Source organism: Triturus cristatus, chromosome 5_1 (genome assembly GCF_964204655.1).
Source record: "Triturus cristatus chromosome 5_1, aTriCri1.1, whole genome shotgun sequence".
In the NCBI taxonomy this organism is placed as follows: Eukaryota; Metazoa; Chordata; class Amphibia; order Caudata; family Salamandridae; genus Triturus; species Triturus cristatus.
Window position 1 is genome coordinate 119593488 of NC_140587.1, and position 72089 is coordinate 119665576.

Sequence of the window (72089 nt, forward strand, 5' to 3'; positions counted from 1 at the left end):
TAGCCCCTGTCCGGGCCCGCCGGATTCTAGGTGTTTTCAACAATTCCATGGCATTGGAGTGTAGATTTAAGATCGGGGTTTTGTTTATTAATTTATTGGCCAAGTATTTAGGGCCCATGCCGGTTAGGGCTTTGAACGTGAGACAACAGGTTTTGAACTGGTCCCGCTTCCTAATAGGAAGCCAATGTAGTTCATCTAAAATAGGGGCTGAAGGTGAGCCGGCCGGGCGATGCAGGATCATTCGGGCGGCCGTGTTCTGAATTACTTGTAATTTTCTTAACAGGGAAGAGCCGAGTTCGGCCAGCATTGCGTTTCCATAATCGAGGCGGCAGATCACCATAGCCTGTACTAATGTTTTCCGGTGTTTAGTGGGAAGATACGGAAGCATCTTTCTCAACAACCGCAGGCTGTAGTAACAAGAACTGGAGATTGTGGCAATATGGTCTTTCATAGAAAGAGTTTTGTCCATTGTGAACCCCAAATTCTTCACGCTTTCCTTCGGAATTGGGGCCGTGCCCAGGTCTTTAGGCCACCATTCTGGAGACCAGGAGAGAGAGGCTTTTCCTACTAGCAGAATCTCCATCTTGCTCGGATTCAGCTGAAGGAGGTTCTCTGTCATCCATTTGGCGATGGCCGACATTTCTGCTGCAAAACATAAGTTTTCAGCCGGGGAGTTAGGTATGATTTTAAAAATGAGTTGCGTGTCGTCCGCGTATGATATAATCTCAAATCCACTAGTTTCAGCAACTTTAGCTAGTGGAGACATATAGAGATTAAACAACGTAGGACTTAAGCAAGATCCCTGAGGAACTCCTTTATCAAGCCCATGTTTACTCGATCTGAATGGCCCTAGCATGGTTGTTTGGTTTCTTTCTGCCAGGAAGTTTTGAAGCCATTTTAAAGCTTGTTCTTGAATGCCACAGTGTCTCAATCTTTCTATCAGCTTGGAATGTGACACCGTGTCGAATGCCGCGGAGAGGTCTAGGAGCACCAGAATGGCTGATCCTCCCGCGTCCATTTCTAGCCTCAGAGAATCTGTAACTGCCAGAATTGCGGTTTCAGTACTGAAGCCTGGTCTAAAACCGGATTGCGACGGGTCCAGATGTTCATTCACTTCAAGATAACGGCTCAGCTGTTTGTTTACGGCTGCTTCTAAGGATTTTGCCAACAGCTGGAGTAAAGAAACAGGTCAGTAGTTTGCGAATGTAAGAGGGTCTGCTGTAGTTTTTTCAGTAGAGGGCGGACAAAGGCTTCCTTCCAACTTGGAGGTATGATGCCTGATTCTATGGAGCTATTGAAAATCGCTCTAACTTCTGAGGTGCAACAAGGAGCAATAAGGGCCATGACCCTGGGAGGGCAGAGATCATCGGGTGAGCCGGACTTCGCCGATGCGAGGAGGGAGTGGACTTCTGGATCTGTTAATGGTATAAATTGTCTGAGTTTGCTCGTAGACTGCGCTTCAGATTCATTATAGCTTGGACATTGGACAGGTACCTGACCACCAGAGTGTTTTTAAGGTAAGTTCCAGATGTTACAAGATAAACTCCATTTACATCAATGTAGTGGTCCTGATGCTGAGGGGTGCAGGCTTAAAGATGCTCAAGAATGCTCCTGATGCCATACAGGCCATAGGGGTGAAGTCCGGTTGAGTCTTTGTTCCACAGGTAAGTCCACAGGTGAGTGGGGATGAATCTGTCCATGGATCCCAGGGTCCCACAAAGTCCTCTGTGCAAGGCTCCAAAGTACAGCTTGGGGTGATGAATCTGGTCGCAAACAACACTCACGAGTCCAGCAGACATTGGTGCACCTTTTGGCTATTTCTGATTGGCCTTTAGGGTGTCTGGCATCTGATAGCACCAAAACCTCTGTGGTGGCTACCAGAGAATTGGCTTGGGCTCTTTATGCTCTTGTGTTCAAGGAGCTGGTCCCAGTGGATCAGCTGACTGATCCTTGGAGTCACTGCTGTCATGAAGGTGGCCTACTGACTTTTTCTCAGGTTAGGAGTAGCAGGTACCATTTCAATCTCACTAGCCCAAAAGTGCAGCAGGTGCAGTCCTCTCGACTGTTCAACCTTTCTTTTTGTGGGTTGAGGGCAGCAGGGCAGTCCTTCTTCGTTCCTTTCTTCAAGTCAGGTGTGTACCACCGAGCAGGTTAACAGGGTGCCTTATTTATCCCTGGAAAGTGCATCAAACGGACCACGTGGTCACTACCCAATGGGCTACTGGGTCCACTTCTACCTAGTATTGTAGTTCCTGTGATGTGTGACATCTAGCTATCCTAGAGTGGCACGCACTTGCTCCTTTCAAGATGGCATGATTCTTCCTTCGTCATAAGGAGCTTGGTAGCCTACCATAGGGGTGTGGCTACCAGAGGGCTACACATCAATGGTAAAACTGGTTTGGGGGTGAGTTTCCCCTTCTCATGTTGTCTCTATTCTGACTGCAGGAAACAAAAGACATCCTGCCCACGAGTGTTGTCACTGCAGCACTTAAAAGTTGGCTTCAGTTTTGAAGCTCAGCCATTTAGGCTATCACCGGGGGCAGCCATCCTGTCGGAGATGAGGTCACACCTTCCAGCATGGCAACAGCCTTTTTACCTGGCCTGAGAGTCATTTACACATCTCCCCAGGTGGGCAGATTTCTGTCTGTTTGCTGAAGCCTGTGTGAAGTCACTGGGTTAGCTGAACATTGAAAGGACGACTGCCTGAAGTTGCCAGACTTTAAAAGTGAAATAAATGTCAACTAGACCATTAAGTAGCATTTTATGTCATGATACATTTTATACCTTTAATTGACCTAGTTAGGTAGTCCCATTCAGGACTTAACCGGGATGGGGTGCAACTGGGAAAACCCTGTACCAGAAAATAGGGCTACTAACTTTATCTACAACAAAATGACGATTTAGAAGTGTTGCTGTTAAGATATATGATAAATATATTTATAACTTAACAAAATACAGCTTCATGCCGTAGGACTCTATAGGCCTTCCTTAGGGGAGACTTACATTTAATGTTAAGGAATGTGGTGACTTTGCCATTGTCGTTAATGCAACGTTGCACTAGCGGTGTACACACTGTCCTTCTAATCTACAGTTGCATGCTGTTGGCAATGTTGTCCTTTGTCATGCGTAAGGTGGCACACATAGTTCCGCAGTCCTATGTGGACACTCTGCCTTTTTCTTGCCCTGGCTACCATATACAAGGGACTTGTGAGTCCTTGCCAATTGGGTCCAGACAATTCAACATATATTTTGATAGGGATTGGAACACTAGCACTGAAGTCTGGTTAGCAGGCCTCAGTGCACTCTCAGTCGAAAAACCAGCAGCATCAGTCCAAAAAGTGGGGGTGAACATGCGAATAAACACATTTCCTTACAATTAGTAAATTCTGTTGAGTGCGCAGCCAAACTGTGGATAGAGAGGAGAATTCAGTAATAAAATGTTCAAAAAACAGCATTAAAATTGTTTTCCAAGTTCTTTTGAGTTTAAGCAAAAGGACTCAAAATAAACCACTGGAAACTGAACACAGATTAACTACAAATAACAACACATTTCAACTGAAATAAAATTAAGCGTCAAAGGAACAAAAAATAACTGGAACAATTTTATTTCAATATATACGCAATTAACATAAACTCTGCAGTTCAAATCATTAAGTCCAACACACAGCTATCAGGCTAGAATATTGGAAAGCTATATTCCATGACCTGGGGTGGACTATGGGGCAGAGAGAGCAGAGGATTACTATGAAGCAGGCTGCTGTGGTGTGAAGTGCTCTGGTTTACCCGAATAAATTCATTGCTTAACTTGGAAATTTCTCAATGCAGCAATGTAGCGACCACTGGACTTGCACCCTGGGAGGTGTTTGTTCATGCATGCAATATGAATTCTCTGGTGCTATCTTGTATAGCTGAACCGAGGTGATGGAAGAATTCTGGAAAGGAACCACTGTTTGTAATTTCAAGAACTCTGTTGGCTTTTGTAACACATATCTCTAGGAAAAGCATTAACAGTTTGTAAAAGAGAGAGTTGATGAATTGTGCAACCTCAGAGACTATTGTAAAACTGCCTCGAGCTGGAGTTCGGACAGCATTGGCTCTTCAACTACCGACCTCTGCGAGGTTATACAAAGTCAGAGGCAAGAACATAATTGACTTACACAGTTCCTAATTTGTAAAAAGGCACGTGCCAGGGCACTATCAGGAGTCCAATTCCGCTTGCAGCGCCCAATGCCTCTGTGAGCATTTCCAATTACAGTTTCTTCAACAAAACTCCTCAACCTCACACACCTACAAGTGTGACAATTCTGACTATTCCAGAGCCCCATTGGTATGGGAATGGCTTTGGCAGCAGGTATTAGTCATATTTATTGTAAATTGAATAAATAAATACCTGTTGTTGTGTTTGGCTCTAAATTAGATAAACAGTGCCACCATGTGGCAGCCTACCGTAAGTGCCAGTCTTAACATTTAAGTGCTAGGGCCAAGCAACAAAACCACAGACTCAAATTAAGCCATGACCATTTTTTATTTTCATGTGGTGTGCACAGTCTGAGGCATGTCAGGCGAGCCAAAAACAATACATCTATTCATTTTTTTTAAAAACCTCGAAGGGTAAATTTATTTTTTGCATTCTACACAGTCCGCATGTAATACTTGTGGATAGTGGGGACAATTTTGGTATCTACCACTTTTTCAACGAATATCATGCAGTCTGCTATTGGGAAGAGATAAGAGTTTCCTCTGCAAATTATTGGTAGGGCAACAGCCTAGATTGTATGCTTTTTAATTTATTGGGAACAAAGGAACTGTTTGATTTTTTGCATTACTTCTAACTATCGCGCATAAACGTGCTTACTGCAATTTGTAGAATATTGTGGGTGACATACAATACTGTGTAGCATTCATGGTGAACAGTGGACAGTGAACTAGTTCAATACACTAGTGAAGTATTGAAACTGGATAATTCCATTGTGTGTACAAACATGAGCATCCTAACATTTTACTGTCAGTCTACCTCATGCCTTCTGACTGGCAGCAGTGAAAGCACGTTAACGACAAAGATACCTATATTCATTTGGATAGCGATCCAACTAGAGAATTTAGAGATTTGTTAGGATCTTTACTAAAGAAAGCATTTGATAACGGTTTGATCACTGAGAACACCAGGAGATTTCTACTATTAGAAACCCCCAAAATACCTCACATAATCATGCTTCCCAAAGTGCATAAGAGTGTTACTAATCCACCATTTCGTCCAATAGTAGCAGGATGTGGATCTATACACGAACCCATCGGACAATTTTTAGACTTTCATCTACAACCATTGGTGTAATCATGGGAGACTTATGTCAAAGACACCACTGACTTCTTACTGAAACTAGAAACCATACGACACCACTTTGTGGAGGACATTTTACTTTGCACTATAGATGTGGTAGCTTTCTACACATCTATAGCTCACAATGAAGGTCTCGAAGCGGTGGAATGGCGACTTTTAGAGTCTCTTTTTGAACATGAAATGGGCGTATTCTTATTGGAGCTTTTACACTTCTCTCTTTATCACAGCTATTTTCTCTGGAAGGATTGTTTCTACTTGCAAAAAACGCCAGCATATGCCAATACTTTCATGGCATATTTTGAACATCAACATATCCTTCATAACCCAACATGGCATGAGCATACGATTCTTTTTCTATGCTACATAGATGACATTCTAGTGATCTGGAAAGGATCACGAACCACCCTGGAAGCCTGCATTCAAGACCTCAACTCGTGTAACCCGAGGATACAGTTCACTTCCAACATCCAATCCAATAAGATCCACTTCCTAGATATTGAAATTCAGAAAAACACCCACTGGTCTTCAAACAGCAGTGAATAAAAAGCCCACTGATGTCAACAACGCATTGCAATTCAATAGCGCACATCCGTATTCCCTCTGAAAACATCTACCTGTATCTCAATTCATTAGGATTAAAAGGATAACATCTGACAACACCTTATGTACCGAACTCATAGAAGAACAAAAAATGAGATATAAGGAACGTAGCTATCCTGAGGACGTGCTGCTAGCAGCTGAAGGGACAGTGACCCCCAAAAAACGTGAAGAACTCCTACTTCCATCACACAAACAGACAGGTCAACGTGAATTATTTGTTTTAAAATACTCAGTGCAATCCTCAAAAATTAGGAAAATTATTTAAAAATGCTGGGAGATAATCGCACAAGAAACAGACTTCATGGATCTATTTAGGTCAACCACTTTTCGCACATACCAGATCTAAGAATCTCAGAGAATTACTCAAATTAAAACACCTTTCCACCAGACAAACCTACAAAGGAATGTGTAAATGCCACAACTGTGGACAATGCGGCAACGTAATCCTTGGCAACACTTTTGTACGTCCCCAGACAGGACAGAAGATCACATTGAAACACTCCTCTGATTGCAATACTGAGGGGGTAATTTACGCTATTCAATGCCCTTGTGGGCTTGTTTACGTAGGCAGAACTTCCAGAAAAATAAAAACTAGAATTGTGGAACACAAAAGCACTATACGCAATCTCAAATCATGCCTTGCAGCACATTGGGTCAATACTTCACACACCATACCACAACTACGTTTTACCATGTTGGAAAAAAATCACCCAACCACAGGTACAGACCTACACACAGATCTAGCTCGAAAAGAGATTTTCTGGATCAAAAATCTTGGCACACTTATTCCAGGTGGGCTTAATGACCATGTGGAACTGTTATGCTTCTTATAATTAGCTTTTCATTGGGCGTGCTCATGTTCTCTAGTTGATCTAGTGTGCAGCTTTATGTACAGGATTTGCACTCTTTCTAGTATTATTTTTTGACTCACAGTTTTTCCTTTTTTCTTTCTTCTCCTTTAACCCCTATACCCACGTTTCATCTATTCAAGCCATTTAGGAAATAGTAGGGCTTGTTTTGGCACCAACACACATTTTCAATAAAGTTTCTTCTAACAACCATGCTTTTTTGTATCGCTGCCCCTTTAAATACGTGATGATCACATACGCGTCAACACGCACGCCTTAGGCGATGTTGGATTACAGGTAACGTTAAACCCTCGCAGTCGCGGAGGTAAGCCCATTAAAATTTCGGAGGCTTTTTTCATTTAAACTATTACACCACCCTTGTTCCTACACTATCTACGAACTCACGTTCTAAGACATAATTTCTTTAGCCTCCCTCAGATCGGTTGCATTTCCTGCGCTTTAACTTCATCAGGTAAGACTTCACATTACGCACAAGGGGCATCACATATGGGTGGATAAAGTTTGTTTCCTCCCCATATCTTGGGCAGGATACACATGATTTTCCTCATTTTATTTTGTTTTAGCAGACTAGGTAGTAGCAATACCCAGTCGGTTAGCTGTTACATTCTCCCGCCACTTTTTTGAATCGTGATAACCCCCGTAGTGAGTGTAACTTTGTTGAACACGCTCTTTTTTGCTTCAACCCTTCGTGCACTTCTTGTAGATATCTTTGCGAATCCAATCCCAATTCACTTTTTATTACCGCGCACATGTAAATACCCACAGTTTCTTGATTTTCTTTGCGCATTATCGTGTTCTTTTTTCACTTGCACGTCGTTCACCCGCTTTTTCACTCGCTTGATTCGGTTTACGTCAGCATGTTGCTGTACATCACCTCTTGAGTGCAAATCCTAATTTAACAAACCTGAACATGTGCAACCCCATGAATAAAATGCTATTCTTTGTTCTGTTGTAGTTCTAAAAACGGTGGACTTTTTGGAAACCTATGTCTTCTTGATGATGTTTATCCCCTGAAGAAAGGTTGAATTACCCGAAATGCATTGGGACTTTTTGTTAAAATGAAGACTTTGTTAATTTTCTCTATATATGGTTCTTCTGAATCAACAGGATCTTAACTATCAAGGAGAGAATTATTTTGTTATATGTTACTTAATATACACTTTCGTATAACACAACCTGTCTTGTTTTCATTGTAAGCATTTCACAATGTAATGTTTTATGCACATTAATGTTTAGATAAATAACGTTTACGTTGAATTTGTTAGAGACTTCATAGTCAAGGGCTGTGCGTCATGCAGGTTTGGGTCATCCCATTCCTCTTAATTTGGCGATAATTTACACAGGGGTCAGGGCTAAAACCCCAGCACATGACAGCAGTCACACTACCAACCAACTGAGCATTTATGTTAGATTACTTTCACTATTGTGGTATGCAGGCCCATCTCTTCTTTACTTTTCAAGCAGTGAAAGTGTCCCTGATATGGGGAGAATGGTAAGAATACTTTTTGATTTTTTTAAATTCCATCGATGAACAAGGCAGTCTATTTCTCAAACAGGAAAAAAGGATGTTGGTAAATTCTCTTGGTCCACAGGGATTGAAGACGTACAATCAAATGACTAAGGTAAGTACAGTGGGTGGTGTTATTGTTTTCCTTTCTGCCATATTAGATCCTTATCGTGCACTCCAGGAGGCAGATTTACAAGAACTGGCGCATTTCTGCATATTTGCAGAGATGCGTCAGTTAATTTGCGACACGTAAAAAAACCCTTGCGCCACCATGGATGCTTCGCATTTACAATGCAGAGCACCATGGCACAAGGATAGCCAGATGCGTGACGCATCTTTTGGCGTAAGGGCAGTGCAGTGCTGGAGCCATGTCGCAAGCACGACGCAACTCCAGCAATGGTCAGGAATGCCCAATTTCTATCATGCTGCGTCACTCCTTACACCTGCTTCGAGCAGGCGCAAGGTTTTGACGCAGTGGCGTTGTAAAAGTGACTCCGTGAAATCTTGCAGATTTCACTGCGTCACTTTTACAAGGTTTTCTCATGTCGTAACACCCACCATGCATATATTATAGCTGATGCAGATATAATGTAGCGCAGGGCTTTACAACGTGAGGCATCTCCCTAGATGCGCCACATTGTAAATATGTCATAACGTGGCGCATTGTTTGCGATGCCGCTGCTTCACAAAAGTGATGAAACAGCGGCATAAAGTTGTCGCAAGGGGCGTGTAAATATGCCCCAAAGTCAGTAGGAAGCTTGTTTCCGGTCCAGGGAAGACATGGCTTGGCAGTTCGGGCTGGACTGTTCCCATGAGGCACAGGGTCAGACTGATTTGCATATGGCCATGTCTGAACTGGGGTGGCAGAGTGGGCTAAAGAACGGTGATGGATTAAACCCAGATCAGTTGACTGGGGGCGAGTGCTTGCAATGTTCAACACTCCGTCCATCATTTCCTTTGGTTTTTGCTTTGTTCGCCATAAGTTGGCAGGGTATGCTCAGACGTGAGTCCCTTGCTCACTTTGCCACTGGATTCAAGCAAGCCTGGCTGAAGACGGCTGAAATGCCAGAAACCGGTCCTAGGAAGCTTGTTTCCAGTCCAGGGAAGACATGGCTTGGCAGTTCGGGCTGGACTGTTCCCATGAGGCACAGGGTCAGACTGATTTGCATATGGCCATGTCTGAACTGGGGTGGCAGAGTGGGCTAAAGAACGGTGATGGATTAAACCCAGATCAGTTGACTGGGGGCGAGTGCTTGCAATGTTCAACACTCCGTCCATCATTTCCTTTGGTTTTTGCCGAAGTCAGTATTGGCATTACCAGATAGATATTTTCCAAAGGAAATAGGATAACCACAAGTCTATTGATGTATGAATTACTGAAGTGAAATCTTTAGTAACTGAGTTTAAATTCAGCACTTTGCATGACTACTGAATTGGGGACCAAGATGTCATGTGCACACGCAATCCTGTTATACAGGAACACTTATGGGAAAATGGTGATTCTGCATTCTGATATATTGACCATCATGCATAAGGAGTAAATATCTGGAAGGTGTACTAAAGCCTTAAAACATGATGTCAATGTTGGTGAGGTCATCAGTAAAATTAAATACACAGTAGAGGGTAGACCCAACACAAAGCATGTGAGAGGCAATATGGAGTACAAGGAACAGAGCAGGTAGCACTGTTGTGATATCAAGAAACATACATCTCATAGCAAAACATGTCCAGCAGAAAAGCAAACATGCCATTCATGTGGTATTGTTGGCCACTTTGCAAAAGTTTGGTGACAAAAAAAATGTTTTCAAAGTTGAGAATGCAACGTTACAACATATTCTCAATATAGTAAGACAATAGAGAAATTGTGTGGGTTTGAACACAGAATTGTTTTAAAGGGAGATGTGTTTCTGAAAGTTCCCAAAGTCAGGAACATTCCAATACTGCTGTTGTAGGGTGAAATATGATGGTCTTGGGGCACTGGACCATGGCAGCTTAATTTGAGGGGGTGCTTCTACATAATATGAGAAAACACAAGTGTAAGAGACAGGAATTGAATCAGGATTTGGTGCAGTTTATTACAATGAAACCACTTCAACAAGAAGTGTAAATACACACTTTGACCAATGATTATGCAGTCTCAGCAAAGACTTGGCATCAAAAACACGTTTTTAAGTAAAGAACAAACTCATGCAATGCAAATATATTTCTAAATGAATGGTAATGCAAAGGAGAGAGAGAAGAAAACATTTTCAAAATACACTAAGCATTATAGCCTCAGCCAAGGATCCTAGATAGATGGCTGAGGGGAACCACACATGCGTCATGACACAAGGGGTCATTTGTGCAAGGTAGTTCAGTGAATGGACAGAGGAGCAGATCTTTTATACCCGTTTGAATGACAAACTATTGACCACAAAATAACAACATTAACAGGTGCTTTTGACCGCAGAACATGTTGCACATTGGTCACTTCTCGGAAATATTTAGGAACACAGAAGTGACACCTACATTACAAAAGTTTACCAAAAGGTCACTTGATGTTTGACTCATAATGAAATTGAACATCTATCGAACGGAATTTGCATCACTTCAGGGAATTTTGCATAAGTTTATAAGAGTTCCTCTTAGCTTGAGATGTTCTGAGTTATTGCGGTTTTGATATATTTCAACAGATTTGAGAAAAGAAGTGCACGTTGGATGCAATGAGAGAGTGGGGACTTGGGGGAGCTGGGGCTTCGCTGAGGAGATGTCTTATGAGTTTAGTCAGAGAGGCACAGGGCCTGCTTTACAGGGCCTACTATGTTCAGAAAAAGAGCTACAATACTTTGGTCAATTTAACAAATCCATTCATGCTGGCTGGTGGGGCCATATGGGGATCTCATGCTTCAGGTGTGGGCAGGTGCAGGTAAGAATAGGCTAAGGCATTTATATGGTAAAACTGGACCCTGCTTCACAGCTCAGAAATGAAGTGACAAATTAATTGAAAAAGTTAGTACCCTTGGATGTAATTGAGCCTCTTGTAGCTTCTGAAGTATTTCTCCCTTTTTAGTAGCACAATGCCATCCTAACAATAATATTATTATTGACAGTTTTCCCTGTCTAAAATTAATGAAATGATGACCTTGGTCAGGAGTGGCACGTGGTTTTCTGTGACGGATTTATCATCTGCTTATCCTCAGAGTTAATTTTAAATGGATGTCTTGGCATCGACTATTGCATTGTTTCAGCTGTTGATTTTCAAGTTCTTTGTGAAGGAAAGTGGCATCATGTTCTTTCAGGACAACATATTGGCATTTGGCAAAAGAAAACATAAGAATGATGTAACACTGGGAAATGTGTTAAACAAACTGGAGCAGAAATGTTTAACAGGTGAGTTTTCCAAATGCAAATTTGCAGAAAATAACGTTACATTCCTAAGCCATATGACTGATATAAAAAGAATGAAACCATAGTGTCCCCACACCAACATGGTAGGCGGAAGTATGGCGATTATTGGGTTTAGCTGAATTCTGTAGAAAATATATTTCCAATTTTGCAGTAGAAATTGTATATTATGCCCCTGCTCAAAGGCAGAACCACATTTGTATCATCTAGTGAGTGACTGGATTTTAAAACCATCAGGATTTCATTTCATATGTTTCTGCTCTAAAAGTATTTTCTCCGAATTATAATAGTATTATCAAGCCTTATGCCAGCAACAAGGGACTGAGAATGGTCTTGATGCAGAATAATAGGTGTGGTAAAAAATGCTGATTGTGTTTCTGTCAGGGTCTTTGTCTCTAATTGGGGAGAAGTACTCGAGCATTGAACGAGAGACCATGGCTTGTTAAGAGTTTTATATATCACAAACTAGACCTGCAACCGAATCGGGATCAGAGTGCTTTACAGAGCACCAGTTACGTTACATGAGGACACACATTCATTTTTGTTAGGCACAGGGAGATTAAGTGAATTGCCCAGAATCACAGGATGTTCAGCGTCATTAGCGAGACTCGAACCCACTTTCCCAGGTCCGAGGTCGAACCCCTAGCCATTAAGCCAACTCCTCTCCTCTCAGTTGGGGCCACAGATCATTTCAACGCATTTGTGTGGTGCAAAACATTCACAATACCGCTAGTAAAAGCCTTCACTGCTTAAGGGATTGTGAGGCCTTCCGTTGGACTTTCTAGATTGTCTATGCGTATCAGGATTACGGTTACAAGATTGTGTATATTCCAAGAAAAGAAAATATTATAGCTGATTTTCTTCCAGGGCGTTAAATTTGGAGGTGAAGTATGAAATGAATAGCAGATGCTGTTTGTCCATGATGTTGTGGTACCAGCTATCAGCGAAGTGGTGTAGCGAATACAAGAAGGATGATATCTTACAATGGGCCATTGTTTATGTGGGTATGGGTTGACCGTGGAGGGTATTAATTGACGAACTGGTTAAACCTTATTGTGAGGTTAGGTCAAATTAACATTGGAAAATCCCATGTTAGATAGAGCTATTCCTCTGGGAACATGAATGTGATTTTGACATCATCAGAACAGAACCTGCTGTATAAAATCTGTTTTGGTGGCCTGTGGATTGAACAACTGGTGAGAGAGTGTACTTGTTGCTTCATGGCAGACACATCAGCGAAAGAATCAATCCAATTTACCCTTGAAAGTCTATAGCAAAAGAGTGTATGGGTCCTATAAGGAGCACTGCAAAAATACATGATTGTGCTCATTGAAACGGACTGGTTGAAAGATGTATTGGAGTAATTAAGGCCCCCGATTCAATTAGCCATAGAAAACAACATTGATGGGGAAACACAGGTTAAAATGGTGTCTGTTGAGACCATACACAACAAAATAAAGGAATCTCATGATAAACACAAACTGCAACAAGATTCATGAAATAACAGCAAGGATATGCATATCCAGGTTGGGCAGAAAGTGCACGTTAAAGAACAAGGTACATTTCCAAAGGTGGAAAATACACTTTTTTGATCCCATGGAGGTAGTGGGTGTTATGAGGAATGCAGTGCTGTTAAGTGATGGTAAACTCTGGCACTGCCATCACATTGTTAGAGGATCTATTTAGAGTTGTAAAATAGTTTATTGTGAAGATATCATTAGGGGATAAAATGGGACACAACCAAGGCAATAAATTATGGGTCAGTAAAAGGAGCAGGAATCCATCTAAGTAGTTGAAAGACTAGGTGTGCAGAGACAAGGTGGACCAGGTTCAATGTGATGGGAAGAGGTGTGGCGCAACGGCCAGGGCGGCTGACTCCGGAACCCGGGGGGGGGGGGGGCTCCTGGTTCGATCCATGGTGCTGGCTGCAGATCAGCCCAGCACCATGTGACTCTGGGCAATAGCTTGCTTAATCTTCCCGACGGCCCCCTGTGCCTTGACACCCTTGGGTAATTATTTGTGCTTTATAAATGCTGTACATGGAGTGGACTTGTGAATATCTTATATATTCTTTTTTATTTTATATCTATATCCAGTGACTCTTTTCAAATGTATTTCCTAGGGTATATTGCGACTTTGCTGCAGTATTTTACTCTTTGTTGTTAATTGAAAGAAAAAAGACTTCTTTCAATTTCTAAATTACCCATATCATTTTGTTTCACTTGCTTGGATTCTTTTACAAAATTACTTGTATTTTTTCCCTGTTCTCTACTAATCTCACCCTCATCACTGGAAGTGTAAACTTGTATACCTTAACTATTCATGCAAAAGAAGTGTGATGTGTTATGGGGCTGCCATGATGAAGGGCTATAGTGGTGAAACGTGGTGATTGTAATCCATGACATGGTGTGGAATATGTGGCAAAGAGAGAATAGGTCTGACATGTTGCAGGCTGCTATGGAGTGAAGCTTTTAGGTTTCCAGAATTTTTACTAGTGCATAATTAGATGCTTGGATAGTGCAGAGACATCTTAGGCCAAACATATATCTTGAGGGTCCCTTTGGATCAGCTTAGAAATTACGATCCAGTTCCAGCACTTTCATGCCCTCTTTGGCCAGGTCACCGAGAGTCCACAGACACACTGGTTCAAATTTTAAATGTGTTTACATCTAATATTCTTGGATAATGATGTGTGTTTTCAAAATTGTAACGCAGCAGCAGCTCACTAATATTACTGCAAATAATCTCCAGGACACCCTCCCATTTCTCATACTTGAGATCCTGTTTGTATCTAAAAGAAACTTTTTTGTGGATTTTGCATGAAACATAAACAAAACATCTGTCTGCAAAATGTCTGTAATACATCCTCACACATCACCCATATTAAAAGTAGATTAAAGGAAACCGCTATTTGCAACAATCTGTTTAAGAATTACTCAAGTTCATCAGGGCAAGACTCTCTGTAGAAACAGAGTTGACTCTATCAGGGCCCCCTGAAAGGCTGGGGCCCTTGGCCAGAACCTACTTTGCCCATGCATCTCTGGGTTAGTGGGGGACCGAGGTCAAGGAATTGGGCAGTGGCCCTGAGTGGCGGTGGTCCTGAGTGCATGTTTGTTATTCAAAACAATGCGCACCTTATTTCATTTTTGAAACATTGTACTAATCCTTATAGGTTTACAGAAGTAGGAATGCATTGTCATTACCAACCTTTTATGGGATTTCTATATACCATAAATGATTAGCTGGACAGCTGCCAACAAGGGGGATATTTTTCACATTAGGATTTTTAAATCACTTCATAGACAACTCATGTTTCACTATTGTCGACTACTCTTTCATGAGATTTTCTCTTGCAAATTCTTGCAATTCCTACATATGCTACAGTTACTACTCATTGCTCACAAAATGTGTGTATTGAATGATAAATTGTGTTCTTTTTTATTTTTGGAGTAAGTAGAGATCACCAACATCTCTCCAGTTTAAAAGTTAACTTCACACATTCCTACTTTGCACCTGAATGAGATCATTCTGGAACTTATTTTCTGAACTGTATCTCGTTGTTAAATCAAATTACCTACATCATGATTGTTTAAATACCAGAATCTTTGGAACATGTAAACCATGATATAGAAATTGAGGTTGAGACTTATATGGTGACAATAAGTGGCACTGTGATTTATGAATTGTAAAAAAACTAATATACCTCTGTTTTTATTAAGAGGTGGACTGTGATCAAATAAACAACCATGCTTGCACTAAAAATAGAGGGGCATATAAAAAATACACTCATGCAATGCAGTGGAGCAAGGGGAATTGCTGTGCTCCAGAACATGATACGTACGCAGTTTAGCTCCCTCTATCCGCTGCTGGACTTGGGTTGGCTAGCTCCAATTTAGGCTCCCGAACATACATGGTGCAATGGTGCCTGTGCTGTGGTCATGATATTTTTTGTGCAGGAAGAAATACCTTCCTGCCCACAACAACTACTCTTTCAGGCTATGATATCTTTGCTTGGGTGCTGCAGAATACAGCAAACATGCAAAGAGGTAAAGACAAGGAGAAATAACAATATTTCTAAGTGCACCATGATAGGGTAAACCCATGTTTTGTAACTGTCCAAAAATATGGGTTGGTGCATGATAAATCTCATGCTCTACTCACTCAAGGTACCGCCATTCAGCACTATGTAATGCCTTGTGTTACTTTTTTTTACAGAGCCACACAAAGCCAAGCAATCTGGTTTTTGTGTGGCTTAGTAAATACCAAAATAGATTTTACGCTGGGCTGCATCAAAAAAAGGGTGGGACCACAACAAAAAACCTTAGTAAATCTGGGCCTCAGTTTTAGTTTAGAGATTTGTAATCAAGGTGCACACTTCAGTGCACATTTAAATACAAGGCTAACCACACATGGCTAAGCCTTTTAAAATTGCTGTAATTACACATTTTACCCTCAGCAATATCATGGTTTATTCTGGAAGTGTTTTTATGCTCTTAGTTTATTTGATGTGATGGTTGCACTCAAGCCAGATTATGCTATTTAGTAGAACTGACACTGGGTAAAAAACGATGGGTGTTTTGCACTGTAGCCACCCTGTTCTGCCCCCTTTGCATGCATAATGTGGGGTGTTTGCATCTTCTGATGCAAAGCCATTTGTTTTGCTCCTGCATCAACGTTTCAGTACAAAGCATATTTTGAGGCAGAAAACTTTATTTTACTGGTTTCCATCACAAAACCCTTTCTTTTTATTTTACAGGTGTAATGGATGTTAAAAAGACGTGCGCGTCTACCTGTGGGCCATCCGAAGTCCCTGGTGTTTTGGCTATGTGTTGCAGTAATTCCTTATGTAACAAGATACCCTTTATGGCAATGGGGCCCAAGAAAAAAAAGCATTAAACAAGGAGGACTTGAATTATGCACTCATGCGAAACTGAGCATATGCGGTAAGGCGGGCACTACAACCCATTCTCTTCTCTATATATTTAGGGGTCTATCCACAAAGTTAAATCACATATAAATCTGTCCCTGCACACTTGTGGAAGTCTCCTCTGGCCACACCGGGCTCAATTCACAGTGGCAAATCTAAACTTGCAGTTTTAGGAACTGTATGGGTACAGATTTATGACTTGTTTTGATTTGCAAAACTTTCCAGAAATACACTTCCAATGCTGCAATAGTCATAGAGTTTTGGGAATACTCCCGGAAATCTTTTGACATTTATTTTTTGGGGCAATACCAAGGCAAATGTTAAACATGATGATTGCGTTTGCCCAATGGCACATGCTTTGGTTTTTTAAAATGTTTTTCCTCTACTGGGATCCTCCTTCTCCAACCATTTTTATGGGGGTCCCTTTCTTTTTGCACCCATGAATGATAATGGGTAGATTCACAAAGGTAAACTTAGACTTAAGTGTGAGTTTACTACTTTTTGGAGCTCACAGAAGAATTTACTAGTAGAACATTTACTGTTAGTAACTTTACTACTGGTATGTTTACTCTTAGTAAAGCATCTAGTAGTAACTTATCTTTATGAATACCAAAAAACAGCAGTGGTGCGTTCACTTGGAAAAATGGTATCAACGGATGTGACTGGGCAGAAGTGTGTTGGCCCCGTCATCTTCATCTTGCTAACACAGTATTGTGTGGACAGTCCTTTTGTCTTCAGCTGTTTCAGAAACAGAAACCTTTATCTGTCATGTCAGCGTGTCTTATGATGCTGCACACATCTCCATTTGCATAAACAATCATGCAGAATATGTGGACAGTGTGTCTAATGGTGCACAACAAATAAGGATTAAACAACACATTTGCTGCAGGTATCCATGCATGAACTACATATATACTAATGTTACACAAACCTACTAAGTGTAAGTCCACTTCATCACTTCATTTTACTGGTGCACTAAAAAATGGCACTTTTATCTGTATCTGTGTTCTTAACTCAAGTAAGTATTCCTTGTACTTTGTGATTTAGTATATCAATGACTGATTTTACTACATATACCTTTTGTAAATATCCTTGGTGAGAGGGGATGCATTGGGTGATAATACATTGGCTATTTAAACCTTGGATTCTCAGTTAAAGCCATGAATGAATGGTATATATGGACACATATTATTAATAGGCTGTTGCCAGTGGAACCAGCAGAAAGTGTATTTGTGTTTTGAGGATCTTCATGTAAGTTTAGAAATTTTGCAGAAGAAATTATTAGGGACTAGTTAGTGGAAAAAACAAGCAGCAAGAAGATAAAGGAAGTTTTGTTATCCATAACTAATTTGGCTTTACATAATATTATGATATAGTTAGTGGCCAAAAAAGTACATTCTAGTACATGAAGGAAAGGTCCTTGCGGCATAAAGTGCAAATGGTTGAGACTGATTAATAAGGAACAAAGTACCAAAGAAAATGAAAATGACAATTCTAGTGCAGCAAAAAAGCATGAAAAGAATATTACAGAGATGGTAATAATACTCAGATGGGTAACCTTCTGGGATAATTCACAAGATCATGTAAATTGTCTGTGTCTAGCTGGAGGGAAAGAATTAATGCTGTAGAGATTTTTGCCAAAGATGAGAGTCTCTAATTCTAGTGATGAGAATATAGTGTTCTGTGTGTAGCTCTACAAGCGTACAAGAAAGAGAACATTTATGGCAAGAAAATATTGTCATGGATGAGAATACATTTGAAAAGAGAACATCGTTTTGTCAAATTGTAGTTTCCAGTGGGAATTCTAGCATATTCAGGGTCATTTTTCACTTTGCTTGCTGTTAGTGAATAGGGAAACTTTATGAATGTGACGTAATGTGATACAAACATTTAGCCAGCACATATGGTGAAAAACCCATTGAGGTTTTGAGGGAATTTATAGATGAATTAAAGCTCAAAAATATTCTAAATCTGAAGGTTTTTAGTAACTCTGGAAGTGTGGTGCTCTGCTCTACAAACGTAAGTGTTAGTGAGCTCTATTACATATGGTGCAACCAGGTGAGGGGATAAGCCCTATAACCACTAGAATTAGTGTAGGGGAACCCTACACAGTTACATATACAACCAAGTCCTGGGCACACATAACAAATAATCATACAATGATAGTGCGCTGTGGTTCCTCACGGCAGTTTACTGTGTTCCGCACACTCGGAAAACAGTAAACTGCCGTGAGGAACCACAGCGCACACGCTTTTTGGATCTTCAATATGCAAACGTACCACTATCGTCTTCGGAATACTCACGGCGGATCCTAATACTGGATCACCACACCCATGGTGCATCGTTAACTGAATAGTCCAATACTATAGGACTTCAGCTTGGCCAGCCGGGTTGGAATTATCACCGGCGGAGCGACCACTGAGACCATTATATGCATGAGACAGTCCTGAGGAAGTCGTGAAATTAATTTCCAATTGCGACGAAACACGTGTTGGCTGGTTTCCTTTTTTTGTTCAAATGACATATGGAATAAAGACACAGAAACTTCCTTCCCACCAGGACTACTGATCTTTGCTTACAAATCCACTTGAACTGTGTTGATACATTATCATTGTATGATTATTTTTTATGTGTGCCCAGGACTTGGTTGTATAAAGCTCAAAAGTAGTACTGCAAAAGATATGATATACGTAGCAAAGTATGGTTTCTGTTTGTGAGGGGTAGGTCCTTTCACCAGCTCTCCCTGCCGCCTTGTACAGGTCTCCCAGCCTCCTTTGCATGAGCCAGCTGACCCTGCCCTGGCATTCTCCCGCTCTGCATCAGCCTGTGTTCATTCATCCAAGGTCAGCTTCCTTGTTGCATTAACCCGCTCGACAGCCCGTGGTGCATGCACTGCATGCATAAGGTTGCATCACTTTATTCTTTTCATTCCTGTGTATGTATCGTCTTAGTCAATTTCTTTTTAAATTCCTGTATAGTTTTAGTTCCCTTATTTTTGTGTCATCGTTGTGTTAGTCAGCTTTTAAGTTCTTGTAATATTTTGTCTCCTCTTATTCCTGTTAAACATTGTGCCAGTCAGCTTTTCAGTTTCTGTATTTTCTTTATTCCTGCTTAAACTTTGTGTTAGTCAGTATTTTAACCACTGTATTGGTTAGCCCCTCGTGTCTCTGCCCACTGTTATATGCTGCCTTTGCCGATCCCACATCCCTCCCAGGCTGCTGGAGCTCCAAAGGCAAGCATGTTTGTGCCTCATCTAAGCCTGGACCACACCCAGTGCATGGAACCATGGTACTCAGACCATCCATTGCTACACTACAACAGATCCCCTCACTCTGGCTCCTAGAAGCCACAACAACTGCTGCATCTCCTTCCCACACTCCACAGAAGGATCATTTGCCTGCCTCCGCTGCTGCTTCACCTGCAACACCAATACCTTGACCACCCCCACACAGCTGACTTTTGACTCATCAGAACAGCTCCAGTGCATGCTGCTCAATGCCTGATCCCTCTGAAAACACACCACAGAAATCTGGGACACACCACCACCTTCACCCCAAAACGATATTTATCACTGAGACCAGCTCACTCCATCCTCAGCCTCCAACATCGTGACTACAAGATGATGCACAGGGTCTGCACCACCACCTCAACTTCGAAATCTGAACTGACACAAAGACCAGCATCAAAGGAACTTTGCCTATAGACCTCCGCCCCTCAGCCCTGACTTCCACAACACCATCTCTAAATGTATTTCATCCCTGGCAATCGACTCCAAGCACTACATCTTCCTTGGCGACCTTAACTTCCACCTCACTGACCCCAACAACACCAACTCTGACCGCCTCATGGAAAGTATAAGCAACATCAGCCATTCCCCCATACTGGACCCAATCTTCATAGCAAGTGACAGAATCAAGTTCAGCCATGTCACTGAGCTAACCTGGATCGACCACAGCACTGTCCACTTCACCATCACAGGCTCAGTGGGATCCACTACCAAACCTCCATCTCCTCACACCAAAGAAGGAATAAAATCCTGAGACCTAACGGCCACCATCCCTGACTCATGGAAACACGCAGAGGTTAAACCCCTTCTGAAGAAGACCTCAGCCGACCCCAAAAACTCATGAATTACTGCCCCATCTCGCTGCCCCCCTCCCCACCAAGGTTCAGGGGAAGTCATCAATCACCTTCTCATGGATCATCTAGAAGAGAACAACCCACTCAACACCTCCCAATCTGGCTTCCTCTCTAACCATCACACCAAGACTGCCTGATTTCTGCAATGGACGACATCAGATCCCTCCTCAACCAAGGTGGGATAGCAGCCCTGATCCTCCTTGACCTCTCAGTGGCCTTTGACACCATATCCCACCACACCCTCATCAGAAAACTCAACCACACTGGCGTCCATGGACACACGTTCTCAAGTGGATCACCTCCTATCTCACAGGACACATGCAGAGAATTCACCACCCACCATTCACCTCCGGAACCAGCACCCAAATCCTCAAGCGACTCCAGCCTATACAGAATAAAGCAGCCAGGCTCAATCTCAACCTCCCCAGGCAGACCAGCATCACCTCCACCTCAGAAACCTCCGCTGACTCCCCATCCAGAAAAGATGCCAGTTCAAGCTGGTAACACATGCCTACAAAGCCCTCAACAACATCGGACCTACCTACACCAACCCACCAGAAAACTCCATTCCTCATTCTTCACCCTTGCACAGGTCCCCTGCATCTGACAGAGCTGGAACGACCTCCACCTTCACTCGCAAGCTTCAGAAAGGGACTCTAGACCTGGTTACCTCCAAGGATGATAAGCCAATGTATATAAATACTGTTTGATTGATTTATTAATTTGTTGGAATGGCTCATCTAAGAAATTTGAGAATTGTATTAGACCATAAGAATCCTGAGAAAGCAGTCTGTCGGTTTGGTAGATACTTCCATACAAACTAAAAGTTTTTCACAGGTACTCACAGTTAAATTAGGAAACTTAAGGGTTTTATCCACTGCATTTAACTAAAAAGTGATGCATTGCGTGATGTCCATTAAGAGGCATCAAGAGTTGAGCTGAAAGAGGAGCTGCTGAGTTACATAAGTTAGGAATCATCGAAGCAGTTGAATTTTCAGAATGGCTTTCCACTTAAGTTTAAGTTTGTAAGGCTAATGGATCGCTGAGAATGTGCATTTTTTTAAAGATCTCGATGCAAGGCTTTGAGTGGAAATATATACTCTTCTAAATATTGTGGAAATGTCAGCTACTCTAAAGGATGCCAAAATGTTCCCCACTGTAGACCTGACTTTCATACATCATCAGGTTGCTTTACATAGGGACTGCAGGCGTTTGACTTCTTTAATCATTTCAAAGTATTCTTTTAGACTCAAACACACACCCTTTAAGTTGGTTTCTGCCTCAGCAGCTTTTCAGAACATTGTGGAATCCCTCTACAGAAGCTTTGCAGAAGTAGTGTGTTTCCTATATGATGTGTTGGTGTATGGCTGTGATGGATAAGCACATGTCAGGAGGGTATACCGTGTTTTGAACAACATAATCTGTAAAGGTGTCTCCATAGGACTGCAACTGGTGACCAGCTGAATTCAGACCTAGCCCCACATCAAGCACCCACACCAGGAACCTTGGAATAATCATCAACAGCAAACTGGACATGACTGCACAAGATAACCACATCAATGCAATCTGATGTCACACCATGAAGATGCTGACCACCAGCAAGTTGGACAATGGGAACACCCTCTACACCAGGATCACCAATCAACTTGCTAGAAGGCTACAAACCATCCAGAACTCAGCAGCCAGACTCATCCAACACTTCCCACATAGAACTCACATCACACCACACCTTAGGGAGCTTTACTGGCTCCCAATTGAAATCTTATGGTCATCATTAGGGCAGTATTCGGAGGCAGTGTGCCCCCTTGAACTCTTCCCCTCCACAATGCCCTTTAAAATATATTCTTTTTTGGGATGGTTTTGAGAAGAAATTTCAGTTTCTACTTTATGGGCTCACAGGGCTGCCATTAGGGATCTCTGAGCCCCTTGGGGTAATCTTGATGAATCTAAATATTTGGTGGCTTGTCTGTTAAAGGGTTTCTCTGCCTCCATGCCTTTTGTTTGGCCCTTGTACCCTACCATTTCACAAGCACACTCATTCCAAACACCCCACACACACATTCAAGGCACTACACAATCTAGGCCCCACTTACCTTAACAGACTTCTTCCATCAACCACCCAGACACCTCAAACCCTCTGGGTTCCTACTCCTACACATCCCATGAATAAAACGAACAAGATCAGGAGACGGCGTGCTCTCCGGTTGTCCCTAAAACATGGAACGTCCTCCCACTCCACATCAGAACCTCCTCATCTCTTCTTGATTTTTACAAGAAGCTGAAGATCTGACTTTTCAATTAACCAACCTACCATTGGCAGGGCTGGGAACAGACACCTACTTAGCACCAGGATACCCTTGCAGCTGATAGTGCACTTTACAAATACATATAACATAACATCACTTAACTTTGAAGGCACAAAATTGCTAATTTGAAGATTACTGTGTTGATTATTTTAGTTATAATTTGTCAGGTAATGGGATTGAGCATAAAGAATCCTTAGTAAGTGCAGTTGCAAAGTGTTATGTACTAGCAAACAAAGACTAATCAATAGGCTTTCTGGGAATGCTAGCATTTTATGCCACATTTTTTCCAAAATGTGCCTACACCACATTTAACGTGCACAATTTGTTGAACAAAAATTATAAATGTGTATGGGGAAGGAAATGGAAAAAGAAAATGTAAAGGTAAGACTGGAGATAGCTAATGTGATTCCTCTGAAACCATTTGATACATGTGACATATGACAGATACAACTTAAAAAGGTTTAGGTGCTGTTTTATTCTAGTCGTGAAGGTGGTGTTTGATATTTGAAAGAAATAGAATTAAAATTTTCAGTGATTGAACAGGAAGCACTTGCTTGTTGGTGGGGAGGTATTATCATTGCAAAAGCTATTTTTTGGTTCACAATATGTGTACCACAAAACCCTACTTGTTTTGCTCACTACGAAAATACTGGAAAGGGCTAGCCCTAGAATTGCTAAAGAGAATTGTTAGCATCAGAAACTTTATTCAGTCGTTACGACCATTAAAGTGCAAAGACAAGCAATACAATATATTCAATGATGCATTGTCATATTTCATTAAATAGACCTAATTGGATGACAGTGCAAAAAGTAACAACTTTCCTACTTAAAATCACAGTCATAATTTAAAAACAGGAAATGGGCTGGTGAGAGAGTTCTCACAAAATGAAATCCAACGGGAATTGAATAAAAACGCCCATGCCTATGATGCAAAAATCCAATAGCGCATTTAAAATGTTGATGGAATAAAAGTACAGTATCCCTTTATATTTAGAATGGCTCCATCAGATGAGGTCACAAGCCTAGCAAATAAGAACAATAGTTTATTGTAAGAAGTACTTTCTTAAAACCAGTAAGTAGAGACCTGGTTAAAAATTAACATTGAAAAGAGGCTCCGACATAATAAACAAGCATTGGCATAGCCAATAGGTCTTGCTTTTGGGACCTTCTAAGTATTTAGTTATGCAGCACAATATCCTTGGTGCAACCACATCAACTGTTGCGTGCCTAAACACGTATAAGGTCCCAAATTCGAGACCTATTGGCTATGTCAATGTTTGGTGTGGTTGTGTGTGTGGTTGTATGTGTGGTTGCGTGTGGTTGTGTGTGTGTGTATGGTTGTGTGTGTGTGTGTGTGTGTGTGTGTGCTGGTGTGTCTGTGGTTGTGTGTGTGTGGTTGTGTGTATGGTTGTGTGTGTGTGGTTGTGTGGTTGTGTGTGTGTGGTTGTGTCTGTGTGTGTGGGTGTGGGTGTGGGTGAGGTTGTGGGTGTGGGTGCGGTTGTGGGTGTGTGTGTGGATGTGTGGTTGTGTATGCGGTTGTGTGTATGTGGTTGTGTGTGTGTGGGGATGTGTGTGTTTAGTTGTGTGTGTGTGGTTGTGTGTGTGGTTGTGTGTGTGTGGTGTGTGTGGTTGTGTGTGTGGTTGTGTGTGTGGTTGTGAGTTTGTGTGGGTGGTTGTGTGGGTAGTTGTGTGTGTGGTTGTGTGTGTGGGGTTGTGTGTGTGGTTGTGTGTGCGCAGTTGTGTGTGTGGTTGTGTGTGTGTGTGGTTCTGTGTTTGTTGTTGTGTGTGTGGTTGTGTGTGTGGTTGTGTGTGCGGTTGTGTGTGTGGCTGTGTGTGTGGTTGTATGTGTGGTTGTGGTTGTGTGTGGTTGTGTGTGTGTAGCTGTGTGTGTGTGGTTGTGTGTGTGGTTGTGTGTGGTTGTGTGTGTGGTGTGTCATTGTGTGTGTTGTTGTGAATGGTTGTGTGTGGTTGTGTGTGGTTGTGTGTGGTTGTGTGTGTGGTTGTGTGTGGTTGTGTGTGCGGTTGTGGTTGTGTGTGTGTGTGGTTGTGTGTGTGGTTGTGTGTGGTTGTGTGTGTGGTTGTGTGTGGTTGTGTGTGTGGTTGTGTGTGTGTGGTTGTGTGTGTGGTTGTGTGTGTGTGGTTGTGTGTGTGGTTGTGTGTGTGGTTGTATGTGTGGTTATGGTTGTGTGTGGCTGTGTGTGTTTGGTTGTGTGTGTGGTTGTGTGTGGTTGTGTGTGTGTGGCTGTGTGTGTGGTTGTGTGTGTGGTTGTGTGTGTGGTTGTGTGTTGGTATGTGTGTTGTTGTGAGTGGTTGTGTGTGGTGTTGTGTGGTTGTGTGTGGTTGTGTGTGTGGTTGTGTGTGGTTGTGTGTGCGGTTGTGGTTGTGTGTGTGTGGTTGTGTGTGGTTGTGTGTGTGGTTGTGTGTGGTTGTGTGTGGTTGTGTGTGGTTGTGTGTGTGGTTGTGTGTGGTTGTGTGTGTGGTTGAGTCTGTGGTTATGTGTGTGGTTGTGTGTGGTTGTGTAGTTGTGTATGTGGTTGTGTGTGTGGTCGTGTGTGGTTGTGTGTTTGTGTATGGCTGTGTGTGTGGTTGTGTGTGTGTGTGTGGTTGTGTGGTTTTGTGTGTGGTTGTGGTTTTGTGTGTGGTTGTGGTTTTGTGTGTGGTTGTGGTTGTGTGTGTGGTTGTGTGTGGTTGTGTGTGGTTGTGTGGTTGTGTGTGTGTGGCTGTGGTTGTGTGTGATTGTGTGTGCCTGGTTGTGTGTGTGGTTGTGTATTTGGTTGTGGTTGTGGTTGTTTGTGGGGTTATGGTTGTGTGTGGGTGTGGGTGTGGTTGTGGGTGTGTGTGGATGTGTGGCCAGATGTGGTTGTGTGTGTGGTTGTGTGTGTGTGGTTGTGTGTGTGGTTGTCTGTGTATGTGGTTGTGTATGTGGGGTTGTGTGTGTGGTTATGTGTGGGTGTATGTGTAGTTGTGGTTGTGTGTGGCTGTGTGTGGTTGTGTGTGGTTATGTGTGTGTGTGTGTGGTTGTGTGTGTGTGGTTATGTGTGTGTGTGTGTGTGGTTGTGTGTGTGGTTGTGTGTGTGGTTGTGTGTGGTTGTGGTTGTGTGTGTGTGTGTGTGGTTGTGGTTGTGTGTATGTGGTTGTATGTTTATGTGTGGTTGGTTGTGTGTGTGTGTGGTTGTCCATATGTGGTTGTGTGTGTGGTTGGGTGTGGTTGGGTGTGTGTGGTTGTGTGTGTGGTTGTGGTTGTGTGTGTGGTTGTGTGTGTGTGGTTGTGTGTGTATGTGTGGTTGTGGTTGTGTGTGTGTGGTTGTGGGTGTGGTTGTGTGGTTGCGTGTGGTTGTGGTTGTGTGTGTGTGGTTGTGTGTGTGGTTGGGTGTGTGGTTGTGTGTGTGGTTGTGGGTGTGGTTATTATTGTGTGTGGTTGTGTGTGTGTGTGGTTGTGTGTGTATGTGTGGTTGTGGGTGTGGTTGTGTGGTTGCGTGTGGTTGTGGTTATGTGTGTGTGGTTGTGTGTGTGGTTGTGTGTGTGGGTGTGGTTGTGTGTGTGGTTGTGGGTGTGGTTATGATTGTGTGTGGTTGTGTGTGTTGTTGTGTGTGGTTGTGTGCGTGTGGTTGTGTGTGTGGTTGTGTGTGTGTGTGGTAGTGTGTGTATGTGGTTGTGTGTGTGGTTGTGGGTGTGGTTGTGTGTGTGGTTGTGGTTGTGGTTGTGTGTGTGCAATTGTAGTTGTGTGTGTGTGGTTGTGTGTGTGGTTATGGTTGTGTGTGTGTGTGTGTGGTTGTGGGTGTGGTTGGGTGTGGTTATGGTTGTGTGTGTATGTGGTTGTGGGTATGGTTGTGTGTGGTTGTGTGTGTGGTTGTGTGTGTGGTTGTGTGTGTGTGTGGGTGTGTGTGTGGTTGTGTGTGTGGTTGTGGGTGTGTGTGTGGTTGTGGTTGTATGTGTGTGGTTGTGTGTGTATGTGTGGTTGGTTGTGTGTGTGTGTGTGGTTGTGGGTATGGTTGTATGTGGTTGTGGTTGTGTGTGTGGTTGTGGGTATGGTTGTGTGGGTGTGGTTGTGTGTGTGGTTGTGTGTAGGGGTTGTGTGTGTGGTTGTGTGTGGTTGTGTGTGTGTGGTTGTTTGGTTGTTGTGTGTGTGTGGTTGTGGTTGTGGTTGTGTGTTTGTGTGTGGTTGTGTGGTTGTGTGTGGTTGTGCTTGTGGTTATGGTTGTGTGTGTGGTTGTGGTTGTGTGTGACAGTAATACTAAAAGCATCTCAAAATAAAGGAACACAAACATCGAGTTTGTGGAATGAGAAAGCACGTAGTAAGTCAAACGGGCGCAGCAAAGCATTAACACAACAACAAAACAAACAAGATCACTTAGCGAAGTCGGAATGCTGATAATGGATACACACAGCCCATCATCTTAAGAGTTCGATTGCAGCCAATGTGCACTCAAACCTGCCCCCTCCTTTTGAGTTGCACTCCATATTTCATGAGTTGTAACTGCTGCACCCACCATAGTGCTTTGAGATCTAAAGTGCTACATAGGTCTAATCGATTAACCAGTCACCCACATACTGTGCTTTTAAAGAGAATGTGCCAAAAGTTTCCAGAATCCTCATCATGTCCTCATGAAAGCGCCAACGAAAGGACTCCCTAAATGGTGCAACGGACATGAAGCAGCTGCTGCGATCAGAAATAAACACTGTGAACGTTGTCCAGTTTCACAGCAACATTTCCTTAATGTTCTTTAAGTCACAAAACAGTAATACTAAAAGCATCTCAAAATAAAGGAACACAAACAACGAGTTTGTGGAAAGAGAAAGCACATTGTAAGTCAAACGGGCGCAGCAAAGCATTAACACAACAACATGTTCTTTGATGTTTGATGTTCTTTGAACGAGAACATCAAAGGGGCGCCACGAAAGTGATCGCGGGCGAAAGTGAAAGTGATCGCGGGCGCTTAATGAGCATGACGAGGTTTGCCAGCCTCTGCTCCTAAGCGCGCGCCCGCGCACATGCACTGTAGCTCTAGGCTGGCCATGGTAGCATTTTTTTGAGCCCTCACAAAAAGTCTCGCCTGACCCAGCGCATGCGCTGGGTCAGGCGAGACCTAACAAACCTTTAAAAAGACATAAAGTGCAGGTGAAAAAATACAATATTATATGCGTGTTTTCAAATATATAATATAAACACAGCTTCCGATTTTTGGTCGAAGACCTCGATCGTTATAAAACAGCGAAGCCAGCAAATATAAGCAACATTTTGTAGTAGTGTGTATTAATACAGCGTGTTGTATTTATCTTAGTTCACATAAAAAGGAACCCTAAAGATTGTTTTGCGAATGCCCCATGAACAGGTTCCCAATAATTTAGACGCGATTCCTGATGCTATTAATGCAGAGAATGTTAAGGAGAACTATTGGTTAACTGAATTGAACATGATCTGGCAGTGTATTTTGATTGTTTTTTAGTACCTGCCTCCTGAAGAACCACATTTTACCCAGGAATGTGGCCACTGCACAGACTACTAATGACCTTGTGTCTATTCTAAGAATGCGCAGTGCTTCTTGATGACATCGGGTTCCCATCTGTCTACAGGCATTTGTATGATGGACAAGTGAAGAGGATGTGTTTGGTCATCTCTTCAGTCTCAGAGCAGCACAGACAGTAATTTATGGAGGCCAACGAGCCACTATTTCATGACGCTGTGAACGTTTTCAGAGGGAGGCAACCAAATCTAAATTGGTTGCATAACTTTCTATCTTGTGAGGTGGTAATGAGCTCCATATACTGCTCAAACACAACAAGCAACTTAATTTCCATTAATTCTATTGTGAGGCGGCTTCCTAGTGTGTGTTTGTGACGGCTCTTTCTGCCACCCAATTCCAACAGTGAGTCTTGACATACTCTGTGCTAAGCAGTGAGCTGGTATCTGTCATGTCCCACAAATTCCCCAAACCTATTGCAGAAAGCAGTGTCTGGATGTTACTAAACCAACCAATTTTTGAAGCGATCAAGCATGAGGACTTCTTCAAGGGAGATCGCATAGTGGATAAGCTTAGGTGTTTGTTTTAGGCAAAGCCAGAAAAGAAATGGGGGAAGCCTCGCCTTATCTACTATTGTAGTTCTACCCATATATAGCCTTAATGGGAGAAGCGGGGTGCTCTGGGGAAAAGAGCAAATTGATCTTAAAAATGTGTTTTCTGTATGAAGAAGGCCCTCCAAATTATCAAACCCCCAGATTTCAGCCCCATACAAAGCTGAGCCTACCACCTTCTGATCATATATCTGAAGCGGGGCTGCGATTGGTCTAAATTGTGAAGCCCTGTGTTCTATAATCAGAGCCCCGGTAGTTTTCCTCTGCTAGAGGATTTGCTTCGAGATGAGTTGTTTCTATGCTATTTTATCCGTAAGGGTTACACAGAGATAATCAAAGGTATCCACTCTTTCTAGTGGAATCCCACCCAACAGCAATTTGCCTCTGAATGATTTGTGGGGATTCATTAGCAAGAGCTTTGTCTTTGAGGTGTTGACTTCCAATCCTCTCATTCCACAGAAAGACATAAAGGAATAAAAGTGGTCGAGTAACAGTTGGAGGCCACTAGGGGTTTTAGAGACTAATAGCGTATCGTCCACAAACAGTAAAGTTGTAATTTGTATACTCCCCAGTGAGGGAGCTAGATGTTTCACAACTCCATTTATGAAGAGCGAGAATAAGGTAGGGGCTAGAACGCAGCCCTGCCTTACCCCTCTTATGACATTAATTGGGTCTGACAATTGCCCTTGATCCCCCCCATCGAACACTTGCATAGCTTCCCTCATGCAAACCTACTAAGAGTGCAAAGATGTCCTGTGGGAGCCCCAGATCTTGTAGATCAAGCCAGAGTGTGGGCCTGGGGATAAGGTCAAAGGCTGACTTTAGATCGATAAAGGTGGTGTAAAGACTGACCTGCTCTATTGTTACTGTCTTCCAGGCCAGTAAGGTGAAACGAAAGACTTGGTCGATGGTGCAGATTTTCCTCCTCAACCCTGCTTAGAAGGGGGATAGTATGTTGTTCTCCTCTATTCATTCGATAATTTTAGTAAGAAGGGCATGGGAGAAGACCTTCTGCGCACCACCTATTAAGCTATTCGGCCTATAATTGGAAGTCAGTGAGCGATCTTCCTTCTTAACCACCAGAATAACCTTTGCTCCTTTCCATGATGGAGGTATTGACTGACTGAATGACTGACTGAAGAGCTTATAAAGCGCACTTTTGCCAATTGCACATAGACAAATCCTCACATTTTACACACCAGAGACTCGTCAGCCCAAACCAGTGGGTCCAAGAGAACCGTCAAAGTGCGTCTAATAAGCATCATATACTACAGTGCGTTTATTCACTAATGTCTGACTCAGACACATCCAATGGGGGGCTCACAGATATTTCCCCGGTAGGTGTTCCACCTCCCCCATACCTTTGTCCATTTTTTGGGGCACCCTCGGTGAACATACACAGACTTTTCTGCCATCATCGCCATGTGCATATCTTTGCACCATTGATTAAAAGTAGGGCTAAGTCTGGACCCCACCGTTGTGCAATGTTTTGTTTTGCTACTGTCATACCTAGAGTAACCCAGTCCTGAGCAATAGTGTTTAAATCCGTAGGTTCCCATATGTTGAGGAGACAGCATCTCAGGTCTGGAAGAACCATGACACGCGTGACCTGGGAGAGTGTACGCATCACCACCCTCCAGTAGCGTGCTACCTCTGGGCAGAGCCATATAGTGTGGTAAAATGTACCTGTCTCTCCACATTGCCTAAGACAAAGCGGCGTAACTGCTCGGTGTATTGTATGCAATAGTGTCCTGGTATAGTACGTGTGATGCAGGATTTTTAATTGCACTAATCTAATCCTCGACGGTATTGCAGCCTCTCTGGGGGACGCTAGTGCCTCCTGCCAGTCAGCCTCTGCTATGTCCCCCATTTCTAGTTCCCACCTGGCCTTCAATGTTGTCGTGGGTTCTGAGCGGTTATTTACTATTTTCCGATAGGTTTGCGTAATCGCCTTTTTGTGGAGATGGTCTGTTAAAAGCCTATCTTCTACTGGGGAGGATTCTTCAGGCCGTGTTTCCGGTGGCATCAAGGACTGAAGTGCGTGTCTGACCTACATGTAGCACAATATTTCGGTCTGCACTAATCCGTAGGTGTCCTGCAAATGGGCAAACGTGACCACTTTCCCCTTCCTCTGCAGATCTCCAACTTTGGATATCCCTATCAAATCACAGTTGTTAAAGCCTTTGGTGTTGCGCAGCATACCAAGCCTCTTTGTATCCCATAAAGGCATAGCTTATGTAACCACTCCTTCCCAACCCAATGCCCTCTGTGCCTCAAACCATACATGTATTGTGTGCACCGTTGGGCCTGTGAGGTTGTGTCTTCTCATTTTGTTGTAAAGCGCCCCCATGGTCCCTGACGGGGCTAATAAGTGCCTATCCATTTGATACGCTGGGTCCTCTTGGGGGATATGGAGCCATTGGTTAATATCCACCAACTGGGAATCCCAATAGTATATTCTTATATCAGGAAGGGCAATACTGCCATCGTACCAGCTTCTAGTGAGTTTGTGCATAGCTATACAGGCAGCTTTCCCGTCCCAGAGCAATGTTGTCACTTTCGCATTTATTGCTGTGAAGTATGTAGAGGGGACAGGGAACGGTGTATTCTGCAGCGCATACAGAATCTGGGAAGTGCCATAATTTTGAAGCGGGCAGCCCTTCCCAGTAATGTCAATGGTAATGAGTGCCAGTGCCTGACGTCTCTTTTGAATCTCGCCAAGGACTGTGTCAAGTTTTGTGCAGTGAATTGTGCATGGTCATGTGTTATGAATATCCCTAGGTACTTAAGGCCATTATTTCCTACCTGAAGTGTACAACCCCGTGGGAGCCATGGCAGGGAACCGTGTAGGATATAGAGAAGTGACTTTTCCGCCCCATTTCGCTCCTCCCTATTCCGGACAAAGTCATCGAGAAGACCGTCAACAAACAACCCTCCGCCTTCCTCGAGACAAACGGATCATTCGACCATTCGCAGTCCGGTTTCCGAGCAAACCACAGCAACGAGACCACCCTCTTCGCAGCTACCGACGACATCAGGTCCCTGCTCGACAACGGGGAAACAGCTGCCCTCATCCTCCAGGACCTCTCAGCAGCCTTCGACACCGTATGCCACCGGACCCTGATACAGCGCCTCGGCAACATCGGAATCCAAGGAAAGGCCTTGGAGTGGATCATCTCGTTCCTCGTCGGTAGAACCTAGAGAGTCCGCCTCCCCCCGTTCCGGTCCGTGGCCACCGAGATCATCTGCGGCGTCCCACAAGGATCCTCGCTCAGCCCCACCCTCTTCAACGTCTACATGAGCCCCCTCGCAGTCATCGCACGCCAACACAACCTTAACATCATCTCCTATGCAGACGACACCCAGCTGATCCTTTCCCTCACCAACGACCCCGCCACCGCCAGAGCCAGCCTCCATGAAGGAATGAAAGACTTCGCGGAATGGATGAAGCTCAGCCGGCTGAAACTGAACTCAGACAAGACGGAAGTCCTCCTCCTGGGAACATCCCCCTCTGCCTGGGACGACTCGTGGTGGCCCCCTGCCCTGGGCACCGCCCCCAAGCCAACGGACCATGCACACAACCTGGGCTTCATCCTGGACTCCTCCCTCACGATGACCAAGCAAGTCAACGCCGTCTCGTCATCCTGTTTCAACACCCTGCGCATGCTCCGAAAGATCTTCCGGTGGATCCCCGCCAACACCAGGAAGACAGTCACCCAGGCCCTTGTCACCAGCCGACTGGACTACGGAAACACCCTCTACGCTGGAACCACAGCCAAACTACAGAAAAGACTCCAGCGCATACAGAACGCCTCTGCACAACTCATACTGGACATGCCCCGCCACAGGCACATCTCACCCCAGCTGAGAGACCTGCACTGGCTCCCCGTCAGCAAGAGGATCACGTTCAGACTCCTCACCCATGCACACAAGGCTCTCCACGACATGGGACCTAAATACCTCAACAACCGCCTCACATTCTACACACCCTCCCGCCAGCTCCGCTCCACCAGCCTCGCCCTCACCACTGTCCCACGCATTCGTAATACCACCGCCGGAGGAAGATCCTTCTCCTACCTGGCAGCCAAGACATGGAACTCCCTCCCCACCCACCTATGACTGACCCAGGACCATCTCTCCTTCAGGAAACAGCTCAAGACCTGGCTCTTCGAGCAGTAGCGGTTCTCCCTTCCCCCAGCGCCTTGAGACCCTAACGGGTGAGTAGCGCACTTTACAAATACCCTGATTGATTGATTGATTGAGTTGATGGTGTATCCTGATACTCGCCCATAAGCCACGCATATATCTAAGAGGCAGTTAATGGAGCATGCTGGGGACGTTAAATATAATATGTCGTCCGCATACAGTGATATACGGTCTTACCAGTCAAGTGCCCACCGTAAGCCACGTATCACTGGGTCCTGCCTAATCCATGCTGCCAGAGGCTCAAGCACTATTGCGAACAGGAGTGGCGACAATGGACAACCCTGCCTTGTCCCTCTTCCCAGTGGGAATTCAGTCGATATGTGGCCGTTCAGCACTACTTGCGCCATTGGCCGAGTATATAATAACTGGATCCACGCACAAAATTTTGGACAGAATCCCAGATGTCCAAGGACTGCAAAAAGGAAGGGCCACTCAACTAAGTCGAATGCATCCAGCGACAGTATTACTGCGTCGTCTGCTATGGTCGATCTACGCTCCACCACATCATGTAACCTTCTTAGGTTTAGCGCTGTATTGCGGTTAGGCATAAATACGGACTGATCCGGATGGATCACTGCGGACAAATGTGGTTGCAGTCTGGTTGCCAGCGTCTTAACAAGTATTCTTGCTTCCGCGTTGATCAGGGAGATCGGTCTGTAGGATGTGCACTCCTGTGTCGGTTTGCCAGGATTATGTATCGCAACTATAGTAGCAAGGTGCTGGTCTCTGGGCAGGGTCCTTTTTTCTATGCTATCTATGTACATAGCCAATAGGTGTGGCACAAGTTGGGGGCTGCTTGCTTATAGAATTCGACCGGAATCCCGTTGGGTCCTACCGCCTTCCCTGTGTGCAACGCTCTTATTGCCTGTGGGAGTTCCTCCAGTGTAATATCCTCTTCCAGTGCTGTTACTGCATCTGGAGCCAGAGTGGGCATGTGTATGTCTTGGAGAAATGCGAGATTGTCTTCCATAGTTGCAGTGGCGATCGGTGTGTATATTGTCTTATTATGTGTCACCAGTGCTTCAGTGATTTGCTGCGGTGCGGTTACCAAACGTCCATCATCTAATCTAATCTTTGTCACCCAGTTACTCGCTCTTTCCTTATTTTCCAACCAGCCCAGCAGCCGACCCGCTTTATCTCCATGTTCATAGACAGTGTGTTGTGTTTTTGTAAGCATACTAGTGGCCTCCTCCCGTGTGTAAACTTTATACTCCTGCTGTGCAAGGTGTAGTCTGTGTGTCGTCTCTTCAGTAGTGTCCGCCACAAGTGCAGCCTCTGCCAAGGAGACTTCCAGTTCTAGCTTATCTATGTGGTTTTGTCGTTCCCTCTTCTGTCCCACAATTAAGGAGATCGCGTGCCCACGAAGTACTGTTTTGTATGCCTCACACAGATTCGTTGGACAGGGGACCGAGTATTGATTTTCCTCAAAATAGCCCTTTGTTGCCTTAATGAGGTCTTTGCTTATTTTACAATTTTTGAGATACCCTGGGCAAATTGGAAACAATCTTTGGTTCTGTGGGGCATAGGGTGCATGTGCAATGAGTATTGGTGAGTGGTCCGAAATACCCCTGGATAAATGCGTGATCTCTGTCATTCCTAGTATCCCTGTAGCTAATGTAAAGATGTAGTCTAGTCTGGAGAGGCTTTTATGTACTCCAGAGTGAAATGTGTATTGCCGTTCCGTCGGGTATCTGGTCCTCCAGACATCTAAGAAGCCAAGCGCTTCTACAAATTCTATTAATTTATGGTTGGCCCCACTTGGGTCTCTACGGGGCTGTCGGTCCATGGATGTATTCATTGTGGCATTTAAGTCTCCCCCATAATTAGTTCTCCACTGGGGAGTGTGAGTAGGAATTTTCCCAGGTCTGGAAAGGCAGTCTGGTGCAGCGTTGGCGGGATATATACTGACACAATGTTATATATTCTACCGTCCCATTGGCATGTTATTGCTGCAAATCTTCCCTGATCATCCTTGTGTGACCCGGTTACAATCAAAGGGAAACATCTGTTTATTAGGATCCCTACCCCTCTGGAACCGGAGCTAAAATCGGAGTGGACTATCATTTTGAATCCCCACCTGTCCAGAGCCTTAACGGTTGTTCCATGCAGGTGAGATTCCTGGAGGAGTGCAACTGCAGGATTTTTACGTCTAAGGTAGTGTAACACTAAACCTTGTTTGATTTTGTCCCCAAACCCATTCACATTCCATGTAATCACTTTCAATGGAGGGCCAGGCCTTTGGGAGGTCTGTGTCTGGAGACCGGCGTCACAGTCTTCTAGGTTCGTGTCCGCCATAATTATCATTAATGGTCAGCCTATCTAGGGCTGTTTGGAACTTGTCTCCTGCGTTGTCACCTGTTCTGAACCTTGCTGTAACACCTAACATAAAAGTTGTAGTCATAACTAAAAAGAACTCAATTAACTGACCCCAATCCTCCACCCGCCTCCCTCTCTCCCTGCACAGCGGATTTAAAACTACCCACCTTCCCAACTCATCAGAGTGCTTTAGTCCCATAACTGTGTACTTGCATAGGGGGAAGAGTCACTCCGTGTCTCCCGCACATTCCCGATTGTATCCTCATAGCCTGTAGCGTATGATCTGCACCTTACATCCTGCCAGATCTGAGCTGTAGTTTTCAAACAGTGCACCATATGGCCTCTTTAATGTTTGTCTTTCAGTCTATAGGATCGTAGATCCTTCTGCCGACCGGACTTCCTGTCTGCAGGTCGTTGTTGCCTAGGCATGACGTAAAGTTGTTCCCAAACGTGGCAATGACGCGCTGGGATGATCTCGTGGCTCAGAGCATGCCACCTAAAACTTCATTCTGTGTCACTTCCAACCCCCGCACCGGTATTTGCTCCTGTCGAAATCCCTGTCTCTTTGGGTTGGGCTGTTTGAGAGAGTTGCTGTCTTTGTTTTGCCCCTTGCCTGTTGTTTCCTTTGACTGGACGCCATCCTTCCAGCCAGTCTTGGGCCTCCTCTGGCGTCATGAAGAGCCAGCTTCTACCTTCTGCTTCAACCCTTAGCTTCGCTAGGAAGAGCATTGCATATTTAAGTTCTCTGTTACGTAGCTCTCGTTTGACATCCAAAAATGTTGTCGCTGCTTAGTGATTGCCGCTGTGTAATCGGGGTATAATGTCACGTCACTATTATCTATCCGCAAGGGGGTGCGACTTGGGCCACCTGTAGAATCGCATCTCGGTCTCTGAAGTTGAATATTCATGCCAGAATAGGTCGTGGGGCGGCTCCTGGCTTGGGTCGCCCGTCCGGTACTAGTGCCTATGGAGGTTTGCATTTGCTGAAGGGTGGTCATCACATCTTGCAAGGTGATCTCTTTTTGTTTTACTGACTGTTGGCCATCAGCAGAGCTCGGGGCCATGCCTGGTGTGTCCTGTTGCTCTTTGATAAAGGTGTACTCATCTATTCGGTTACTCTGTACCTATCGCTGTCCTCTTCCTCCCATGGCGTCTCAAGCCTCAGGAGGGTATTCCCTTTCCGAGTGGCACGGGGGGGGTCAGTGTCTGTTGCTGCCTATCTGCATAGAGTTATTATTGGTGGTGGTCTTCCAGCTGCTCCTCCTGATGGCTGGTGTCTAATGTTTGCTCCTGAGAGGGTTAGGTGGAGCGTTGTGATTGCGTGCTCTTGTACAGCATAGGCCATAGTTAACTTCCCTCCTGATGGGATTTCAACGCCTAGCAGGCTGGTCCGGTCACTTTATTCTGCTTCAGTGAGCTGTTCCGGCTGCCTCGCGGCCTATTTTCCTCCCAGCAAGCTGTCTCTAGCTCCCTGTTAGCAAGCTCCGTAATCGCCACGTATAGCAGTGCTGGCCTTTATATGGGGGCCCCTCGGCCTTTCCGCTGTGTCTGCCGCTTTGCCCTGAGGTGATTGGATACTGCCGGGGCGCCCTCTCTGCACCTCTGCCCTTTGGCGTCTTAATGGCCTCACCGCTGATCCAGCTATCGTGTACTGTGTCTGCAGGTTGCTTTGATGACGCACCAGCCGATATATATGCCCGAGAGCAGTCTCTAGCAATCTGCCTGGGGATGTAAGTATAGGCTGTCCACTGCCGTGCCCGTCTCAATGTGCGGCCCCAGCATTCACTACTCCACGCCTCCCGCTGTGTCCCGATGTGATCGGACACCTCCAGGGCGCTCACTTTGTTGCTCTGTCCCTCGGCGTCTGCAAAATCTTGCAGCTGCGCGGTCTTCTAAACTCTCTCTACCTCAGCGCTGACGATATCCCAGCTGGCTCCAATATCGTTCCTCCCTTCCACTCAGCGCTCACCCACGCTCCGTCCAAGGTTTCCGTGCAGCCAGGAAATCACACCTCCTCCGCAGGCGGCTGCTCAAGGCACGCGAGGTCCCGGCTCAGCTTCAGGGTCTAGGACTCGGCTCTGCCCCCAGTTCTCCTGCGCCTCCGGTCGTGCTCTCTTCACCGAAATTGCAGCAGCTGCTGCTCAAGTCCCCACTGTGCCCCCGTCTTTGTTTCTCTACAGTGCAGGTGTCGGAAAAGTGCCAGGATTTTGGGGGAATGCCAGGTAGTCACCGGAGCGCTCTTAGGCTGCGGCCATCTTTGCTGGTTGCTAGCCACGCCCCCCAGCTAATGGATTTTTAAGACCTAGAAAAGAGCCAGGTCTTTATCAGTTCCCTGAATAAGGCCCTGTGTGATTGTAACCTGATTGCCACGGGGAGGGCGTTTCATAAGATGGATGCTTGGTAGGAGAAACCCTTTCCTCCCCATCTAGCTCTTTTTATTCTAGGAACACATAACAGTCCTGTGTTGGCAGACCTGACACAGCGTTGGGGCTGGTATACAGAAAACAGGGTTTGAATATCCACAGCACCTCCTCCGTATATAGCCTTATGCATTAGGCATAGGGCTTTAAAATTCACTGTCTGACGGACTGGAAGCCAATGTAACTGCTTAATCACCGCTGACGTGGGGTGGTGTTTAGGTTAACCAAGTAGAACCCGAGCCACTGCTTTCTGAAGCGATTGAAGTTTTGTGATCTATCCCTTGTCAACCCCTGAATATAGGGCATTACAATAGTTGACTCTGTGCAATACCAGAGCTCCGACCTCTGTTTTCCTAAGTGACAAAGGAATAAATGGCAAGATTTTCCGCAGGACTTTTAATGTGAAAAAACATGCAGACGAAACTTAATTTATTTGCGAGGCAAGTTTGAGGTCCTTGTCAAGCACAAACCCAAGGTTCCTGGCCTTGGGTACAGGGACTGGACAATTGCGAGCCTCAGGATGCCACCAGGCCTGGCTCCATACTGATGATAGTTGACCAAACTTTAGGACCTCAGTTTTTTCAGTGTTAATCTTTAAAAAGTTCGAGTTTATCCATTCCATCACATCTGTGATGCAATTACGAAACCTGTTCGCTGTTAGCCCCACACTTTGTGTCACTGATAACACTAGTTGAGTGTCGTCAGTGTACTACACCAATATAATGCCATGTTCTTTAATTACTCATGCCAGGGGTCTGACATATAAATTAAATAGTGTTGGGGACAAGGCCGAACCCTGTGGGACTCCACATGGGAGGTTAAAGATTCCTGAGTGCAGGCCATTCCAGTGGATCAGTTGTTCTTGTGAGAATGAGAAACCAGAACTGCTGAGAATCTTTCCTGACAGGCATCGCATATCTGTAGCCAACCATTCTCAGCCCACTCCTTTTTGGCTTTCATCTGTGCTTTCCTATAGGATCTCCTAGCTAATCTTATGTCTGCTACTTTCTTGGCTTTGATCGCAGCTGCCAGATGTAACTGTAGTTCCTTGCACATTTGGTTGAACCAGGAATGTTGTGGACTAATTGCGATGAGATCTCGGCAGGTTAAAATGAGAAGCTAGCTGCGTGAAGAAGGACATGTGAATGTCTGTGACCATTGCAAGCTCATCATGCTCCTCGGATCTGTTATGGAGCTTGTTGATGTTTTCTAAGAGAATTAGCTTTATGGCTTCAATCTTTTTGGTATCCATTGCTACACACAAACATTTTAGGCGTCTGTTATCATTCATGCGGCATAGTTCCTTGGACGTAAGCATTGTGCCAAAACTGCTATTATTCTTGATCCAAGGTGAGGTCATGACAAGCTCGAGTGGGTTGTGGTCGCTGTCTGTTGTTTTCCGACCACCTTGTCCAACACTTCCGGCCACAGCCTCACATCTATATAGTCGATTTGGCTCGTGTTCGCAGTTCTATTAAAGGTGTTGGCCCCCATTGTATAAGTATTGGTGCGACCATTAGCTGCCCTAAGCCAATACTCAAGGGTTATAACCTGGAGCTGCAGGGCAGTTTGTGTCCATTTTCTGATCGGTGGTAAATCAAGGGGAGGGACATGCCACTGCACCTCTATCTGGTCGCTGTTAGTTACATCTTCTGAGACTAGTGGCTCAAATGTGGTGTTGAAATCGCCAGCTACTATTAGAGGTGATTGAGACTTTCTTTCCTCAAGACAGTTTTCCAACGCTTGGAGAGTTTGTGAGCTTAAGCCCGCCTTGACACCATGAGCATAGACATTGTATATGTCCACCACCCTGCCATTTCTGCATCGGAGTGTGGTCACAAGAATGTTAGGGATATTGATCTTGATCTCTTTAGTGGTACATTGCAGGTCCATTTTGATCCAGGTCATCAGCCTCCCTGCCGGTCCTCCTGGTCTAATGGTGACTGCCAGTCGGCTAAATGTAATATAACCAGGGATAATGACAGGTGCGGTCACCCAGGTTTCTTGTAGGATGCAGACATCGAATTGTTCAATGGAATCGATCCAATGGGGGAGTGCCACCTTAAGTCTTATCCCAGTCACATTCCACGTCCGTATACAAAGTTTGGATGTCAGTTCTTCTAGTCCTGGAGGGACAGGGTGGTGATTTTCCTCTGTTGTACGGATGGTCTGTGGAAATGGGGAATGTGCTTGCTGATCTAGGCTTACCATTGTTAAGGTTCCGGTGGTGGGCTTCGGTGGAGCAAAGGACACAGGAATAGGGGTCTGCAACATAGATGGATGATGGCACCCCTGCCTTTGGTACCTCAGGGACAGAAGAATCGATCTTGTGAGGGTGGCAGGCAGGAGGTCTTGTAGGATGTATTGCTTTGGCACTTCAGTCAGTCGTTCAGGGCTAGGGATGAATCAGACCCCATCAAGATGCCAATCCTTTTGTGTACATGAGGCTGTAGTAAGACAAAGGGATTATACTTCATCTGGATGTTATTGGTTACAGGTGAGCAGGTTCTTGCCTTCAGAGCTATAAGGTTTTGAGCTAAGTCCTCGTCTTTTAAATGGAGTTCAATAGAGTCAGTATGGGAGGCGCTATGAGTTATTCATTTTGCCCAGAGAATATCGTCCCTGATAATAGACCTGCACTCCCTTGTTTTCCGGATCCAATGGATTGATTTATTAAGCAGAAAGATATGATCCTCTTGTTTGGCGTTCAACTGGACTTTAGGCACATGAGTCATAAATATGCTCTTAGAGGGACGCTGGTCTTGATCCTGCCTTGGATTGTAATGGCATTTGTTATCAGCCAGCTTGGCCCCCAAAACCTTTATTTTTATGTTCTACTGGGTGACACGTTTGGACAGACATTAGGGGGACTGGTTTAATCATAGACTTTGAGGTGGCGCTGCTACCTGTTGATCGAACCTGATTTGTTAGGGAACTAGTGGTCAGGTCACTTATGTTTACTCTAGATTGCTCTTTGTCCGCGAGAAGTTTCACTTGAGTAGAGAGCACTAAGAATAATGATTTTGGTGAACTTACTTCGTCCCTAAGTTCGGAGATGATCCTACAGGTGTGGAGAAGTGTGGCTCAATGGTTAGAACGGCAGACCCTGATGCAGAGGTCTGGCCCGGGACCAGGGTTCAATTCCCGCCTCGGCAGCTCTTGGATTCAATTTCCCCGGACCTGATAATTCTCGCCTCAGTGCCTATTCTAATCATGGGTCCCACTGTGCAACTCTGGGCAATAGCTTGCTTAATCTCCACAACGGCCCCCACAGCGCTAGGATGCCTGGCTTCACTTTGGGGGTGCCCAGGAGTGGACATCTCACAGGAAAACCAGGAAGTTTTCCACAGCGGTATGAATACAGCACTACGAGACCCCTGGGTAGAAGTGCGCTATATATATCAGTACAAATACAAAATACATCATTCCCTTCTGTGGGGTGCTATGCTGAATGTACCACCCTCCTCCCATCTTTTACCTCATTCTCAATGTCCTTATGTACTACGACTGGACTTGGGGATGGAGTGGCCTTCATTGCTTCTTCCTGCCTTCCCATCATATGTTCGGGCAGGTCTTGAAGTGATGAGAGTAGATTGGTTAAAGGGATATTAGTGGTAGTATTGATGTCAATCTTACCATTTAATATGCTAATATCTACCCTTGCGGTGGAAGAGGGGAAGGCCCCTACCTCCCTATCATCCTGCGCTATTGTGCATTTCGTGTTGGTATTGTGCCTAAGAGCCTTGATCTTAGTACTCCATGTGGCCCTTTTAGTGAATATGGACGGGATTCGCTTGGCGTAGTTGGGCTTTAGCCAGGGGAGAGGACTGATTCTACGGAGGAGTGCTGGTTACCTTGTGTAGTTGGACTAGTGGTCGTAACTAAAATGTCAGGGAATTCTACTAATAGATCATCAATGCGATCTAGAATATAGTGATTAGCTGCAGATTTACAAGCCATTTTGGCTTTGCTGGCTTTCCTGTGACCCCCCTAAATTGTTCCACCCCCATTGTTATCATTCTCAATGGATTTCCTTTTCCCATGTCAGCAAATGTCTATGGTGTCGAAAGTAAATATTCAACTACCCAAAATGCCATGGAAAACAGCTAAATGATGGTGATTATAAAACTTTTATCAATGATGCTGGGTTAATCACTAGAGTTCCTAGAGCTAGATATTAGAGTAAATCAAGAAATCAGTGCATATGCATCTAAAACTCACGGTTTTTGGTGGTAACAATCCGAGTCCCAGAGAGTCCGACTTAATTCATGTGATTCAATGAACCAAGTGTAAAGGTCCTGCCCTGCCTCTTCCTGGCAATGACGGGCAAGGAGGGGCCTGCCCTTTGCCCGGGCGTGTCCCGCGTAGCGGGGCATCTCCCCTGTAGATAAACGCATCTAGGCACGAGGAACTGGCATCAGGGCTGGTGCTGCCGCATTGTTAAAAGATGGAGTATATTCCAAGGATAGAGAATAGCATTGTTTGTCAGGTTTACCAGTTATCAAACCTTTGTTCTTGTTGAGGACACAGAGGAGAAGGAGGAGTCAAGTGTATTTGTTTGTTCGGTATCTGTTTCTTGTAGGAATTCCATTTCAGACTTGGCAAAGCTAGTTTTGCTGAGTGAGGATTAGGTTGGAGAAAGGTTATGGAGCATGTGATCAAAGGTTGACCAGGACCTATGAACTTGGATAAAGAAGTTACTGTGTATCTGCAATTTTCTGTAGAGTTATTTGTGATTGATGGTTTGCTAAGGTGCTCTGATCTCCTGGAGGGTTTTGTCAACGATGTGTGCTAGGGTTTATTAATGAGCTTTTGGGCATGAAGGCAATAAAGATGAAGATCAGAGCAGGTTCTGGTGGCCTCAGTTAAACAGGTACAAGGGACACTCTGTGAGGCAATGAATGACATATGCCATTAGTGATAAGTTTCATATAATTGTACTGAGACCTGTGGATTTGGTTACATACATGCCTTGGGCTAAGTTGGGGACCATAATATTGGATCACTCAATGTGTTGAAAAGTAGCAGTAAGTACAGTATTTCTGTTGTTGAATACTTTTCCAGATGGCGTGACTTCAAGTTTGTTGATTGTGCCAGTGGTGCAAAGGTAGTAAATTACTTCAATAGTTTGTTTGTCAGCGAGAGAATTACAGATACAATAGAAAAAGACAATGGGGCACGATTTACATCAGGATAATGCAAGGATATCTACATAGCCTTGTCGAGAGCTGCAACAGGGTTATTAAGGACATCTTGCGGTTGTTGTTCGCTAACAGGTTAAACTGTTTCTAGTATATTCCAGTGTAGGGGAGTTTACTGTGGGTTAGTCGCACCACACACAATGCTAAGAATGAGGTTTCACCTTTTAATATGTTCAGGGGAAGAATTCTGTTCACCAAGTTGCCCTTGGATGGCTGAGCCAAAATTTCCTGTTGAGAAAGTCACAGAGGTAGCAGGAGAAGGAATGCTCGATTGAAGACTTTTAATAGGAAGGGTCGCTACTTGTGTGTTTAGGTGGGGGATTGGGTGAGAGTAAAGCCCCCTGGTGTCATTCTCAAAGGTCTTTCAAGCAAAGAAGAGTAAGGGAAGTTATGTTTTTTTTAAATCAGATTGGATGACAGTAAATGGTGGAACAAGGAGGGAATAGCAGTAGTTCCAGAGACAAACGATGGAGCTTTGAAATTATAAAGATTGCTTGAATTAAATGGGATAGATAGAGAAGATGAGCATACAACCAGACATGCGGGGATCCTGTCCTTGGATGGATGACCCAAAGTTTCCTGTTGATGAAGTTATGGAGGTACTTAGCAAAAGAAGGTATGCTCAATTCAATGATGTTACAAGATAGTTTCACTGTGTGTTTGTGTGTCACGGTTAGGGATTGAGTGAGAATAAAGCTCCCTGGTCTCATTCCCAAAGTGCTTTCCAGGTTTTTCAAGCCAAGGAGAGTAAGAGAAATTAAAGAATTTTTTTTCAGATTGGATGACAGTAAATGGTGGAACAAGGAGAGAATAGTGGTAGTTTTGGAGAAAAGTGTGGGAGCTATGAGTTTAGAAAGATTGATTGAAATGAATGACATACATGGGGAAGTTGAGCACACAACCAAACCAGAGGAGAGGTCAGAGAGGTGTGTGGAAATTAAGATATCTTCTGGTAATGAGGATATGAGGAAGTCTAGCACAACAGAAGGTTTCCAAGGAAGTTGATTGAGTATGTTTGATCATGTGTTGAGGGTTTTTTCAATTATGATTCTTAGATTTTTGCTTGTGGTTTGGTTTGGGCTAAAATAAAATCCTATTTTGATTTCCTTGAAGGAAGGAATGTTTTGCGATCTTGATATTTAATACAATTCTGTATCTTTATGGAATGTTGTACTATAATTTTCAAATTAGTTGAACTGACGAAGCTTGGTGTCAGTTCCTCCTGGTATTTCGTCCTGCTGGTTATATGTACTCACACAAATAAAGGAGTTAAACGTGCACTAGTTTGAGCTACCCCAAGGTACCTCCTGGAGTAACCATATTTTGAGAGTTATCCTAGGTTTCTGAGACTACAAGTGGGATTCAATGAACCAAGCTACCATGTAAGGTGTATATAATGCAAAAAATAATTTTCACCCTGACTTTTGGAGCCTAATCCCAGATTGGGTATTTCATATTCTTTATGCCCATGGTGGAAACCCATGCACTTCTCTTAAATAATCATTTCAATATATCATTTGTAATTTTCACCAAATTATAAAAATGTAAAATACGGGGTAAAAGTGTCTCTTAAAAGGTATGAAAAGCTAACCAAAGGTATACAATTCTACATCGTTTATGAATCAGCAAGAGTATTGAAAAGTCCAGAGTACACAAGGAGAGTACGACACACATCTGATCCTATTACCAATGGACATACATAGAAGTGGGTATCAAAAGAAGATTTAATAAAAAAGGATACATATTTCATTTTTGATGTATAAACACCATATTAGTCAGTAACATTTTATGGGGTACATAGAGTTACAATGATCTTAAAAAGGTACTTGAAATAAAACCCAAACATTTCATCAACTAATCAGTCTCATAGACAAGTGTTTCCAAATATGAGAGCATTTTCCTTCGCTTAATTGCTAATTGAATGAAGGAAATTACCGCATTACACAACCTAACATGATCTAATTTACATATAAAATAAAAAGCGGTTTTATAGGAATACAACTTATTGAAAATAAAAAGTGGGCGCAGAATTGATTTCCTAAGATCCCTGTAAAAGTTACAAAACAGTATAAAGTGCAATGTGCTTTGGGCAGATTTACCAATGTTCGTAGCCTTAGTATAGTCAGATAAAATCTGTGTTGGGTATTCCTAATAAATATAAGATAGGGCTGGGTGCCAAATGAAAAGGGACCTTCACAGTATAATCTGACAATAGATTTAGTACATAACCCTACTTCACTTTTTATCTTCCTAGACCTGAGGAGTCTCTTTTTAAGCTCCCCCTTACTAAAATTCTCAATAATCAATGGGTCTTTAAAAACAAGCTTCACGTTACACTCAATCAGAAGATCATGGACGTATTTTAACCATGGTATGTTCTTCGAGTAATCTAGACTAAGACATATATTATTTCCTTGGTAAAATGGGTTTCTTCCTTCGTCCAAATACGATGCCACAAATTAGTGGTGAATATACTAATCAAATCACTTAAAAAGGGAACATCTGTTTCTCTATGGACAGTATAAGTAGCAGTGGAATTAGGAACTGATAACACCCTACGCAAAAATGTATTTTACATTATTTGCAATATAGAGGTATCTGCCATTCCCCAGAGGGCACCACCATAGCATACCCCAGATACACATGTACTGCCATTAAGTTTTAAAATCTCTCTCACAGGCTTATTACCGATTTTTTGTGAGAATCTAAAAATTGTCCTTAAAAATTTCAACTTGCTTAGATTAATATGTGCATTCCAAGTACCTTTACAATTAAAAAGTAATCCTAAATAAGAAAAGGTTGAAGTCATCTCAATGGGTACACCTGTTATGAAGTGGGTACTACTTTTAGTTTTACATTTCCCACAGGTCATGACAAGGGTTTTAGATAGATTAATTGCTAGGTCTTTATCAGTCATAAAATCAGTAAAATTATCAATCAAAAGCTGGAGACCATTTGCAGTCCTGGAAATCAGGACTGCATCATCTGCATATAATAAAATAGGCGTTACGCGTTTACCTACAATAGGGGCATCAGCTTTAAGACCCTGCAGCAAAAAATGAACTCCATTAATATATAATGAAAACAAAAGTGGTGCGAGAACGCAACCTTGTCTAATCCCTCGGGTAACTTTAAAGTGCATTGTGCATTCCCCAATTGGTCCGTATCGTATCTTTGATGTTAGATGGACATAAATTTGAGACAAGAGACTAATGATATTAGTTGGAGCACCCATCCCTTCCAGCGTTTGCCATAACATAGTATCGAACGCGCTGGAAAGATCAACGAAGCAAAGGTGGAGAACCCTCCTTTGCACGTGTGTATTTTCCTATGAGTAGCTCCAAATTTATACATTGTTCAACCGTTCCGATTCCCTTTCTGAAACCATATTGTGTTTTAGTTAATATGTTCCCCTCCTTCACCCAACACTCCAACCTAGCAAGTAAAATTCTGCCCATAAGTTTGAATGTGGAGTCAAGGAGGGAAATCGGTCGATAACATTTAGCACTAGCTCTACTGCCCTTTTTAAAAATTGGGATGATCACACTTTCAGCCCATGTTGCGGGCAGCATCCCATTAGTAACAGCATTCAACAATTTTAATAAAATGGGGTACCAGAAATCAATGTTATATTTAAAAATGTCTATCGGGACCCCGTCAGGGCCTGCCGCCTTCCCACTTGCACTATCGTGTAGGGCGGTTCTAATCTCGTCTTTAGTAATTATATCACTCTTGCCAAAAGTTAGCAAGATTACGTTACCTTCCTTATCCTTATTATTGTAACATTTTGTAGGGTTAAAAATTCCCTCAAAGTACATCAACCAGTCCTCTGGAGACACCACAGTATCAATACCTACCGAATAATCATCTTTAAAAAGGGGTTGACCTATGGTTTTCCACAAGAGAGTAGAATGTTTAGTTTTGGCTGCCTGGACCAGGTTTTCCCAAGCCATCTCTTTTATCTCTATTTTCCTGGCCTGTAAAGCTTGTTTGTAACATTTTCTAAGATTTCTGATCTTTTCACCATTTCTAGGTTTAACTTTCAGTTCATCCTTCAAGGCTCTATTCAATTTCGAGCATTCCTGATTAAACCATCGTGGGCAGAAAACCTTATTATTCCTTTTTTTTTCGTATTTATTAATCTCAGTGTTTTAGCTATACCCATTGTAATATTATTAAAAGCAATAACGACTTCGACATTATCAGAAGATTCATCTAAGCAGATTTTAATGTCGCGGTCGCTATTTTCAATCAAGTTTTCCATAAAAAGGACGGTATTAACGCCAGACCACTTAATAGAAGTCCCATTTTTGCCTTGGGCTCTTATATCTACTGCCAAAGGGCATTGTTTTTCCATAAAATATAAGCTCGATTTTAATGTTAACTATATGGGGTGGTGATCGCTAAAGAGGCTATGTACAATAGTACAATCATTTACAAAGCGCCTACTATTCCGCTTGATCAATACATGATGAAGATCTGGCTCCCTCATAAGATATAGGTCAGTAACCCCATCATTGTCACCCAGCTTCATTGCTTCCAGCCCATATTTATACATAATTAATTAATTAATTGATTCACCAAAGAGGTGTGTAAAAAGTGGGTAATTTGATCCCCTGAGTCGTCCATGTGGCCACATTGATCCATTGACGACACCTTATATAATTCTATATTAAAATCTCCACCCCATATCAAAATATAGTCATCCTCCAGCCTATTCAAAAAGATATCCAGTTCCTCCTCAAGCATGATTATTATGCCTGCTCTAGTGTTGTTAAAAATATTGCTGTAGAGATTAACTACTACAATGTTTTGCTTTCCTTTTACACTAAGGTGCCGATCCCGATCCTGTAAAACCCGGGTACGAACCGTCGTACGGAGCGTTTTCTCCGTCCGACTCGTACCTGGGAAAACCACCTTTCAAACCCGCCAGTACGATTTGTACAGAAATACCATTTCCGTACGATTCGTACAAAACACCGACCGGCTCAAATATACCCACAATTCCGATCCGGGACACCGCGTACGTGACGTCTGGATGGAGTCAGGCAGCGTTTTACGAACCAGCAAGTACGATTCGTGCCTACGTCACTCCGCACGTAGAATTTTTTACGGGAGCCAAAAACTGCAGGGAAATTGAGGACGACGCGAGGAAGGAGCACCTGTATGTGACGGACAGCCATGGACCCCATCCTACGTGTCATCCCGGCCCTCATAGCCTGCGACCTGGTGCACAGGAACTGACGCAGACGCCGCAGAAGGTCAGAACAACACCTAGGGGCAAAGGTGGGGGGCAGGGGCAGGAAACATAACCTTGATGTCTTGTGAGCAGCTTATTGAGATCTGCTGCTCCTTTTATTATCAAATCGTTCACTTTTCCGCTCAGTTTTGGCAATGTTTTCAGGGCAGGCAGTGAGATATGAAATGTAGTTTTTACAAGATGCAGAATTTAAGGGAAACTTATGGGTCTCTACTTGCTGCCACCTGTGCTAAAATGTTTAAAGCTATTTTTTCTTTTATATATTCCATCTATTTAAACCCCTGAACAGCACTAATTTACCATTTCAGATCCTCTGGCCGGTGTCTCTCCCAGATGACCAGTTTCAAATGGTTTCACCTGGATTTAAATTCTATTGTTTGTTTTTATTGACATCCATTGAGGTGGTATAATACTATCTAGTTGATGTCAGGTGCATTTTGGATATGTTTTTAAATATGCAGAGATGAATGTAGGTTAATAATGTTATTTTTGTTTAGGTTTTTAAGTTTTTGTATGTCATCTAATGGATATAAGCTTCTTTTACAAATCACACTTTCATTTCAGATATATTCTTTGCAGTAACAGGGTAAATACTAGTAAAAGAGCCCTCATCCTGAAAATTAGATTGTAAATGCTTGCTGAAGGTAAGCCATTGAAGTATCAACTTAAGACGAAGGACAAGTATGTCCAAGAGGGAAAAGCCAAGACAGAAAAGGACCAAATCTTGGTTTCTTAAATACATTTTAATCTCCAAAAACCTGAATGCCTCTATTGATTAAAGCAGACACATTAGCAGTTGGTAGACTGGAATGTAAAGCAGAATAATTTGAGGACTTTGCATTCCTTTTGAAAAAGATTTACGAAAAATTCACATAACACAGTGTACCACTAATGTTGCTGAGTTACATTGTGTGAGAGGTAGAGAACTGAACAGTACCACATCTAATAAGATATGGCGATGTGTTCCTCGTTCCCTGCTCTGGCACACTTTAGGCTTCCATACTCCAATGCACCATAGTGAAAAGTTGTTAGACCTGTCAGCCTTAGGGTAGTCGCTCCCCAAACATTTTGCCCCGCCGCCTCCATTTTTGCTGACCTTATTTTTGTTGTCCTTAGGACTGTGTGCACTTACCACTGCTAACCAGTGCTAAGGTTTGTGCGCTCGTTTTCCTCAACATGGCTGCATTGGCTTATACCCAATTGGCATATTTAAATTACTTGTACGTCACTTATAGAGTGGTATATTATATACCCAGGGCCTGTAAATTAAAAGCAACTAGTAGGCCTGCAGCCCTTATTGTGCCACCAACTTCAGTAGCACTTTAAACATGCCCCAGGCCTGCCATTGCAGCCTGAATACAGTTTTAAACTGCCATATCGACTTGGTATTTGAATCCCCCCCTTGCCAAGCCATAAACTATCTTTTTGTAAAATACACAACACACATAAGGTAGGTCCTAGGCAGCCCATAAGTCATGGTGTTTCATAACTAAAGGTTGCACATGTACATTTAATTATACATGTCCTGGTAGTGAAAAATGTATAAATGCATGTTTAACTACTATGAGGCAGACCACTATACCAGGGTAACATTGAGGATGCCTTAGTATGTTTACTAAGGTATTAATTCCAATTGGGAGCTGATGACAAGGTCATGTTTGGTGTCAATGAAATTGTAAGGACAAATCCTTTTTAAAGGTAAAGTCATATTTTTCATTACAATTTTGAATATTTCACTCATAGAAACTTAGCTTTTTCCTCTTCTTATCCCTTTTGCGCCTGTAGCCTTTCGTGGGTCACATGACTAGGTCACATGACTAGGTGCTACCGATAGCCTGGGAAGTCATGATTTTCAACAAACAGCAGGGCCGGGCTCTGTTTGTGAACCGGCCAAAAAGTTGAGAACCACCATACAGAATAGTCTCTGTCAGACTCAGGCACATTGCAATTGTGAGAATATTGGTTGCACTAGGTCACGTGGTGAACCTCAAATGTCTAATGGGACCACGGGTACCCACTCTTACGTTAGCTCTTCTATCCCCCCTACTCTCTTGGTGGGAAGACCACAACCCTCTTCCTGGGGAAGGGGAGCTCCTCAGTACCTAGCTGCAACTGGAAAACCTAAAGGAAGGTTAGATCCCCCGCCTGGAGCTTGCCCGTATGTTATGGTTTTAGCTAATGCTCCAGAACTGAAACCAAACTCAATAGAAAACACAGACTAGTTAACTTAATACATAAATCCCAGCACTGGCGATCTAACTGCTTAGGAGAAAATTTTAATGCGCATAAAAATATTATTATGGCGAGGAGGGTTACTTGGGCAGGTAGAGCTCCTAAAACTAAAGGTGATTGCATTGTATTGAATTTTGATAATCATCACATAGTGGGTGAGTTATTATTTGGCTTACCAAGTATGCCATCATTCCACTCTGAACGTTTTGTCCTTCCTTTGGGTTTATTTTATAAACCTTATCCCTTACCTCAGCCTCTTATTTCTAGATCACATACTACTTGGAAGCTCTTAGGAATAGGATTGCTGCACGAGAAGGATTGTCTACCTGTGACTGACTGGATGACCAGATCATATTACCTAATGGGGATGGTGTTATAGAATTACAAAAAGGGTCTGCTTTGCTCACTGTAAATCCCCCAGTGCAAGTAGGCATCCAACTAGACAGACTGAATTTTCCCCAGAGGGGGCAACACCTCGTGAGAATTTCTTAGGTTCTATAGCGGCTATGTCCTGGAACATTGCTGGCTATAATCAAAAAAGGTCTAATATAGAATGGCTGTCTCTGTTGACATCTGAAGCTATAGTGTGCCTCCAAGAGACTTGGGAGATTGATCCAATACATCTGAATGGGTATCGTTCTTTTAAAACTTCTGCCATATCATCACCTGCTGGTCGGGATAAGGGTGGTTTATTGACCCTACTTTCTAATGTTTTTCCTCTTAAAGTGAAGTCATTTTTTAATACGTCACCTTACTATCATATTATTTTAATAGAGTACTGTATGGATTATTGTTGGCTTCTTATTAATTTTTATTATAATAATTTTGGAAGCAGTCAAGCAGTGGTGTTGGCCCCTTTAGAAAGAGATATTAATGACTTGCATGACAAATGCACTAAACCCTACCATATAATTTGGCTTGGGGATTTTAACGTCCACCCTTGTGACAATATTAATGTGCCAGTATGTGGAATACAGGGTGATGAGGGGGAGAGTGTTCCTCATTTTGGTGACACAGAGTATGGTAATGACTTAAATAGACTACTAACTATAAACAATCTTGTATTTCTAAATGTTTTTGAAATTTTAACTGGTCAGTTAGAATTTACTTTTTTCAAATCACTTTGTTTACTCTACCCTTGATTATGTTTTGGTCTCTGATTCAATAAGAGGGCTTTTTTGCACCTTGAGATTGATTTTTATCCTTTTAGTGCTCATGCCGCAATAACTTTTCTTATCCCCTCTTTAAAGAAAAATGAATGTGTTTTTAAAATGCCGGTAAGCCCAGTGATTTCAAGAGAGAACAGTATTGTTTTGAAGTGGGAAAGAGTGGATACTAGGAGGTTCTTGGCCAACCTAGTCTCCAAACGACTTGGAGAGATAATGATTTGCTTAAACTCAGTCTCACATGATAGCAGGGTCTTGGCCATTGAGCTGATTTTATCTGATGTTAAAAACAATTTAGCCCGTGTTATACGTAATGTCCATCATAAAAAATGTAGTTGGTTTGAGGACAACTGTGATAAAACACTAAATCATCTTCATATAGCCTTGAAGTCCAACCCTCGTAACCCAGCTTTGGTCAAGTCTTTGCGCCAAGCTTACAAGAAAGCAAGGACAACCAGGCTGAAAGCCCTAAAGGAAGAGTGGTGGGAAAATTTGGAGAAGGCTGCTACATTAAAAAGCTTGCAGGCATTTTGGTTTCTGATTAATGCACCATGAGATGAGCAGTCAATGACCACAGACACTCATGTTGAACAGGAGGAATGGGTGACCTATTTTGAAACTGCCCAGTTTATCCCCGAAATTTTAGGTAAAGCAGGCGGTGCTGTTAGTTTTACACTCAAAGAAATAAAGCATGCTCTAAATCAGTGTAAACTTGCAAAAGCACCAGGACCGGAAGGAATCCCTATTGATTTGTTTTTGGAGAATCAAGATATTTGGGCCCCGTTTTTAATAAATGTTTTTAACGAAATTGCCCAAATAGGTGCCACCCATCCAAAGTGTAATTGTGCCCAGCTACATAATAGGGGGATAGGTCAATTCCGAAAAACTATAGACCTATCTCTTTGATAGATTCGACCGCAAAACTAATGGGTCAGCTTCTTTTTAAAAGACTGGAGGAATGGGCCCTAGAAAAGAACTTTATAATCCCATGCCAGTTTGGATTTAGAAAAAGGAAAGGCACTGTGGGTCAGTGCCTGAACCTGAGTCTAGTTATAGCAAAAAACACGGCAGCCAAAAAAGGCCACCTCTATTGCCTTCATGGATCTGTCTGTATCCTTTGACTGAGTGGCATAGCCTAGGCTGCGGCAGATCATGGAGGCAATGGGGATTGACATGAATAATATTAATATTATCTGCGGTTTGTACTCAGGTGCCTCAGCCTGTGTCCGATATGGAAAGGGTGGTGAGTGTACCAGGTATTTTAAAATTGCGAGAGGTGTGAGGCAGGGTTGTGTTCTTGCTCCCTTTCTATTTGCACTCTACACCAATGATGTAGAATCTGCCTTGCTGTGATCTACTCCAGATGTTTCTTATATCAATTCAATACTGGTACCAATACTATTATATGCAGATGACGCAGTACATCTAGCTCGTACCAGTAATGCGCTGCGTCGTTTAGTGTTGGAATACACGCAATTTATGAACAATCTGGATATGAAAGTTAACTACTCAAAGTCTTTTATCCTAGTGGCAGGCCCAAAACAGCAGAAATCGCCCCAAATTAACACTGAAGGGGGAAAACTGGGAGTTGTCAAATCTTTTAACTAACTTAGGATTATGTTTGACCATCAAATTAACTGGCAAAACATTATTGTAAATTGAGGGATGCAGATGGAAAAGAATATTGGGTCCCTAACTATATTTACAAAAAAACTATTTTAAAACTGGTAAATGTAATAAAAACAGTGTATGAAGCTAAGACGGTATCATCTGCCACTTATGGAGCGGCTGTTTGGGGAACCAGAGACTGTGCGAAACTGCAATCTATCGAAGATAACATTTAAAAAAAGCCGAAAAGTTGAAAATACATTTACTGTTCAGTTAATTAAAACCACAACAATAGCAACATTAAAACAAATATATAAAATAACAATAAAAACGGGGTATATCCCTTTTTGTGTTCTCTGAAGACATAACCATTTCTTATCCTAATATTTACACTTCTTCCTGTATAATGATAAATTTGCCTAATTAAAACAATATCTCAAGTATTACATCAAACAACCATTTTACCAGGCCACTGGTCTTATTTTGAATGATCCTTTTACTAAATTCTGAGGCTAATCAAGGTTCGACTAGGCTGCACAGGAGCATTTTAATAAATCAATTCCTCAAAGGTAAGTGGTTCACGTAGCATAATCTCCAATGTCATATCTTATAACCTTTTGAACTTGCCACTAGTCTTTATTTGATATTTCCTCATGTTTAATTAGGAGTTTGATTAAACAACAGTTAAGCTGTGGATCTTCCGGATCTAGGCATTTTAATATTGCAGTTCTGCAAGAGCATACGCCTCTTGTTTTGAGTGGTCCCCTTAACAATTTCCGGCGATCCTCGCCTAACGCTGGGCAGCTACAGACTAACTGGCACATGCATCAACAATGCCATTTGCGATTCCTTAATAGCGAAAAATAAGGATTCGCTAATAAGGAATAGCAAAAGGCTATGCATGTAGAAATCGCTTACAAAATAGCGATTTCTAAACATTCCTTAATTGCTACTCGCAAATTGCGAGTCGCAATTAAGGAATACCTCCCCATTCATTCCTATGGGCCTAGAGGTAATTTGCTCCCCCTATTAGCGAAATCGCTAATTTTTAAACTTTCATGCATTGCATTTAAGGAATCTCAATTTGGGATTCCTTAAATGCAATAGCAATTTAAGGAATCGCAATTTAGAGATTCCTTAAATTGCGATTTTTGCATTTAGGATGATGCATCCCAAATGCAAAAATCCCAGTCGCAAAGGGGCAGATTCTGAGAATCTGCCCGTTTGCGACTGGCTTTTGCTTTGATGCATGTGGGCCTAAGTGAATAAAATCCTGCGTTGGTGCTCCACAGAGACAGCAAGATTTTGGGCCCTGATATTTCCAACTTGGCTGGTCTGCATTTGATGGCAATTTACCAAAGCGTATCGCTATAAATTTGGATTTTAGATGGCGATACGCTTTGGTAAATTGCCATCAAATGCAGACCAGCCAAGTTAAAAAAGTTACTTTCACTGCCAAAGTCATGCGCCAATTTTAAGTGCCATATGGAATTGAGAGCCTCTTATATTACCGGTAAAATATCTGTGGAGCCGATTTTAATGTGGCATTCAATATGGCGAAAGGAGACCCTCCCACTGACAAGAGACATTATAAAGGATGTTTTGAAATTAGACGGGGTGGGTAAAATAACCTGGCTACGATATGTTGAATCTACTTTGAAAATAGCTGGGTAACATCATCTCTTTGTAGACCCTACAGATCTGTTGGTCTATTTCTAAGAAAGTTCATTTGCTATCGAATTTACAGACAAGAAGGGAGGCTCTAAATACCAAGCTGACAACAGTTAAAACATATCTGACAGCCTCTAGCACAATGCAAATAGAAATAAACTCAACATATCTATCGTTTGTCAATAACCTACAACATAGATATATCTTGGTAAGATTCGATTTAAATGATATTCCTCTGATGTTGAGTCTTCCCTGTAATATTTATGTTGCCTCTGATCTCCTAATATGTACCTGTGATGAGTGATCCATACAGAATGATATGCACTTCTTGTTATTCTGTAAGTTTGATCGTAATGAAAGGAAAAGGTTCATTATCCCCCTCATGCGTAACATGAATTTTAAACACTGTTGTGTGGGCCTCTACTGTCTGCAGTTATTATCTTACCCTCTTACCTGTTTATTTTTTGGCGTCTTTCTTCTTATCTGCCCTGAAAAAGAGATGTTCAATTTGTTGAATTTTTATCTTTGACAGAGGAATCAATTTACTGCATTGTACTAATAATTATGTATGTATACTTTTATAATGTGAAAATTCTGCATCATCTTTTGTATTTTAACTTTATTATAATGTTGTGGAATATTTTATATGTAGTATACTTTTTATGCCTTCATTGTGTTGGCAAAATAAAGTTATTCTGACTGACTGACTAGATTTTGCTGAAACACTTTGTGAATTTTGCCTAGACAGTCACAAAAAAGAGGCATTAGGTGTGCCTAGTGGGCCTTCTTCTGGCAGAATAGGGAAGTGGAGCTGAGCACAGCTTCACTTACAACTGATTAGTCTCTGCTCTGCCTTCACACCAAGGGCCTAACGACCAGGTGTTGTCCCTTCAGTCAGCTTGCAGCCAGGACAGATTAGGCAGGAAATTCCATGCACTTCAAAGTCAGTGTCTAGAAGCTTCTCCCACTACCAGAGCCAGGGCACCAGAGCATACAACTATGGCCTCAGATACCAACTCTTCAGTATACTTCTAGACCTGTTGATACTCTGCCAGGAAGAAAGACTGCAAAGCAGCTACAAGGATTGTCACTCTGCTGGACTGCTGCTGTGAAGGAACTTCTGCCCAGTTGTGGACTACATATATATAATTTGTGAATCTTGTTACCCATCCTTGAAGCCTTCCATTTAAAATAGGGAAACAAAATGGCTCTCAAAGGCTATTTTTAAGGGAATGTATACAAATACAAATGAATAGTTCCTCTCTGTTTAAGCAAGGACAGACTGGCAGTCGAAGACAATCAATATTTCAGGACATAAACGAGAATGCGGCAGGAGGGTTTTAAAAAGCACTGTATGCCTGGATGTTTTAAATATGTATATTTCTTTAAAATCATAAAGATTAAATATTAGTTGTCTCAATTATTCTAAAATGCCCTTGTCTCATTTCTCTTCAGGATAAAGCTCGAGATCAGTGGTTCCCTCGCACCAGGCAATTGATCATTACAGACTTATGAAGTGTACCCTGAATCACCCTGGAGGAAAATAGTGTAATTCCAAAGATAATAAATAAAGATGCATATAGATAACCAATAACATTTGAATACATTAATAAAATGTTTATTTCACTCCTGCGTGTGTTTTTCAGTTTAATGCACAAGCGTTTGCAGTACACTTGATGCATATCACACTTGACACATTCAACCGTTAAGACAGGACCCTAAGTCACTGTTAGGTGTATTGCCAAATACACTCCAGACTTGTAGAAAATGCTATACTTTCATTTATTTGGCAAATTGTAGAGTGCGTAAATCACCCGCCACACAGCAGGGCAGCCAGAAGAAACTGAACTCCCTGAAATTCCCCAGAACATTATGCAAGCCATCCTGAGGTTCCACATTGCACAGCAGGATGACTGATTAACCCAAACCCTGGTTTACCACAACAGCCACATTGCGTGACGTTTTGGAACTGTGCACTAGGTGGAGAGCACGCATTCTGCTAGATGACGTATGCGCTGGTACTAGGCCATACATGTGGATATGGCTTTTGTGGCAGCTGTGTGGTTTGCCAATAGGCCGTATCACTACGATGGTAGAGGGAGACTACTGAGGATACCACAGGCGCTGTGTGGACACATGGGCAACCTCATATGCATGTACCCTTGATGCAGTGCTTGAGTACGACAGGCAGATGCCCCTGATGACCAGGTGCCAGATTTCTATTTCCTGGAGGTAACATCTGTTTGGGCTTAAGAAGCATTGTGCAGCTTCTTAACCATACTCTCCTGGTGGCCTATAGCTGTTTGGCACATACAGCTGTCTTTGTGGTGCAGGATTGTTGTGGCAATGATGGTATGCACTGCTGGGGCAAGGCTGCACTCCAGTTTTGCTTAAAATATTTGTGAATGATTGCATAACAAATGTACAATACTGAATACTAAAGAGCGGTTTTGGAGGCATGTAGTTTGCTCTTGAATTATTAAGTATGGAGTAAGGGCTGGATTACTCCTTGAAGGTTTGTCAATGTGAATATGCTCTCCAGCTACCACTTTTACCCTGCATGGATCTTCAAACAGACTGGAGGTACTATAATCGTTATAACTCTATGCATATTGACTGCAAAAGGAGGGCCATGGTATAAAATGAATCTGTGCGGAAAAGTAAGAGTCTGCAGGGATGCTACATACATGGTATCCATAAACAGGCTTGCAGGTTGTGATGGTTCCCCATGCCCAATGTGGCTTGCCATCATTTAAGGGACACGGTGTTAACTAAAGATTTATTTGAATAAGGTGACCCTCTGTGACAATCCATTGACATAAAATTATGTTAAATGTAAACTGATCTAAATTCAATGTAAACATTTAATTTTGGTTAATTTAAACATGCACTTGACCCTATATAATCAGATTTTTTGTATTCTTTGGATTCAGTCTTCTGCTACTGCAGATCTTTGTGGCAAGCTACTAATGGTGAGCTGCTAGCTTTGCACAAATGTTGCAAATGTAGAAAAACAATACAAAAGCATAGATAATTATTTGTGTCACCCAGTTTATTTAACTGTTTGGGTAGGATTCATTTCCCTTCAAAATAAACTGGAGCCCACTTTATGAGATTACAGGGTTAGGGTTACAAGAATTCATTATTTGTTAAAACTAATAGCAATTTGCTTAGAGGTAGAGTGGTCATATGTTGGGCCCGCTGTTTGGAGCAACTTTGAATTTATTACACTTTGTGTTTCATTCAAGCCAAACAATATGAGGTATATTTTAAACCTTCAGAAATGGAAGACACCCAAGAATAATCCCTAAAAAAACAGTAATCTCGGGCACAAATTTAGCAAGGATAAAAACAGAAAAACTAGCATCAGATTAAATTGCATAGCAGCTGGAAACTAAAGTACTTATGATATCAAAAGTGGCAAGTGCAATCATATTTTCAACCTGCATTGAGACTTTGAAAAAGTGCCCCATGATTAAAAAAAAAAAAAATCCAAAAGGGAGATTTGAAGAGCAATGGACTCGGGTGCATATGTGTCACAAATAACAACCCAGACCATAGGCATATTATCACTCTAGTACCTTTAACGAATTGAGTATTGAAAAAACACTATACTTTTCAGAAAAAGGGGCATAGGTGTCTTGCTCTCCTAGTTGGCCTCATTCTCATTATAAATGACATTTCAGAATAGCACCAATGCACACCATAACATTTTAACTCCCCAAAAAAGGTTTTTTGAGCAACACGGAAGAACTCTCTTTTATCTAAATGCATCACCCCCTCCACCTCCTCCCAGCCCCCCACCCCTTGAAGGATGGAATTACCCACTATTCCCCCCTTCCACCCCTCTTTGCTGGATGCCATTTTATTGCATCCCAATGCGCCCTCTGACTTGCCCTACGTCCACCTTTAAACTAACAGATTCTGCATTAATCAGCTTTTTGTCTATTACCACTTCCACCTTTTGCATGCCTAAAACAGGCCTTATTCTCGGGCAGCAGACAACCCTTCCAAGAGAGATTGAGCCTCGTGGGTGTCCGAGAAAATATAAAATGTTCCTTTAGCCAGTACTTTGAGCTTTGATTGCTGGACGATTGTTGCTTGGGTACCCTTCCCTTCAAAAGAGTCAATCAAAATGTTGAATCTCTGTAGTGGAGAACGATCTTTTCTGCTATTGCAGTACTTAATATTTTTTCCTTTATTCTATAAACCGAAAAGTTCAGTAAAATTGTGTGCGGATATTTGGCGTTTAGTTGCTTCTGTGCTGGGACCCTATGAGCCCTAGTAATTGTGATGTCCCCTTGCAGTTCTGGCACTACTTTCCTCAGGAGTGACCCAATCCATCCAACCATTTCCACACTTTCAGAGCCTTCTGGGATTACCACTAGGCAGGGACTGGATTGTCCATTATAATGTTCTAAATCCTGAAGTTTTAGCTCCATCTGGTTCTTACTTTTGCTTAGAACTTGCATATCTTGCTGCATGGCCAAGAGATTATCCTCTGGGTCCGAGACACGACTTTCGGCCTCAACTAGTCTCTTCAGGATGTTGAAAATATTCTCTTCCAGTTTGGCCAATCTTTCATGCAACTGTGCAATGTCTAGTGACTGACACACTTTGAAATCTCTGATCACTTTTAGAATAGTTATTGACATTTTTTTAATCGAATCATCTCTGCTCATCCCACCTTCTAATGACTCTTGCTCTGAATCTAACTCGGACTCAGACTCTATCAAGCCTTCAGTAGTTCCTTGACTGCCACTCCCCCTACCTTGTGAGGGCTTCTCTACTCCCTGCTTGCTTTGGGTAGGAGGAACAACCATGCAACCAGACTGTAAGGGATTTGTTGCATCTTGTGTTGTCAATTTTATTCGAGCCAGACCCATTACCTCCTCAGAGCGGGCTTGCACAGCGTTTTTCGGCTTAGTTGCGGTCTGATATGGTGGGAGCTTATGAAAGAGAGGGTATTGTCTAGGGCTAAGTTAAATTTCATTATTTGAACTCTGAATCTCCCCACCCGTATTGTGGTCGAAGCAGCTCTGCATCCCCTTCCTACCACCTGGTGGGTGGCAAAGTACATTCTTCTCCATTTCCAGATCTGGTGTGCACTCGTCATCATCCGATGGATCATTAAACACACTCTGCTCTGCCAAGCCGCCCCACTTGGGGGGTCCAGCTTAGCTGAGTTTTTTCGGGACTTTTTCCTGGTTTTGGCTCTTCCTAGTCAGACCCCCCTTAATATTGCGGCATTGATTAGCAAATTTTGCAGCACAAATACGGAAAATTAGCAGCACAAATATGGAAGTTTAGCAGCATTTTTCTGGCACTTTATTTTACTCATAATCATTCATTTTCTGCCTGAAATAAATGGAAACTTTCTTAGTAGAGTATTCCACTTTGAAATAGGCATGTTTAAAGTGTCTGCACCTCTATGGAAGCACAGCTCCAGTCCTAACCTCGTAGGAGGGAGCTGTATTTCACCCTGGGATGTTCACACTTGGGTGTGGCATATGCTTCATATGTATTTGCTATCTCTGAAAAATTAGAAGCAACATTGGAACTATAAAGCAAAACCTTCACAACATCGGGCAGGCTGGAATTCTCTGATGAAAGCTTAGCTGTCGGTGCCTTTGAAGCCAAAATATAATTAAGCTTAAGAGTTTGAGGAAAATCTTTTTTTAAATCTCTGACCTAGTATCTCTTGTTCAAGAATTGCAGAATGGTGGATTCATCTGGTTCTTTGCACTGTTTATATAACATTTCCTTTGACATCATGGAGAAACAGGTCACCTGCATCATGGCTCATATTGTGAATGAAACCCCTCTTTCTGTCAGTCTTTGCCTTTAAAACCAAGGATTCCTCTGATGTAAAACAATAATTCTCATAATTGAGAGGCGTACATATATTTTCCCTTTAGATCCTTTTCAAAATTATCATCTTGATCTTCAGCGCTCGTTGCTCTAGGTTCTGCCATTGCAGAATCAACCGCCTTTTTAGGTCAAGCCTAGAGTCAGCGCGCAAGCACTACTCTGTGAGACTTGTTTTACTGGAGTATGGAATTGAAGCCCCGCCCACTCTCTGCCCATATTTGTCATTGGCTTGTGTCATTGTCATTCGTAAATTCTGGCTTCTGATTTGTAAATAGGCTTTTTAGTCCCTCCTTAGTACCGCCTTGTCTTCATTTGTAACCTCCCATGACGACTGGCCCTTTTTGCAGGGTATGTGTTATTTAGTGTTGTATGCACTACTTTCTTTATTGAGTTTCTCTTACTGCCGGCACAATGTGCTTTGCCTACATTCAGCGCGACATGCGGCCTCCTCCGGCCTCCCCGCGGGCACTGCGCTTTAGGTTTCAGCATGGCACCCGCATTACAAGTACAGTAAAACATCTTAATATTTTACTTTTACGAACTTTAACTTTAATATGGTGCACTTGTGCCTTTCACTTGTTGTGCATGTAATCATTGTTTTGTTTTTTTATTTAAATTTACACAGTTCATGCTCAACAATGGCGCCTGCCGCCTGCAGCCCCCTCCCACTCCCCACCCCGCCCCCGGGCTCCGCACTTTAGGCTTCAGCACTACACCTGCTTGACAAGTACAGTAAAACATTTTAGTATTTGATTTCACAATGCTGCTGAGAAGTTCCAGTACTGTACTACATCAGCCCAGCTGAAAAGTACCGGTACTGTACGACGTCAGCTCTCCTGAGAAGTGTCAGTAGTGCAATAAATAAGCCCTGCTTAAAAGAGCTGATTCCCATCTCACCAGCAGACATGCAGCAGGGCTTTGTGGTGCAGGTACTTACTGTCCAATCCGAGATAAGACCATCCTGCAGGAAGATGTTATGTTATGTCATGTTATTGAGTTTTATATAGCGCGGCACTATCCCACTCACTAACAGAGCAGCAGCACTGGCAGTGCCTGCTGAGAAGCGCTGGGAACGAAGCATATAAAGTGTCCCAGCCATTATGAGGCGCGGCACTAATGCGCAGAGCTCACTGCTCCTCTGGACAGAATACTGCACATGTCTTAATGTAAGCATAATGTATGGCGGCAATGAGACTGCAGCTCTAGGAGAAATAACACATCCATTTCCAACACTGCTGCGGCTAGTTTCAGTACTCTGCATATCGGGGGCTCAAATATGTTCACGAGATTATACCGGCAATAACTGTGTTTACTATGAGCTCAGCTTAGGGCAAGGATGCATAAAACAAACTTTCACAATACATAGAACACATGTGGAAAATATCAACTGTATGAAAGTGCATTGGTTAACTCAAAAAAGATGTAAGCAAATGAAAACTTTTTCGTACACACATAAAATCGTTAACTGGACATAACATTTAACACAGAACATAGTTTGCAATAATTTTATCCGCACCGCAACATCAAGAAAACCACAATGAATATAGAAGAAAAAATGATAGAGAAAAAATTGATTACCTCATCCCTAAAATCTTATTTTGCTCCCGGTGCATGCCACTCAATGTCGAGGGGAGGCTCTGCATGGAACACAGAACTCAGTCGTCCAACACAAGCTGCACCTTAGTCTCCAAGGTCCACATTTTTCCCTAAAATTCAAATTACACCCAATGTCACACCTATGGGGCATTTGTACCAGCTATGTCATGTCCAGTGGTCCAAGCAAATAATACCTCTTACTACGTTTAGATACTACCAGTGTTAAGACACTGATAGCACTAAAAAAAACTCCTCTAGACTAAAAAAATGAGATTGAGATGCTGGCTCTATATCACACCAGAGTCTATGCTTACCCTCTGTGTCATGCCCAGTGGTCCAAGTGGCTCTGTAACACACCCGGAGACAAGCATACCCTCTGTATATCGTCCATCAGTCTAAGAGGCTTTATACCACATCTAGAAACAAGTGTACCCTCTGTTTTACGCTCAGTGGTCCAAGCGGCTAGTACAACTCTCACCTTTCCTAGCATGCTGACCATCAAAGAATGGTCATCTCAGTCCTAGTTTACCAGACGCCAAATGCTGGGACTAAGAATGAGATGTAGTCTCTTACCCACTGATGGTGGCTACAGGACAGACCTATGCCCAGTGCATTCCTCAGATCTTCCAATCAATTGCAGCATCTGCTCACAATTCTTGTTGCATAGATGTGAATCTGTTCAGGTGGGGTTCTGTTACTTTGGCTGCCGACGGGCTCAAAAAATCAATATCTCCTATCTGGCTCATCAAAATGTTGCTTGAAAATGAATTTACTTTGAAAATAGAAATGAAAAGAGGTGTTTGGCAAAGCAGGAACAGTTGGTTTAATCAAACGCAGTGGCTGGGAGGGTCAGGGTCTGAAGACTGTCCCAAAGTACATTGGTTTTGGCTGTTTTTTTATACTTGTCACAAGGTGTTATAAAGCGAATTGTGCCTTCTTTCTAAAACTAGAATTTTGGGCTAATCACAGAGTGATAAATATGCTCACTTGATAAGTGGGTCTCGACTCTGTGTGGACACAATGCGGAGCTAATGACTATGCGTCCAGATGTCTGACATGGGGAGCCCGTGATCACTGCATGTAGCATGTGTGCTGTGTTCTGATTTGCTGGGTGGTCCTAACTTAGTGTATATTCAGGTGATTTGGGAATGTGCGCCCCACCAGCAAAACATATTTATTGGAGGCCAATCTCCTTAGACCATTGTCGGGTCGATGCCTATCTTTGGGATCGATCTGGGTGTTCCTGTTCACGTGTTTGTCTGAGGGCTACATGTGCCCCCCACCTATGATTTGTCAATCAGTTGCTTCAGGCCTAGGTTGCAGTGCCTGCCTCACCACATATTTTTGACTCTGGGTTGAGGGTAAGGTCATAATCAGTGAATTTAACAACGGCGATGCGAGTTCCTTATTATATGTACATATATAGGCATATCAACATATTTATCAATGTTAGAAACGGGAAAACAGAGCATAAGAGGGAAACATAGAGGATAAAAATTAGCATAAAAAGCAAAACAGAGGGCAGAGAAATTAGCAGAAGAGGCAAAACAGAGAGCAGAAAAACAAGCAGAAAATGCAATACAGAGCAAGAAACGAGCACAGTAGGCACAAAGAAAGGGCAGCAGGCAGACAGGCAGCCGAGAGTAGTGGACCGCGGGCAAGCTGCACAGGAGAACTGTCACTGGGAGCTGCCACAAGGACCTGCGTAGTAAATATCACTTAAGACCTTGCGTTGCCTTGCATCGCCTTGTGTTAGAAATGGGGTTTCTGTTTGGCTAAGGTATGCACCTAAGCCAAGTAGAACCGAACGCTCTAGTCAGGGCAAGTAAGATACACACCAAAAATAACCTGTGCTCACCCAATGGTAGCTTGGCTCAGAGCAGGCAGGCTTATTATCAGAGAAAATTTGTAAAGCATTTGCGGAACACACTCACACCAGTAACACAATGAATACAACATAAAGGAGTCTCCACATGGGCTTATATAAAAATTTGGCTTCTAGTTTGCATATATATCATAAGACCAAAAAATATCATAGATCATAAGCAGTGCGCGTATTGTGCAATGACTGAAATATTACTCTTTGGCCAAAATGACAAACATAATAGCATCAGAACATGCAATAGTAAAGCATCATAGTGTACAGCACATAAATAAGTATACGTCTCCATAAGCGTATGAATCATCAGTTATCTCCTGTTTATCTTATAGTAAACAAGGTGATAATGACATTCAAGATACTTTTGTTGGTAATGTAGGATCAATCACCTGCGTTACAGTGAAACATCGGTTGTAGCGCACCCTCGGTCTTATTACAGGTTCTACTGTAAATAGTCACCAAATATAGGTTGCATGAACCCCTGTACAACAACTACATTGAGTACGGTAATCAGCATCTGGTAAATCAGCATCCGTAAACTCAGGTCCTCCGCTGAGGAGTTTCCCCATCCTGCTGTCTGATCCATGAACCACCAGAGGCACACACTCACACTGCAGAACTCAATGGGGGGAGGCACTTACCAAAAACCAAGGCCGGGAGACCCCGCCGGGTCCCCTGCAGGCAGAATGGCAAGGGGGCAGTGGCCAGTGAACATGCAGCAAAGCTGCTTGGGATTCCAACCCTGGCAGTCATCTAGCGGGCCCCACGCTCAGCGAGAACCCCTACGGACTCCTTCCTGAGGATCCGTACCTTACTGGGAGCTGGAGTAATCCTTGCTCTTTCAGCCAAGCAGAGTTACGTTGGGCCAGCAAGTGTGTCCTCAGGAACTCAAGGCTCGTCTCCCCACAGGTATGTGGGTGCCATCACCAGGCATTCCTTCCTGCACTCCAAGTCTCCTGAAGCAGAGAAGGGCCCCACCAGGGGGGCACCACGAGGCAAGCACTGGAGCCCCTAGACAGAGGTCCCTACTGGATGGAGTTTTTTTCTCAGGTGGAGTAAGTTGATGTCCCCCCGCCAAAGAGGGCCATATTCAGAATAACATGCCAGCTGCTCCTCGTGAAATTCGGGCATGTAGCAGAGCTCAGGGAAGCACCAACCATTGCTGCAGTTACCTTAAAGGCAAAGTGCTTCAGAGCGTGCTGGTTCAGCAAAAGTGAAAGTGCTCAGTTTGTGTTGCTACAGTAGAGTTTAAGCACTTCAGCATGCGCTGGCCCAGCCAAAGTTTAAGCGCTCATACAGTAGAGGCAAAGCACTTAACAGGCACTGTTCCCAAGGAGTCATAAACTCAGGCTAGCAATAAAATGATGGCAAAACAGTGAGGTTGTTTGCCACCCAAACCCTGGAGAACAACTGGAGAGCACAGAGGGGCAGGAGGCTGGCCAGTATACAGAATCACTTGGCAGAGAGGCAGTCCCTTCAGCAACCTAGCAGGCAGCAGTTTAGGACACAAAGCAGGTAGTCCAAAATGGCCGGTCTTTCTGGCATCACAGCAGTCCTCTGGTGCAGTATGTTGAGCCCGCAGCATATGGTTAAACAAGTCCATGCAGTGTCTAAAACATGGGGTCAAAGCCACTGTACTCCAAATGTCTTTGTTCAAGAGGTGACTTCAAGGGAAACCTTAGAAGTGCACAACACCCCCTTTTAAGCCCATCCCTGGCTCCAGACATTGGTAGGGTGTAAATCAGCCCTTTGTGTGAGGGCAGGACATAGCCATTACAAATGTAAGTGTACCCGCCTCCCTCTCTTCCAGCCCTGGAAGACTATCAGTATGCAGCTGTAACCCTGTCACACCCAACTATTCCTGTGTAATGGCTGTCTTGTAGTATGCACAAGGTGTAGCTGTCAACCAGGCCCAGGCATGGATTACAGTCAGACTGCAAACCACAAAGAGTAGAAAGCATAGAGAAATGCCCACTTCGGCCTTTTAGAAGCACTCCCTGGCTGATGCGGAGTTTGTGTGGATTTTCTTAACTTCCCTCAGTAGCGCTGTCATTATGGTTGGGACCATCACAAGTTTATAAATTATTTGAGGACAGTGACAAAAGTGATAGATGATATCCTGATCCTGTTGAACCCTTGTTATCATTATATTTAAGGTCTTACAAATGTTGTTGTTCCATCCCCAGTACATAGATTGCTAAGCAATAGAGCAGCTCAACTTGAGTGTCAAGCTTCTGTGCGTGATATGTCATGGTGGTTCTGATGACTTCCATAGTGTTTAGCAGATGGTGCCACATGGAGGGGGCTGAGGGTGGGTGGTCACCTCTGCCGAGGGCTATACTGATTCATCCTCTGGCATTCTTAGTTGTGCCTCTTTGCACGCTTTGGTAGCAGGGGCGATTGTTGGCCCTTTGGTCTCGTGAGATGATGGATCATTTAAATTTGATGGCAAAACTTCCTCTTCCATTAGTTGTAATTTTTTGAGTGGTTCAAATGATGAGAGCAAGATATTGAAGTCTTGATCGCCAGCTGGTAAGGATCCAGCTGATCCAACAGTTGTGACTCAGATGGTGAGTGTGATGGAGCAAACAGACTTAAAAGATTGTCTTGCCAAAGAGATAGTTCATCATTGGGTTTGTCAGTTGTTGTTTGGTGAGGCCGCAATGCTGGCTGATTAGTGTCTCTCAGCTCAACTGTGATTGTGCATGAACTAGGACCTCTACGAGCTGATGACAATTTCCTTGGGGTTTGCCTGGTGGGTTTGAATCATTTTCTGGTTGTATATCTTGGTTTTTTGCTTGCTCGCTTAAATTTGCTGTTGTTGAGACTGAGGTTCTTGTCGGTCGCTGCAATGGATGTTAGTACTCTTGTTGCTATTATTAAAGATGAGGTTCTCCTTGATGTGCCATTAATGGATGTTGCCTATCTTGGCTTCCTCATAATTCTCAGGAGGGGGCACCCTGCCGTGCACTTTTAAGAAGTCTTTGATGAGCTTTGATGCTTGATCAAGGCTTAACAGTTGAACTTGGCTCTCTTTTCTCGACAGTATCTGTGTCAGACTACGAGTCCATCTCCCCATTAGTTTTTGCCACCACGTCTCATTGATCCCCTTTCTCCCTCTTCGGTTTTCCTTGTGTTTGTAGTGTCGCACCTCTGATTTTGCCCGATCTCATGATGGGGCTTAGTTGAGGTTGAATGTGACAGCTTGATGATTGAAGTGCTTGCTGGCTCGGACTCCAACTTTGTCAGGACTGTACTGTGCTGCCATTAGCTGAGAGAGCGGCTGTGGCATGATTACATGGGATTATGTGTGAGATGCTTCCTTAGATGGAACCGATTCTGGAACCAGACCAAACCCTATTCCAGTTGCTAGTCATTTGAGCTGGCGCTTGGGGTCTGCCACAGTTTGTGGCTGGATCTAGGCTCTGAAGGCTCTAAAGGTCTGGGTACTTCAAGGTACTCCAATGTCTCAAAATACAATACCTCACAGTACAACTTGCGGTCCAAGGGTAAGATTGTTTGATAACAAGGTTACGTCCACCCTGTGTTACACTGTACGTAAAGAGTGTTATGAAGAAGGAAATATGATTAGATAGTGTGCTGTATTGAGAGTAGAATTGGATACTCTCCCCCTTTTCGGTCTTTTCTGACTTTTCGGTACCAGGATGTTTGCAGCTTCGGGCTTAACATGTGGTGTATTTGGAGGATCGCCCTGCTGCCTTCTTGCCCCCTCTCCTATCACCAGACTACTGGGGGTCCTTTATTTCTGCTGGCAATTGGAGTTTTATTTCTTCCAATTAGTAATGTTATAGTTAGGTTAGAATTTCAGTGACAACGGAACGTTTTAAACAACCAAAACCACAGAAATTCATTAGTTACAGTTACCTCAGGTAACTATAGCTTGCAACCTTAAGGTAACTTTAACTCACACCATCGCCATGCAGTGCTTCTTTCCCCAAACATTATATCACTAATGACATCTTGTATGAACATCATTGATAATATCACTGCAACATTCATAATAATATTATTGATGAGAAAACTGTGCAATTTGGATGTGCGAATTATAGTTCCATATAGTTATGAACACAACCAACATTTTGAAACTGCTCACCTCTGTTTTTCTAGCAGACATTTTAAGCATAGGACTAGCTAGCTTCATCCACACTGTGCAGAAAAATAACAAAAGCCTTTGACCACTCCAAGTACAGTATTACAGCTTTGTTTTTGTAAAATATCGTCCAAGCCAACTTCGAATAAATAAAAGCAGTCACTGACTCATGTGTTTTGCTATCATTATAGCTCATCAAGGAGACACAATTTTGTCCAGACACAAGATAGCACCCAGTATAAATCAAAACACTACCACTCATTCTTAGAGTGCCTGAAAAATGATGCAAAACGCAGGAAGTAGTTTCCAAGTTTAAGGTGGAGAGCAGCTACTTTATAAGGCACACTCTACAATACCACCAACACTCTAAAACTACTCCCCTCAAATGTGTGTATTACTATCAATGCTTTAAGCATAGGATTAGCATAGTGCCATCTATTCCAAGCTCGAAAACTGACAAGATATAGGGGAGATGCTCTCCACCTAAAACTTGCTTTTTTATCAAAAATGATGTTACATTTATTTATTAGATAAAAAGGTAATTAAACTATTATAATATTTATTTAAAACTTGTATTGAAATTATTTAACATTAATTAATTTTATATATCAATTTAATGTATTTGTACTCCATTCTTTTTCATGGGAGGGCGTTGCAGTATCTGTCAATGACCATGAGTGGTGCTGGACATCAAACACACATAATGTCATTGGCGGAATTGTTGTAGTTTGTCTAATCACTGCCAACTGCTTGTGGTAGCATTCTAACCCATTGTTCTTTTGCCCACCATGCCACCTCAGATTAGACCCAGTCATTTGAACAGTCCAGCTTGAAATACCAAGCCAGGTCCTCTCTGAACCAGAACACAAGCAACATGAGACCGTTTTTGATCTGAATGAGGCTATTCAGTCACATCAAGCTAAGTTCCGGTGGCACAGTGCTCAAAAGACCTATGTGTGGGCATACCCCCCACCACTTAGGGTTTATACCAAACATACAAAAGGTGATGTGAGAAATGCTTGCAATTTGTCTAACTAGTGACATTCACTCAGGGCATATTTCCAGACCATACTTCTTTTGCCCAACCTACCACCTCCAATTGGACTCAGCCATGTGCAAATCAAGCTTGGTCCTGCTCCACTAGTAACTGTCCAGCCCAAATTGCCAAGCCAGGTCTTACCTAAACCGGAACACAAGCAACCCAAGACTGATTGGGGCTCATCAGTCAGGTCTAGCTTAGTTCCAGTGTCACCGTGAGCAAGGAACCCACGGATGGCCATAACCTTGACCACATACATCAAACAGACAAAAGGTAATGGGAGGAATGCTTGCAATTTTTCTATCACTCGGGTAGCATTCCAACCCATATTTGTTTGGCCTACATGCAGACTCAGATTAGACTCATTGATATGCAACTCAGCACCTTGGCCTTGTTTCAATGGGGCATAGTCCTTGCTCATAATTGCATGGCTGAACAGGAGCATTTCAGTCTCACCGCGTTCTTTTATTGCTGACTTCGATTGCATGCTTGAAGTTGCTTTTGTATTTTGTTTTCAGTTTTTTGGAGGGTCTTCTGGCTGAAGTTTTCTGCTGGGATTCTCCTTTCCTAAAATATGCTTTTGTGCCTATTTTTCTTTTTTTAGTTCAATGCATCAATATTGATTTTCCGTCAACAAAGTAATCCCTTTGGGATCTTTTATTTATAACATGCCAACGTCACTCTCAAAACACTTCAATCATTCCTTTGTTAGCACCAAATAGAAACCAAAATCACAATATAAATTCTATCAATATTTTATTCTTAAATCTTTATAGACTTGATCGAGAAAACTTTTTTTGTTTTAATAAAAAACACATATATATGTACATTAAAAATACTTCATTGCACAAAACAGGGAGAATACATCAAACTAATACAGGTCAATTCTCAAAACACAATAGATTAAAACAACACTCCAAGTATAAATACAGATTTTTGTGATGGCTTCAAAATAATATTGAATAACCCTTTATCTTTTGTACTTATTTGTCCAGATCAAATATTACTTGGGTACTGTTGTTAACCAAAGCAAGCGACGCTTTTCGGTGGTATAATTGGATTCACCACCTTCTTCAGGCTTTAGGATTTTCACAAATTGTCTCCCACCACATATATCTTATATAATCTAGATTTTATATTTCTCAGGCAGATTTTTTGAAGATATGTAACATCAGGGGACTAAGCCTCACTGGTAATACTTAATTTTTCACTTAGTGTAGCTCAAGCCACAGGAGCTATGGCCCTTCAGCAAAGGTTCTTGATAGATAACACGATGCAACGTCCCATTATTGTTGTTTTCGGGGTGTTGAAGCTGTTCAATATCGGGATTAAAAAATCTCCTTGCGTGATCCTCAAATGCCTACACCAACCGATATTGATTTTAACCATCTTGGAATGACAGATTAAAAAACAAAACAAAATGGCAGCCGTATCACAATAGATACATACACACATGCATCATCAGACATGAGTGCACACTTCACAACCCACACGTGTGCACACGTCTTTAGAAGCCACCACAGGTATACATCATTATGGATGGGAGCCAAATTGGTATTGAATTCCCTTACGTTGAAACCCATCCCGAGATTGCCAGACATGCATGTGTGTGTGTGTCTTGGTGCATGCATTATCATGCCAGTCTGGGCAAACAATGGTAAAACCAATAGATTGATAGATTTGAATCCACGGACTCTAGTCCCGATTACTTTTTAACATATCACATTTCTTCACCGGCATAGTAATGAATTAGGCATATGTAAACCTTTCACAATTTCTAATACTTTGCACGCCGCTCGCACCATCTTTGCCACGTTCTTTTTTAATTGGCAACATTTCCTTTTAAGCTTTCATTACCCCGAACGAGAATTACGAGTATGATTACTCTTAGTGATCATGTGAAGGTTCACGTTGAACTTTTGTACTCTTCATTAATATGTTATAGTTACGCATCTTTCTATGCATTCCGCTAAACTTGGACTTTAGCTTAATTTCCTTTTTTCCTATTTTGTTTAGGAAAATCCCCCTGACGAAGGGCTAGTCCCGAAATGCATCGGGGAATTCTGAATACCTCTCTTATTGCATGGAATACATATACGTGAACCATATCTTTATTTGGAAAAAAAGACATTGTATTAGAATTATCATACAGGAATTATTCATCATGGATTAAAAACTTTATTTAATTGAATTACATTGGAGTTACCTTTATTACTCAGACGAGTGCATCGTCGTTTCTGGAGTGCTACGTGAGGATGTCTTTTCTCTTAGATGCTATTTTTTGCTAATCGCCATACACCTCTCGAGATTAGGAGGTGGTACTCACAAGCACCCAAAAAACTTTTTTCGGATTACAGAATCACTGAACT

General features: G+C 42.9%; 1 long non-coding RNA gene across 1 annotated transcript; it reads left to right on the forward strand.

Annotated features, from left to right (window-relative positions):
* The first annotated feature begins 7077 nt into the window (after positions 1–7077).
* LOC146830348 (uncharacterized) lies at positions 7078–56823 on the forward strand. Its single transcript, XR_014961148.1, has 3 exons — positions 7078–7258; positions 16455–16641; positions 56680–56823. It is a non-coding gene; the product is annotated as an uncharacterized LOC146830348 (long non-coding RNA).
* The last annotated feature ends 15266 nt before the right edge of the window (positions 56824–72089 follow it).